At 30.1% G+C, this 66,797-nt stretch overlaps 4 protein-coding genes across 6 annotated transcripts; 2 read left to right on the forward strand and 2 right to left on the reverse strand.

Annotated features, from left to right (window-relative positions):
- Nucleotides 1-2,838: 2,838 nt before the first annotated feature.
- Nucleotides 2,839-4,663, reverse strand: LOC113872113 (60S acidic ribosomal protein P0). Of its 2 annotated transcripts, XM_027509391.1 has the most exons (6): nucleotides 4,408-4,652; nucleotides 4,240-4,308; nucleotides 4,067-4,135; nucleotides 3,819-3,917; nucleotides 3,336-3,728; nucleotides 2,991-3,236 (listed from the first exon to the last, which is right to left on the reverse strand). In XM_027509391.1, exons 1-6 carry the CDS (start codon nucleotides 4,492-4,494, stop codon nucleotides 3,093-3,095), a joined length of 861 nt encoding a protein of 286 aa, XP_027365192.1. In that variant the 5' UTR covers nucleotides 4,495-4,652; the 3' UTR covers nucleotides 2,991-3,092. The 2 variants fall into 2 exon arrangements, with proteins under 2 accessions (XP_027365191.1, XP_027365192.1); XM_027509390.1 differs by having other exon boundaries at nucleotides 2,839-3,236; nucleotides 4,240-4,663.
- Nucleotides 4,664-12,676: 8,013 nt separating this feature from the next.
- Nucleotides 12,677-20,597, forward strand: LOC113871852 (S-formylglutathione hydrolase). 2 transcript variants are annotated; one of them, XM_027508949.1, is made up of 7 exons: nucleotides 12,677-12,909; nucleotides 12,990-13,107; nucleotides 13,816-13,863; nucleotides 19,103-19,299; nucleotides 19,763-19,861; nucleotides 19,941-20,006; nucleotides 20,277-20,597. In XM_027508949.1, exons 1-7 carry the CDS (start codon nucleotides 12,763-12,765, stop codon nucleotides 20,457-20,459), a joined length of 858 nt encoding a protein of 285 aa, XP_027364750.1. In that variant the 5' UTR covers nucleotides 12,677-12,762; the 3' UTR covers nucleotides 20,460-20,597. The 2 variants fall into 2 exon arrangements, with proteins under 2 accessions (XP_027364750.1, XP_027364749.1); XM_027508948.1 differs by having other exon boundaries at nucleotides 19,076-19,299; nucleotides 20,277-20,591.
- Nucleotides 20,598-29,609: 9,012 nt separating this feature from the next.
- Nucleotides 29,610-42,697, reverse strand: LOC113871275 (chromatin-remodeling ATPase INO80-like). The gene is given in 25 exon segments (XM_027508267.1): nucleotides 29,610-30,234; nucleotides 30,237-30,331; nucleotides 30,333-30,388; nucleotides 31,427-31,582; nucleotides 31,723-31,920; nucleotides 32,173-32,329; nucleotides 32,414-32,508; nucleotides 32,899-33,006; nucleotides 33,118-33,375; nucleotides 33,479-34,024; nucleotides 34,973-35,119; nucleotides 35,296-35,523; nucleotides 36,685-36,742; nucleotides 36,828-36,989; nucleotides 37,251-37,376; nucleotides 38,855-39,027; nucleotides 39,103-39,183; nucleotides 39,286-39,394; nucleotides 39,562-39,986; nucleotides 40,397-40,507; nucleotides 40,653-40,853; nucleotides 40,967-41,399; nucleotides 41,488-41,887; nucleotides 42,078-42,168; nucleotides 42,379-42,697. Coding segments are annotated over 25 exon segments (4,602 nt in total). The 5' UTR covers nucleotides 42,439-42,697; the 3' UTR covers nucleotides 29,610-30,106.
- Nucleotides 42,698-49,241: 6,544 nt separating this feature from the next.
- LOC113871975 (probable calcium-binding protein CML49) lies at nucleotides 49,242-52,986 on the forward strand. Its single transcript, XM_027509084.1, has 5 exons — nucleotides 49,242-49,809; nucleotides 51,206-51,252; nucleotides 51,369-51,544; nucleotides 51,930-51,948; nucleotides 52,569-52,986. The coding sequence occupies exons 1-5, from the start codon at nucleotides 49,353-49,355 to the stop codon at nucleotides 52,671-52,673; spliced, it is 804 nt and encodes a 267-aa protein (XP_027364885.1). The 5' UTR covers nucleotides 49,242-49,352; the 3' UTR covers nucleotides 52,674-52,986.
- Nucleotides 52,987-66,797: the final 13,811 nt, after the last annotated feature.

Below are 66,797 nucleotides of genomic sequence, written 5' to 3' on the forward strand. Positions count from 1 at the left end.
TTGTTGAAGCCTATAGGCATGGCATTAAAGGTTCATTGCTGTTGCCAACTTCCCCTGATGCTCATTTATATTGGATGACTATGCCAATCATGTTCCCATGGGATGTAATTTTCGCTTTGCCTTATTCTTGGAAAAAAAAATATTTTGTTAATATAAAGATTGAATTTAAACATTTTAAAATAATAATTTCTTATTAAAAAATTAATTTTTTTGTTATATTAGAGGAACACTGCTAAGTAGTATAAAAATATTCGGTAAGAAAATAAAATAAATTTATTTGATTGGTTAAGTAATTATTTTAAAAGCAAATGAAAATTTTGCAGTAAGTGAAAACCATGCCACATATTTTTTTTTTTCCTTTTGTTTATTTCATTTCATACTATTGACATTTCTCATATTAGAAATATAAAAATATAATAAATATTTTTTATTTTTAAATATGTAAACGATTAATAAATTCATAAAAAAATTAAATTACTTGATTTTATAGCCAAGACAGATCGCTATGGTACTTAATGTCTAGATAAGAAATTTTTACACAATTTTATGATGAAGAGCGTCGAAGGAATAATTCTAAATTTTTTAATCATTTATTTCTACAAAATCTTTTGATTATTAAATGAAGAAGCTATTAATATATTTTATGTTTCTAACATAATAATAAATAAATATTTTTGTTTCATACTGTAAAGTCTTTTAGAAAGGTTATTGGGAGATATATACGTTTTAAGAAAAATTTTCAACCCTCAAGAATTTGTTCTAGTTTTGCAATCCACACTTCTGTTGTCCTTGCGTGGTTAAAGAAGACAGGTGGAAGGTGCGGAGCAAGTCCTGCCATTTCTGATATTGTCTTAATTGGAATTTATGATAAAATGTTGTACATTTTAGCCTATGATAGTGGGTTGGTTTCAGTTACTTTTTTATATCTGATAAAATGTGTTGTTAGGGATGTTCAAAATTAAATAAAATGATAATTGAATAAATTAAAGTAAAAAATACTATATTATTTTATTGTGGTTTGATTTAATTGTTTTATTGTTAAAAATTAAACTAGATCAAATTATATATTAAGACTTGTATATTTTATAAGAAGTCCTCTTTTTAAGACTTAGAGCGAAGTTGATAAATTCTCAACACACTCTTTTAATTTAAAATTTTTAACAAATATAATTTTTAACGCTCTTCTCGACTCATTATATCTTGAACCCAAATTCAGTGTAGTCTACGCGAAAACTGTACTGTGTATTTAGACAAAATTTTATATTTTTATTTAAATAAAAATATGTAAACTTAAACGAAAATACAAAATAATGTAAGTGACGGCGCAGTTACTGAATCTAAATCCTTATATCTCATTATCTCTAAAGGTTTAGTCATAAGCAAGTTAATGTATTGTGTTACAATACCACGTGGTCTCTCAAGATCTTTATGTGTTTATTCCTTCTATGCGTTACTGGGCTCTTAACAAGATTTATAGCAGACTTGATGCAATCTTCAAGTTTACAGGTATCTCCTCCCTCGTTTAGCAACAACTCCAGTAATAATACTTGACAAGTTGCATATGTTAACTATATATTGAGTTTCACATGAAGTCAATGCTACAATAGATTACTTCTTCTTTGAACACCATGACACGGTGCATTTCTAATAAAGAACAAATATCCTAAAGTATTCATTCTATCAGCCTTGTAATGACAATTATGATTTATGTTGTTAAATTAAACGATTTTATATTAGAGTACACATAATAAAAACAAAATTATTAGAATAAAAATAGAAATTAAGATAATAAAAAATATCATCACAATCGCAAGAAGATTGATAAATAAATGTCTCTAATGGTTGAGTGGTTCTCGTAGGCAAAATTTTTCCTAGCTCCGTTCTTTTTGAAAATTAATATTTTTCTACTTTTTTCAATGGATCACCACACAATTAACATTTCAAATTAGTTTTGTGTGCCACCTTTTGTATTTTTATGGAATCATCTTTGGCTACAAAATTAGGCCCTGAATTTATTTTGTTTTTTGCTTTTTTTTGTTTTTGTTCCAAACTTTCCACGACTGTATACAAATAAACATTTAACATTTTTTCTTTGTTACAGGGGCATATAGTTTCAAATGCTGGAATGTGAATGGGTTCTTATCATTGATTTTTGGATTGGGATAGCATCATTTGTAGTTTTCATTTCATAATAACTTCTTCACATTTCAGTGATCCTATTAATATTAAGGGTGAGGAGATAAATAACTTAAATAGTCCGTGTCTTGTATATGATAAACCCCCATCATTTGTTCCGTGTAAGCAATTGATAAGCTTTGTAAGATTCAAAGTCATTCGAGATCCATATGATACAAATTCCTAACTAAAATGAGTGGAGAATTACACAAGTTAAGGACTAAATCTATATTTTACTTAATTTAAAGACGGGAGACTTTCGATAATTTACTAACAAAAATTATAACATTTCTCATTTTATATCACTCCATGTTTGACTAGGTTTAACTTGGTAGAAATCCGAAAAATTTATCTCCACATCATCTGGGATTATGGCGTATAATTATTCAGCAGCATAGAAGCATTTGCGAATGTTTTTAAAAATACTTAGCTAATAATAATCCTTTAATAGTGACATGTATAAGAACTATATTAGGTTTAAATTATTTTCACCATAAAATGCAAAAGGTATTTATTCATTTTAAATAATTGTGTAATATACAATTTAGTTGAAAATGCATGCATTATTGGCTCAAGGATGACATTTCAGAATTAGAAAAAGATTGCTTGTTTCAAAAGATATGTTTTCACCAAATTCAACAGAAATGCCCAAGCATCAAATTCACATCAACAACACATCGTAAGTTAGTTTCACTAAACAATATAAATCATCGATTTTGCACCAAAAAGACAATGTTTGCATGAAAACAAGATAATGCTTAAATAATAACTCAAATGTTTCAGAGTTGGAGAGGATTATCCTGCCAAGATATTATAATAATAAATCCTCATATAAGACCTAAAATTATAAATTTCATCAAACCTAAAGCAGCAAAATTAAAATATATCTAAAGCAATCTCAACAAGTATTACACAAGTTAGTCAAAAAGACTGAAACCCATGTCATCGTCAGACTCCTCAGCCGGCTCTTCCTTCTTCTCCTCTTCCTTGGCAGCAGCTGGTCCAGCACCAGAATCAGCAGCAGGAACAGCAACAGCAGCCACAGCAAATTTACTTGGATCCTGCGTTTAACATGACAATTCATAAACAAACAATTGAAAAGTTCAAAAAATACAGAGAACAACTTTAGCAACAGACATCAAAATGTCAAAAGCCAATACCTTGAGGTACTCCTTGACCTTGTCTGCCTCAGGGAAAGAGTAATCTGTCTCAACTGCAACAGCAAGGACATTTTTGTACGCGTTAACAAACATATGCGGTGCAGCTGCAAGTGTTGGGTAGGAGACGGCCAACGAGAGAGAAGTAACCATCGAGACACCAACAGCAAACTTCTCAATTAGGTCATCCTCGGTAAGATCAAGAACTTCAGGACTGAAGACCGAACCATTATCATAGACCGAAAGAACCACAAGCCCATATGAGAAGGGCCTTATGCCAAGCTTGGCAAGCAAGGCAGCTTCAGAAGACCCCACTTTGTCTCCCTTCTTAATAAGTTCGACAGGCGTAATGATTTCCACAGTACCCTTGTTAATCTTGGTGGGAATATTAAGCACCTGAAATATATCGGATAAATAAACATAAAACACGCATCCACAACAAAATATTACATTTTCAAAAATAAAAACAAAAACAAGATCTCCCACCTGGAAGAAAGAGGTCTGAGAGGGATCGAGTCCTGTGTTTCCTGGAGGAACAACAACGTCAATCGGAGCGACCAAACCAACACGAGCTGGTGCTCCCACCTGTTCACATTAAATAATATAGTGTTAGACAACAATTAATTCAATCAAAAACTATGCACACAACACGGTTCAAAACAGAGCAACATTACCATCATAAAAGGCACAATGAAAAATCGATAATATAAAAAACAGTGTAAAAATCACTTCACCTTATACTTAGCAACCTCCTCGCTAACCTCTTTCAAGTCACCCTTTGTGAAAATCAATCCAACATTGCCCTAATTAAAAAAAAAAGGCTCAAATCCGTAGCAATCGAAACAAAAATATCAAAATTAAACAAAGCAATGCCAAAATCAGTAAAACTATAGAGAAAGAAACTCACGACAAGGAGGGGGATAAGGCTGAGATAGACATCGTTGCCGGTTTTCTCTGCGTGCATGCGAACAGAGCGCTTCATCATGGTATTCTTTCCCATGAGGACGATTGAGTCACCACGGAGACCCTTGCGAATGTTCTGGAGTTGGTTGGATCCGACGTTGTCGGCGTTGACAACCAGGATCTGAGTGTAGTCATCGAGGAGTTGGCACAGCTTGGAATCGTAGGCGATCTTCTTCTCTGCCTTGGTAGGTTTCACCATTGTTGATTGTTGATGTGTCTAGGGTTATGTATTGGGTTTTCAGATGGCAAAATCGAGGGCCAAGACGAAGCAGTGGCTCGGTCAAGGCGGACAGCAAAACGGTGCCGTCTCTTTAACCTCTCTCTTGTGGTATGCTGCTATGGATGAAAGAAGGGAGAACAAAGGCTTTGCTCTCAACTCTCACTTTCCGTTTATATTTATAGTGCGGCGCAAGGTAAATTAGGTTTTGTGGATCTAACGGTTGTACTTCGAAAATGAATCGGACGGCGGAGTGATAGTTTGCTAACTGCAGAACATAAATCTGTCATGGATTTCTTCATTTCTCATTATTCATTTTATATAATTGTTATATAAGATTAAATTGTAATTGTAATTGTAATTTATTTATGTTAATTATATAATTATATAATTATATAACATATATATATATATATATTTTTTTTTTATTTTATTTTTTTTGAACTTGTTTAAAAATCTTATCCAATTAAAAAATATTTTATCCCATGCATAAAATGACAAATAAATCAGTAATTTTAAATATTAATACCAATCTAGACATTATAAAAGGATATTCAGTTCTAAAAAATTACAAAAGCTTTATTATTTTCATAATTTTGAATAAGTTTTCTGTCTTTTTAGAACTTTTCACTCGTTAGATCTCTTCTATAATATTGTGATTTCTAATTTTTAATTATAGTTAAAATTAAAATAAAAAAGCGTATAATGTTTTAAGCTGTCATATGAACACTGTCAAACTTTTAATTTTAACTATTCATAAATAATTGTATTTTACAATAACAACTATTATTATTATTATTATTATGTATAAAACAATTAATTGTTAGATATTTATATAAACAAAATGTATACCAAATTAAATTTTAAAAAAATTATAAAAGCATTCAGCATATTAATAAAACGTTTTGCATAAATCAACTTATAAAACAAAATATTTTAAAATAAATAAAATTAGAGTTATTAAGTAGTCACAATTTATGTGTCTGAATTTAAAAGCACGAGATTACTAAAATTTATCGGCTAAGTACCTAAAAAATTATAAAAGCATTTAATTTATATATGTAATACATTAATTTTTGTCATGGGAAACATTTTTGAAATAGAATTTTGAGTCGGAACGTTATGTTTTATTAGTTAATTATTGTTCTGAATTTTTTAGTCAGAATGTTATGTTTTATTTACTGTTACACTTTGGGAAATTAGTGGTAATTTTTTTATTATAGAAAATATTAATTTAATAATAGTTTTATTGAATAAATAATAATATTTTTATTGAATGAAGATGGTATTAATTTGGAAAATTTAGTTTAATATAACAAGTTGTTTGAAAAAGATAATCCAGTTATCGATTTTAGTTGGTTTTGTCCGAGAAATATTTGTTGTTGATATTATTTATGATTTTTTATATTTTCGTATAAAAAATAATATGAATAAAAAAAGAGTAAACCTTCGAATAATTTAAAGTAATTAATTTATAAAAATAATGGAATTAAGTATATTCAATAGGAAATCAATAAAAAATAACGCTTGATTACTCTATCATTATTTAGCATACTTTTATATTTTTAATAGTAATAATATAAACAAAACTCAAACTTTATAACTTCGTTAATTTAGACTAAAATTTTATAAATATAAATGATTAGTGACTCAGATTTTATATTATAAGAATTTTTTTTGTTTTTGTATTTTAAATACATTTAATGTTAAAAATATATATGAAAAAAATACTTTTTATGTATTAATAATTAATAATAAATAAATAAAATTAGTAATATCTAATTTTAATATTATTTATAACCCTAACTCTTATACATACTTTTTAAACTCAAAAAGTAATATTGTTTATTCTAATAAATTAAATTATATACTATTATACTTTGATCAGTGTTACATATGACATATAGTTATATATCAGAATGTTAATTTTTTTAATCATATTAATGAATCTAGGACACAATTGATGTCATTACTTAAACTAAATAAGTTTTCACATTTTAAGAAATATAAAATTAAAAAAATATTTATCATTTGTTAGATAACTAATAATATTTAATTATAATATTTCTTCATATTCAGTCATTTAACTTTTAAGAGTTATTGGTGATAATGTTTTGTTTATTTTGATTTAACATTAATGATATTAATACTTTTATTAATATACAGAAAATTTTTGTAAACAGATTTTTAATTTACAAACATATGATACAGTTAATCAATTAGTAAATTTCTATATTATTATTTTTATATATCTGCTAGTAATCATATTGTTACTCTAAATTATTTTAATTACCAGTTTAATACATTTAGTCACAAATATTTGATACAAGTAGCAATAATAATAATAATAATAATAATAATAATAATAATAATAATAATGTATTGATTTATTTGTAATTTTAAAATAACAAGTCAATATTATTTATAAAATCTGAGTATGAATTCTTTTAATTTTATGAATTTAAATGGTTTGACTATGGATTACGTGGACATGTTATCAAATTGTATATTTGTGTAAATTTATTATGATTTACAATGATAGTATTTTTTTGTATTTTAAATTTTAAATTTGATTAAAGGTAATAAACATTAATTTAAAGAAATGTCTACAATATTTTATGTCCAAAAATTCTAATTTTAAAATATATTATTTCTTTTAATTTAGTTAAAAAGACCAATGTTGATATAAAATACATTAAAATTTGAGGAATGGAAAGTATTTGGTGGAGTACCTACAAAATTTTAGAGGTTTAAATTTATTCATTATAGAACTTAATATAAATTAAGGAGAAAGATGTTTTTACGTTAGTGTAAGTCTAAAAACTCTTATACTCAATCTGAATCTTTCACTTAGAATTTAGAATTTAGACTTATACCGATATAAAAAGATTCTGCTCCATGTATTTAATTTAATTGATTACATGAATACAAGAGTTGAACTTATCGTCACAAAGACCATTGTGATAAGTGTTATACTCACTGACAAGGACTCAATGTCAATGGTGCTAGTGTGATTTTCGTGGTTACTATGGAAGAACCTACATGAAGAATGGAAGATCAATGATGCTGTGAAAGAGCATGAAGAATGGAAAGTATTTGGAGATACTGATTGGTTTGAGTTTAAGTCTAAGAGGTGATTGAAGAAGATTGAACTGGGAAAGGGAAGAGCAAGGAACGCTTATTGTTTTGGGGACTTAATTATTTGACAAATTTCAAGATAATGTTAAAAATTTAAGAATCAATATATCTAATTATTATTATATTAGAGACTAATGTGAGTTTTACATAATTAAATATTTCACTTAAAATCAAATATTTTTTTACTTTATACTTTTTGCATTTATAAGAATCTTCTTTCTATTTATATTAATTAATTAAATTATACTATATTTGTTAATTAAAAAATATTATAAAGAATCTCAAAATTATACTCTTAAACTTGAATTAAAACTTTCAAAATTAACAGAAAAAAGAGTCATTTTTACATTTTCACATGAGAATATCACAAGAAGATAAGGAGTTAACAAAAATAAAAAGTAATGGTCTTAATTAAAAATTATAGTTACTTAACCTATAAATAATACTTTAAATACATTAAGAGTCCAAAATTTAAAAATGCAAACATATTCTAATAAAATACATGTAAATGTAGAAAAAAAAATTTACATATCAAATAATTAAATTCAAATGAAAGGAAAAGGAGCTTCGAGGAAATTGTATGTGATTAATGGGCTCAATAAAAAAAAAATCAGCATCTTAGCTTTCGTCCGACATCATCAAACCTCTTGAAATATGAGTAACGAGAGAACACACAAACACAAAGAAACAGAGACACACTCGCACAATAAGAACAATCCTGGACTTTTTTACCGAAATATTTAAAAAATAAATAAAAATTCTGAAATAGACTCTTGCCCAAAATATTTACAGGGATAGACCTGATTTTATGGGTGCTCAGAATTTAGTTTTTGGGAACCGAATTCTGAGCATAACTTTTCTTTTTTTTGTTTTTATATAATAAAATAAAAATTATTATTTAAATTATATTTATATATTATTATTTTATTAAAATAAATATTTATAATATATTATTTAAATATATTAATTTAATTTGTAATTTTTTTCAGTATATGGGATGACTGAACCGAGATTTTTTTACTATTATAACATAGTAAAAGATAATAATCCTGAAGCTGCACAATGGTTGGACAATATCCCAAAGAAAAAATGGACACTAGCATGGGACAACGGACGACGATGGGGACACATGACTACAAACCTAGCGAAGTTAATCAATTCGATCTTGAAGAAAACTAAAAACTTACCAATTTGCTCTATGGTTATGACAACATACACCCGTTACAATAAGTTCTTCATTAACAAAAGTAAGGAAGTAGATGCAATGATTAATGCTGGACATATGTACTTGGAGGTTGCAACTAAAGCAATTCAAGATGCACAGTCAAATATGAACACTCATAGAGTCATCACCTTTGACAAAACAAGCACTAGACTTTTAGTCGAAGAAACGCAATATCTGACAGAAATTTGACCTGTAGGAAGATTTACAGTACGGTTAGATGAAATGTGGGGTGATTGTGCAAGTTTCAAAAAGTTCACATTCCATACTCGCATATACTTGCTTCATGCTTACACATACCACAACTTTAATATCTACATATCTCCTGTGTATATTTTACAATAAGTTTATAAGGTATACGAAGGTCAATTTGAAAAACTCAAACACAAAGACAATTGGCCAACTTACACAAGCCTAATTGTGTCAAAATCTAAAACTAAAAAGAACTTCAAAGAGTCGACCAGAGTCTAATAGGATAAGAACAAAGATGGACATTAGAGAACAACAAGGTCGGGCAATAAATTGTTCTTATTGTCATACCCTTGGTCACACAAGGAAGACATGTCCAAACATCACTAAAGCTTCTAGTTCCTGTCATTAATTTTTGTTGTTGTTATTATTTAAAAACTTTCTTAATGTCATTTTTAATTTTATTAATGTCATTTCAACTTTTAAATTTTTAGTAATTATAATTTATATTAAATATATAATTATATATATATAATATATCTACATAATATTATTTAATTATATTTATTAATATTAACAACATATTTTTTTAAATAAATAATTAAGTATAAATTTTAATAAATATTAATATCTCAAAATAAATAAATAAATTGGTTATTATTTAATACTTAATATTATTTTATAAATATATAATATTAAATAAATTATTATTATATTTTTTATTTTATACAAATTTAAAATTAAATAAATTATTATTGTAATTTTTAAAAAAAATCTATAATATTAAATAATCAAAAATATAATTTCACAATATAATATTAATATCATTTAAAAAAATAAATTTATATTAAATAAAATAATAAGAAAAATTAAAATATTATTTATTATCTTAAATATGTGAAATAAATTTTAATAAATATTTAAAATCAATATTTTTTTATTTTTATTTATTTTTAAATAATATAAAAAAACATAATTCAAATAATAAAAATTATTTTATTATTTGAATTATTAAATTTTTTAAAAATATTTATTCAAATAATATATTATAAATATTTATTTTAATAAAATAATAATATATAAATATAATTTAAATAATAATTTTTATTTTATTATATGAAAATATATAAAAAGAAAAAAAGAAAAGTTATGGGAACCGACTTTTAGGCATTAGTCTATTTTCGTGAGTCAGAAAGCCTGATCCGTGCGCGGATCCTTCTTTGGACTTATCAACGAACGTTCATGTTAGAATTCCATGGTTGGAGTCATAATGCATGTTTCGAATCGTCTTCAGGCAAGAGCTATACTACCCCTCCCGAATCTATTCTTCAGCCCAGTAACCAATGTCCATAGGGCGTAGCCTTAACCAGTAGGATACACTCCTCGCGGAGTGGGCTTAACAGCTTCGAAGGAAGGGTGAGCAGCTATAGCTACATTGTTCAGCTTCCCCTCGCTATCTCTGTCTTTTATTTTCTGGAATCCCCTTCTTTTGCTAGCAAAGTTTCAGGTTTGATTTCGTAAGACGAAGAGTCATTCGATCATATTCCCCATACCCAACTCACGGGTCTTTCTTAGTAAAGGATCGAAACGAGGAAACGTCTTATGCCATATCGACCGAGTCATTTCTCGGGGGACATGGTCCCAAAATGACTTCTATAAAAAAATCTGCTGGGACAATCAAATCTATTTCCTTCAATTCAATAGAAGGCAAAAGAGGTGAATATGGTCCTAAATAATGAGAGATATGTAAAAAGCAGGTCCGATTATGCCTATTTCTAATCCTAAATGGAATGGAACAACGCAGGGATCTATATGTAAACATAGTATCTATTTAGATACGCTCAAATGACCCCTTCTCATAACGAGAATGTATATAACCCTATTCCGGTCTGGTCCGGTATGGAATGAACTTATAACCATGGAATCGACTCGATCATCATATTATAGATTATAAGTTCATAACCCTAACTCATTCCCATTTTGGGCGGAATAGATCTATTGCAATTTCTAGTGGCTCTTTCCATTGTGAAGCAAGATTGATTAGACTAGCCCACTTTTTTGTAGGTTATATATTTACTTATGAAGCTTTCTTAATTGCCTCTACATCGGGCAAATTTGGTTAATTTAATTTTTTATTTTTTTTCTGCAAAAATATCATTTCATTTCCTTCTAGGGAGAGGGGAAACCGTATTCTTATATTTCTACATCTAGGATCCAACTTCTGAACATCCATAAAATAAGGTCTATCCCTGTAAATATTTTAGGCAAAGGTATATTTTAAAATTTTTATATATTTTTTAAAATATTTCAGTAAAAAAGTCACAATCCTGTCTTGTTAGGGTATGTTTGATAGATTATAGAGAGGGAGGAAATATTGTTTAATTTTAAATTAAAAATTATATTATTTATAATAATAAATATATAATTGATATATTAAATTCATATATTTTATTATAAAAAAATATTAATTTTAAATATATTTATTAAAAATACAAAATATATTTTACCCTCTCGTATCAAATGACAAATGCTCTCCAATAAAATTAAAGTGAAATTATTCAATTTGTTTCTATTTCTATATTTATATTTGAATTTTGATTTTATCTGTTTATTTTGTTGTAAATTCATAGTTGAGTATAAAATTTTATTTTATTTATTTTTCTTTTTATAATAGGTATTTTATACTTAGAGTTTGGTAAAATTTCATGTAATTCAGTAAAAATAAAACTAACAAAAAATTTATTATTACTAAATCTAGTTATGTAATTTGATAAAGAATAACAGTAAATTATGAGATATTTTTCTATAAAATTTACAAGAAAATTAAAAATACTTGAGGTTAGAAATGAGAAAATGTCTACATTAATTGAGTTGAATCATATATAATTTGAAGTATTTAGTAGATTTATTGATGAATGGTTAATAAAAAGACTCTTTAAATTTTAAAAATTGAGAATACAAATTAATATTGTGTCTAGTGACAAGTTACATCAACAAAAAGCATCAAAATTTAAACAACAAATTTATTTTTAAATGTCTAATCATAAAATATTAAATTTCATCTTGCATACGAAACAAATGACACATTCTATAATTATAACAAGTAAAATTTAACAAGTTCTTAACACATGTTTTAATCTTAATTTAATCTTCTGCAAATAAAATTTAATTAAAAAAATTAGTTTCATTTAAGTAATATATGAAATTCTAATTTTAACCTTTAACTTAATATCTTAATTTTATTTTTTTCTAATAAAACTTAATTTAAAAAAATAAACTTCACTCCATGCACAAAATTAACGATTACGTAAAAAAAAAAAAAAACTCCAAACATGAATATTATTTTAAGAAAATATTACTTTAAAAATTTATTTTTAAAAAATATCATAAAAATAAATAAGCCTATATTTTCGTTATCTGCTGATCACTTGTTACTTGATAAAGTATAATTGACTGGGGGATCTAAATCAATAAGTTATGATTAAATTTTAACAATTGTTTTAAGACCAGTAAAAAGTGTCCTGTTTTTATAGAGAAAAAAAAAACGTAATTAAGTAAAAATAATATTTTTAACCATAAATTATGAGGAAAATAATAATCCTGTGAGGCTATAAACCTCTGAGAAGTGAGATCTGCACTTAGCCAAGTCCTCGCACGAAGCGAACACTCGCACTCACCGCAAGAAGCAGAGAGCAAGAAAAATGGACGCCAAACCCACCGAAATCAGTAGCGCAAAGATGTTCGGAGGTTACAATAAGAGATTCAAACATTTCAGCCCTACGCTGGGTTGCTCGATGAACTTTCACATCTATTTCCCTCCCTCTCCTTCTCCTTCTCACAGATTCCCTGTGAGTCCCTTTCAATTTTCCATTTCTTAGTTCTATTCAAACTATAATTATACTTCATTTCTCATTTTATGAATTGCAAGGTACTGTATTGGCTCTCCGGTCTCACTTGCACCGATGAGAACTTCATATTCAAATCGGGTGCTCAACGTGCCGCTTCCACCGAGGGCATCGCCTTGGTTGCCCCTGACACTTCTCCCAGTATGTAATTAGTTAACTTTAGTTTTAAAAAACAATTACTTTTTTATAGCTTTTTTTTGGAAAATGTTTTGGATATAATGAGTTTTTTTTTTTTTTAATATAAGGATTTAAACTATAAAGTTGATCATAGAACTTGGTGAAATAAGCTGAAAAAAAGGTTTATGTGAGCTATGTTCTTTCTATAAGCTTTTTCAAATGCCGCAAAAGTAGTAATTTGTCCCCCTAACTTAATTTTTTTTGTTTCGCTTTAGTCTTTTATTTATTTAGTTTCATTTTAGTCTTTTATCTCTTGTTTGGTTTCAAGATCCTGTTTATCAATTATGACCGTGAAAAATTGCCTTGATACATAAGAAAATTCACAATTTGTGGCAATAGAAGTTTGACACAATTGATAAACTGTACTAATTTGAAATCAGATAAAAAGATAAAGGACTAAAATGAAACAAAAAAGTTAGAAGGCTAAAGTAAAATGTGTCGGTGGACTGGCATTAAAAATGGAAGCGAGTTGAACCTCTTGCAAATGAAATATTTGTTGTACGATTCTGGATAAAAATACTAAATAATGTTTTTATATATTTTTAAACTGGTAACTAGTAGTTTCTCTAGTTTGTTTATATAATTAATTGCTTTCAGAGTTTATACTTTTCCTTTTGTTGTTAAGCTCCAGTATGGTGTGATGCTATGTTATCAGTTTTTAACTTGATGCAGGAGGTTTGAATGTGGAAGGAGAAGCAGACAGCTGGGATCTCGGTGTAGGTATGCAACATGAGAATATTATATTTGGGTCTTGAATGGGGCGGGGCCTGAACTGAACCTAAGGCCTAGCATTGCAAGATATGTTTTTGGGCTTGAGGATGAGCCCATTTGAAAATTGACAGCCTCAAGCTTTGGCTAGGTTTATTGCCTGGCTTTAGTTTTAGTCTTGCACTTTTTTTGTCATATGAGAATGTTGAATTTCTCAAAAAATGATTGTTATTTCTATCTGTCTTTGATACCGTTGCAGATGTGGTACAATGCTTATAGTGAATGTTCTATTTTATCTTCTTACACTGTTTAATAATGTTTAGGCTTTCAATTTATATGACCCAATCTTGTTATTTTACACTTATTAATGAATTTCTTGCACATGTAGAAGTACTAGATGGATTGCACTTTTGTTTAGGAAAGTCAAGGTTACCATGTGCAAGCCCCAGTTGGCCCTAAACTCCTAATGTCAGATTTACAATGCATTTCAAAGTATTTAACCCTTCAAAGTAATTACTTGGGCTTCTTGTTCAAACCTGAATGAATCATGGTATCCATGGTAATGTTAATTATAAAATATTGAAGGTCTGCATGTAGCATATGGAAAATTCACTTAAAGAGGTCATAGCAGATGTTGGATGTTATATATATTAGTTCCTTTTTGATGACTTAGGATGTGTGTTGTGAAGCTGTAAGTGGTTGTGAACATTCTATAAAATTATCTATCTTTTACAATTGTTGTTGTCGTCATTATTGTGGTTGAGGACTTTCTGTAAAATCATTGTGTTTGTATGGAGGAAGTGTGTAACAACTTCATAAAGTCAGTAAGCTAGGAGCATTTTTGTCATTTGTCAGCTCCTATATCCCCTTATAGATTAACTCAACCCTCTTTCCTTGAAAATACCATAATCCCCTCCCTCTTCAACTTTGACAATCTTTCTTCCCCTCACTTCATCTTTTCAAGTTCTATCTTTGATCTTCTCTTACTGTCTCACTTGGGTGAGTATTTAAAACCTTAGTGCTGCAGATTTTGAGGGTGAAAGACATGCACTGCAACATCAAGTTTCTTTATTTCCCATTAGCTCGTTAAGTTAATCCTATTGATCTAAACATCAAATTAAATGCTTAACTATGAATTCCAATTTGGTATGAAGCATGGTGAATTTAGGTGGTGAACTTAAAATTTATGTAGGAATTTAAAGTTTTGAGAGAAAATTGAATAATAGTGTTTAATTCTGGAAATTGTGGTGATAGTGGTGGTACATACTCCGAGTGATATGTTGGGATGAGCAGCATATTGGAGGATGTGGAGTGTCTAGAACTTTATTGGTGGGTTAGTGGATAGTGGCATATTTTAGTTCTCTTAACATTTCTCCATAATGGGTAAATATTTGAAATTATAGGATTTCTGTTTTTCTTTCAATAAGCTAAGACAATATATTAAATAGAGTACAAGGGGTACTCCAGTCCAGCCCAAATACATAGAAGTTACAATGTTTAAAAAAGTAACCAGTTGTACACAAAAGCCTCACCAAATACACAATTATTATATTCATTTGCATTGACCACCCTGTTGCTGAGCCGTAACTAGTAACAACATATAACAGCTGCATTGTTGTGTCCTAGTGGTAGCACAAGCTTGTAAACCCAATAGCGGAAGCGTATCAACAACAATTATAGGAGTTCTGTAAGGAAGAATGAAAAAGAGTAATACTGGTAACAGTAGTATATTGAATATATGGCTGATAGACTTGACATAATGCCAAAACCTCCTTTTCAACTTATACTAATAAATAATAATAATTCGGTCCAGCAATATACCACTACCACTAATATACGATAAGACCAATAACCTTAATATTCTTACACTTACTGAAGCTTTAGCTTATTTATCTTAAAGCTTGCTAAAAGTAGAAACACCAACATGCAGCAAATAGCAAATGTTATTTATTTAATTTGAACTGTATTGAACTGGCTATTTGGACTGGAAGGCCTGAGATGGTCCTTTGACTGGCTGTTCATTGCCATTCCCCAAAATTCACTAAGCAAACTGATAGGTAACCCCCACAGTATTTAGTTAGTAAAATAAATAGTTAGTTACTTAGTTAAGAGTTGCAAGTGGGCTGGGTCACCCAAATTACTCAGCAACCCATTGTAATCATTCTTGCCCTGTTCTTGAGTCTGTCTGCAGTGGGTTAGTGTTGCAGTTCTAGGATTTAGGAACAAAACCGAAGAACCAAGGTTGAAGAAGAGAATCCCAATCAGGAAGAGATTCTGATATTATTAGTGCAGAAAGAAAGATTTCAACAGAGTTTCAAGAAGTAATGGAAAAAATCCCATATATGAGTATCAATTCCCTCACTATATCTAGCAGTTATTGCTAATAACCTCTAAAAGCTTTTCCAAGTGGGAAGCTTAACAGAATTCACCACCTTTCAGAGCCATTACCTATTGACACGTGGCACTGCTTAGTAAACCTTCTAACCAACTTATTAACATCTAATTACAAGCTAATTACAGATTAATACTGATCCTGCATCAATTCCTCCCTCTTGAGCAAATCCTTGACCTCAAGGATGGAATCCTGAAAACTTCTTCTTCAAGCCATAGTAAAACTCCCATGTAGCATCCTCAGGAAGCTGATGTTTCCACTTGATGATTGCCCTTGTCACAGCCTTATTACCTCTTTTTACTGTCATCCTGTCTCGAGTATAGCTTCAGGCTCTTTATGAGTGATTTCTTCGTCAGTGCTTGGACAATTAACAGATGTTGGCACTTCTCCTACAAACTTGTTGAGTTGTGAGATATGGAACAAGTTGTGGATCAGAATTAGAAGGAAGTTGAACCTTGTAAGACACTACACCAATTTGATCCAAAACAGTATAAAGACCATAGTATTTAGGGGCCAATTTAGCATTGCTTCTAAAGGCCGCAAAAACTTGTCCATAGGGATGTAACTTCACATAAACCAAATCTCCAATATGCAAATTCCTATCAATCCTATGCTTATCTGCTAGCTACTTCATCCTGTCCTGAGCTCTTCTCATATGAAACTTCACCAATTTGAGCATTTCTTCCTTTTCTGTAGACTTCTATCCACTAGTTCTACTTTAGATTCACTAGGCAGATAAGGAAGGTAAGCAGGTGGGGATTGTCCATACACTATTTCATAGGGGCTGGCTTTAATTGAACTGTGGTAAGTTGTGTTGTACCACCACTTAGCTAAAGGAAGCCACTTGGACTATTGTTTAGGACTATCAAAACACGTGCACCTCAAATAAGTTTCCAAGCATCTATTAACCACTTCAGACTGCCCATCTGTTTGTGGGTGATAGGCAGTAGACAACTGGACTTGCACTCCTTGGTAAGCCATAAACTCCTGCCAAAAGCGACTGATAAAGATAGGATCCCTGTCACTTGTTATGGAGTCAGGAAACCCATGTAGCTTAAAGACATTGTCCATAAAACTCTGAACTACATCAGCAGCAGAATAAGGATGATGGAGAGCCATGAAGTGTGTAGCTTAACTGAGCCTATCAACCACTACAAAAATAACTTGTTTGCCTCACGAGTCAGGAAGACCCTCTATGAAATTCATTGTAATGTGTTGCCATACCTGCTCAGGTATAGGTAAAGGTTGCAGCAGCCCAGGGTATGCAGCAGAGTCATATTTGCACCTTTGTCAAGTGCTGCACTGATGAATGAACAACTTAACATCCTTGGATATTCCCTTCCAAAAGACCACTGCCCTGACTCTTAGCAAAGTTGCATCTCTACCAGAATGGCCTCCACAAGCTGAAGAGTGTAGTCACTTCAAAATATCCCTCCTTAATTCCAGATCTTTACCAATTACTAACATGCTCTTCCTCTTCAATTCCCCCTATCCCAAGAAAAGTGCTTATTTGAACTTGGATCACTTTGTAACTTAGAAATCAATCTTTGAACATCTGAATCAGATTGCCAGGAAGCTTTAATTCTAGTGATCATATTTGAATTAGGTTGAACCACAAACACAGCATTACACTCAACCAAGCCTCCTCTAGATAATGCATCCGCAACCAAATTCTCCTGGCCCTGTTTGTACTCTATACAAAAATCAAATTCCATGAGCTTTACCAACCATTTCTGCTGGAATGCTGTAGTTAGTCTCTGATCAAAAATATATTTGAGGCTCCTATGATTTGTTCTGATGACAAACTTCTTAGGCAATAAGTAATGTCTCCACTTCTGCACTGCAAAGATAACAGCTAGCAATTCTTTCTCGTAAGTAGATAGGGACTGTTGCTGCACATTCAAGCTTCTACTAATGAAAGCTATGGGGTGAATATCCTGCATCAAAACAGCTCCAATACCTGTACCTGAGGCATCTGCTTCTACTACAAATTCCTTCTCAAAATCTAGCAGTTATTGCTAATAACCTCTAACAGCTTTTCCAAGTGGGAAGCTTAATAGAATTAACAACCTTTCAGAGCCACTACCTATTGACACGTGGCACTGTTCAGTAAACCTTCTAACCAACTTATTAACATCTAATTACAAGCTAATTACAGATTAATACTAATCCTGCATCAGTTAGATTTGAGAATGAGGGTTCATTGCAATAATATCCTTCTTTCTTTCAGTCCTGGTATCAGTTCCTGTCACAAACCAATGGTGAACTGGATCAAAACTGGCAGAACTGATCAGTAGCCAGCCTGATTGAAATGTCAAAGGAGATACAGAAAGATGATATCCAAATTGAAATATTGAATGTCACTAATCAGAGATGGGAAATTTATCATTTAACATGCATAATAAAGAAACAAAAAATATTGAATTTCTAAGATCCAGCACCTAAATTTTCTCCTAAACCATGGTTCTATCATAATGTGCTAATGGATGATGAGGCTTTTTATCGTAGTTCACAGGCCTAAAATTTGACCAAGTGATGTTGGACATGAGCGAGAGGTACTGATTATATGGAGTGGGTGTTGCCTGAGCATGTTAACATGATGTATAGAAAATCTGAAGTGTACTTGTGAAGAATGAGATAGATGAAAAGTTATTTTCTTTGCTTCTGAATTTCATCCTATTTGTCATATCTCTGCTTCATTCCCCAGTTTTTTATAGGAAAAAAGCTCATTCTTTTTTTCAAAAGATGTGGATGCTGTGTGGAATAATTTTAATTGTTATCTGCTATATCTACATCGATATGTGCAATATACATTTTCTTTACGGGAGATAGGTAAACTGCATACCCATTCCGGAACAGGTGCAGGATTTTATCTCAATGCTACACAAGAGAAATGGAAGAATTGGCGCATGTATGACTATGTTGTCAAGGAATTGCCAAAGATTCTGGGCGAAAACTTTCCACAGCTCGAAACATCAAAAGCTTCTATATTTGGTCATTCTATGGGTGGGCATGGTGCTCTAACAATCTACCTGAAAAATCTGGATAAATATAAGGTGTTGATGATTATGCAACTAAAAACTTCTGGTTTAAATATAGTCAAAGGAGTTACTTTGACAATCTTGGACCATGGATAGTTTTATTGTTGAAATAGATGGTTTGTGATTAGTTGCCTTCCCTAATTGAGGTACCGTGTATTAATATATTTCTCCACCACAAGCTGACTGCATTGGTATATTATTATTTTCGGTCTACAAATATATGTTTCATTTCTAGGGTTCTCATTTGCAGTTTATTGTTCAAAAGACACGGAAGGTGAAATTCTTGCAATCTGTATAGCCAATTAAGTTTATTATGAGTTATAACCAATTGTTGCATCCTTTTGGCAATCATATGAAGTTCGTAGAACTTTATTTCCTAAGATAACACATACTGTATTGTGTCATGATAAAATTATTTATTTATTTATTATTTAGGTTCTATCTAATTTTTCTTGTGTCCTTTAAATGCTTGTTCCAGTCAGTTTCTGCCTTTGCACCAATAGCAAATCCTACGAATTGTCCTTGGGGGCTGAAGGCATTCACAAATTATCTAGGTGACAATAAATCTGATTGGGAGGTAAATTAGATGAGGAAACCGCTTGTTCGCTTTGCATAACAAGCCTTGATATTTCATAATAATAACTTGACAAATGCAGGACTATGATGCCACTTATTTGGTAACTAAGTTTCCAAATGTTTCTGCCACCATTTTGATTGATCAGGTAAAAGGCTGGTTTTTGTTTTTGTTTTTTTAAATTGGTGAATGGTTTAAAAGTGGCAATGTTTTAGCTGCTTGTATCCTGTATATTTATTAAATTGTATTTGATTTTTATGTTTAAGAAATTCTGTTTTAGCGGCGGCAATATGAAAAAATAAAAATGATCTGCCACATATAGTATTGTTTGTGTCACTGGACAAGGTTTCAATTTATATAAACATGTACTTATATAATGTACTCTAGATGAAATTTTTACTGTTGGTCTACTTTTCAGGGGGAAGATGACAAATTTTTGCCAGATCAACTGCTGCCTCACAAGTTTGAAGAGGCTTGCAGAAATGCCAATGTTCCACTGCTGTTACGTTTCCAGCCTGGTTATGATCACTCATATTATTTTATTGCCACCTTCGTAGATGATCACATCCGACATCATGCTCAAGCTCTTAGGCTTAATTAACCTGTGTTTGTGTGCACACTGACAGTTTAAAACTGTTATATGTGAACTCTACTGAATCTACTCGGCTCTATATGCTTGTGATATGTACCTTGGTATATTTTTGAGTTTGGAATGGAACTTCGTTTCTTCTTTCTGTCTTCATGTAGGTTCAAAACTAATCCCATGGCTATTAAATATATAATTATTTATTTTTATTGATAAATGTCGCTTGGTAAGCAAAGAATAGCGGCTTGAAAGAATAGAGTTTTAATTTGAAAACAATGTAGAGCTGCCACAAAAAAATTATTTTTTTATAAGGATAAAATATTGGAAAAAACCTTTAAGAGTCTCGAGTTTGTGAGTTGGTTACAAATAGAGAAGTTATTAACTTGAATGAACAGTACCTCAAGGAGTTGGAAGTCTCTAGGTTCAAACCTCAGCAAAGTAGATTTTGCTTCAACAAGTTTTTTTTTTAGAATTTTAATTCATAGAATAAATTGCGAAATGATCATATTGTCCTCAAAATATTATGCATGCATGAGATAGGTGGCGAAATTATAAGATAGGTGACGATAGGTGGCAAAATGTGGCGAACCTTTGCATGCGTGACGCCATGTGACAGCCACGTGTCAAAGTAGGAGAAGTCCTTGCATGCATAACGACATGTGGTGGTCATATGTCGAAGTAGGAGAAACCCTTGCATTTGTGATGCCATGTGACAGCCACGTGTTGAAGAAGGAAGAAGCCCTTGCATGCGTGACACATGCGCACCATGTGTTGAAAGGTGGCAAGATCAACCTTTGCATGCATAATACATGTACAGCCATGTGTTGAAAAGTTGGCAAAACTAAATTCATTCTTTCTTTCTCCCGTAAAGGTCTCTTTCACTCTCTTTTCCGATTTCTATCTTTCTCACGGTTTCTCTCTTTTTCCCCACCACTCACCTTTACTCTTTGAACATACAAGCAAGGTAAAAACACTCTTTCATCCTTGTTTCTTAGTGTTTTCACTAATTAAAGTAAAGAGATGATGTTTTTACATTTCCTCTATAAAGAAGTTTTGAGTTTTCTCCGTTCAGCTACAATGTGAGTCAGTTCTGACCATTTGAATGTATGTTTTTGAGCCTAAACTATGCATATTTGGATTTTTCAGTGAAAAATCTTTCCAATCCAACTTGTTTCACCAAAAACAGACATCGGATCATTGAGTTACAAGAAAAATGGTAACACTCTTTCTTGTTTCTGTGTTGCAGCGACAATAGAGACTAAGTTTCATTTTTATGCTCTTTGAACCTTGCATGCAATTATTCCTTTATGATCCTCAAAGAATTAGCTTTCAAATGCAAGTGGTTTCACTCAAAATGGATATCAAATTTATAAAGTGTGGTGAAAATAGTGAGATCTCTTCCTTGCGCTGCGTTTTTGTGTTTCAATAGCAAAGGATGCCCCTTTTCTTGCTTCTCTGGTCTTCAAATTGTCATGCAAACATTCCTCTGTGTTACTTGCAGAAATACCTTTTCAATGGTATATCATAAGTCTTGATCCGATATCATTTACCCCCTTAATCACCTAAAGTATGTGAATACCTTCATTTTTACTTTTTTTTTTTAGAAACAGTGTAAAGAACCAATTTTTATGCCCTCTTTACTGATCTCTTTTAATCTGAAATTTTTATTTTCATAAACTACATGAAGATATCTTTTCAATGCATTATCTCAAACTTGATTCAGAGTCCGTTTCACCACTCAACGACTTGATCTTGTAAGTATGACCTAATCTGAATTTTGCTGGTCCAACAGCCATGTTCTTGAATTTTTGGGAAAATTTCATACAGAGAAACTGACATGTAAACCTTTCATCTTGTTCCTTATTATCTTAGCTTTTTGACGCACCTTGTAGCTCGTCGATCAGACTCCAATTGATTAAGATATGTGCAAAATGGTGATACGTATGCAAAGTTCAAAGCTTCATAGAGAAAGTTTGCGTTTTTCACCTTGCATGCAATCTGTTTTTCATATTTGACTTGCTAAACCTCCTTATTTTTAACTTGACCTTATTCCTTCACATAGTACACTTCATTAGCTTTCCATAGCCACTTTCGGAGTAAGATTTAAAGCAAAGATCAAGGAGAAAAACTATTTTTACCATGCTACATCCGATTTTAAAAAATTTATGAAAATAGTGAAAAGAATGCGTTTTTAAATCCCTCTTCATCCAACTTTATGAAACTTTATGAACATTCATAAACACTTATGAAATTCTTGTAATTAGATCTTTCCAACAAGTTATCTTAAGCTCATTTTTTATCTCACTCGCTACATGGAAATGTCGGGACAAGCAGAGGTCTCGTTTCAAAAATCAGCAAACATACTTTGCATTAATGTGAGTGCTGCGACCAATCTATATTTCCAAAAATTTGAATGAACACATTTTTATCAACTTAAATGTCTTAACTTTCAAACAAAATTGGTTGGACTTGATTTGGATCACAAATTAATGAGATATACAATTTTTAATGAAGTTGTCTCAGAATTATGTTTTCTCTGCTAACAACAGCAAAAGTCTTCTTTTTGAACCACTTGCATGTGATTTTATTGACATGTATTCACATACTTGTGTGCCTTACGACATAACCATTTCATCAAGCCATCTTGTGCTCAAGTTGAAGTCCATTTGATGTTTCAACGACATGCATACACTAAGTCTCAAATATGCCAAAACAATTCATGACAACCGAAACATTTCTCTGTAAAATCATTATTCTGTACCACTTGTGTACATGGAAAATTATTTTAAGAACATCTTCATAATCCTTAAGATGTTAGTTTTCAAACCCCTTTTGCGGAACTCAATTTGGAGGTCATTTCTCCTTCTTTTGGTCCAAAACTCCCAAGCTGCCCAATGCGGAATTCTGTAAAAAATATTTTTCTGAAATTGCATGCAATAACTTTCTCTCAATTTCTGGAAAAATATGCTTGTGGAAAACATTTCTTAACCATGTTCCTATATTCTAGGTTATATAAGATTTCTAACAAGCTATTCCAAATTTGAATTGGATTGAATTTTCTTCCCCAAACAATGAGGATAAGTTAGCAACTCATTCCTTAAACCGTAACAATTTTACCTTTTTAAAAAGCTATCTTGAGCTCAATTTGGACACTATACACTCAGTTACCCTCCATTTAGTAAGTGTACCAAAACTTGAAATTTTAGTTGTTCGGAATTAAGCACCTTGTTGTACCGATACTGTTTTTAGCTAACAAAAAATTATTTGACTTAGTTTAAAACCTCCTATAATGAGCTTTGTGTTTGTTTCCTTGAATGAGAAACATGTCAATACCTCGAACGCTTCATTCTGATTCTAAACGCCTAAGTTATGAGCTTAAGAACAACTTGAAAAGGACAATTATCAATCCCGTTAAAAAACGCGAGTACAACCCAAACAAGGCTGGAAGTGGAGCGTCTTTCCTCACCAAACTGAGTTACTCTCTAAGATGAGGGGAGAAACTTTCATATGACTCGAGTTAGGAGTTAAGAGAATTGATAAAAATACACTTGATGAAATTATGAATGTTGTGTGTTGTTGAAAGCTCTTAAAAATTCCTTACTCTCTTGAGTTTATAGACATATATTTGATATTGAGATTGATATGTTTGCTGGTGTTACTGTGGTGCATATATATATATATATATATATATATATATATATATATATATATGTGTGTGTGTGAAATTGTGTGATTGAATGCTAAGTTAAGCAAAATTTCATAGTAAGTTTTAGACTCCTAAACTTGATGAATACCAAGGAGAATGAAAATTATTATTTACAGCATAGCACTAAGTACACCAAAACTAGTTGAATGAACTAAGCTATAAATTAACATGTATATTCTATCATCTAGTAAAATCAAACCAAACTATGCTAGATAGGAACACCTAGAGACTTGATGCTTGATAATTTAGAAAAGGATATGACCCCTTAATCAAACTGTTACTTAGAAAATACAATGAACTGACAAGTCCTATGACTTTAAGTCATGCTATGTTTAATCGCCTTAATCTATAATTTTAGTTAAAATAAGCAATAAGCAAGAAATTGAACAAGTTTAACAGATATTCCAATAATGGAAGAAAAAGGAAAGAGAAATGAAGTCTTAATTTAGGTATCCGACCTTTTAGAAAATTTAATTGAATGTAATATAGAACAGAAACAAAATGGCTTAATAATAATAATAATAAAATTTAAAGTTCTTGTATTTATTAAAGTGTTTGATGAAAAGATTGAATGAATTGGCATAAGAAAACTTAGACAAACCTAATGTAGGATGCCTATAAGAATAAAATTCACCTTTATTGGTGATGATTGATGCATTGTGATTTTGAATATGCTATTATTTGCATATGCATAAGTCTTGCACACATTGTGATATTTGAATATGAATGTGATGATTGCATGATTTTAAAGTCTGGTTTGACACGTGAATTGGTGACCCATAGTTGGTTGAAAACATGTATAAATGTATAGACAGGTGGATTGAGGCCCCCATTGTGATTATAAGACCCTGAAGGGGTGTGTATGCATTAATGAGAACGCTTAGAGATAATTGACATGTAAGTATAACCACATTATTGAGTCTAGCTACTTGTTTGTCTTGGACCTAGAATTCGTAATAGAACCTTAATGATTGAATCAAGGAAAGTAAATGTTTGCGAAAATCTAACATCTTTTCAATCATGAATAGTAAACTAACTAGGTAGATAAAATTGGAAATTCAAATAAAGAGGCAAGGCTAGTGAGCTAGGGACCCTTAGTGGAAGTGCTTGAAAGCATTGGTATAAGTATATGTCAATCTCTTGTGGAAATTGTCTGAATAGTTGAACATGAAATGTTGATCTGGGATTTAAACCAACACTTGAGTGCGTGATGTGAAATGAGATGGGATATTAATCTTGATTTGAATTGGTACCTGTGTGTGTGATATGGAGATTGAGCTCCAAAGAGAAATAAAATATTCATATAGCAATGGGTGTAGATACTTCTCCCCTGTGAAAAAAGTCACGATATTATTTTATAACTGTTGTTGGAGAAAGATAGGAAAGACCTCGATGTCTAGGAGATTTAATGGAGTTGGGTAATTTACCAATAGTCCTATGAGTGTCCTAGGCCCAAGAACTCTAATTGGGAGTCTCCATGCGATGCTCCTTTATCCTGACCTTTTCCTGAGGCTTATCGTGTTGGTCGAGTTAGATTAGTCGTTGGAGGTTCGAGTCTCAACCTTACATGCGAAATGTTGGCTGACTAGTGAAACTTCCAACAACTTCCGATGATAGGAATGGATCCAAGAATCGCATGAACATAACAAATGGTTTTAGGCCAAACCAAAAGTTAGCATATGTATAAGTTCCATGCATCATAGTCTAACATGAAATTGGAAATATATGAGGTGTCTGCTTGCAAATGAATGAAATTGTTTATATTATATTGGTTGAGTTGATTTTTGAAAATCAAAGTTTTATATAAGTTTATATTTTTTTTCTATTTATTTCTTTCCTTCCTTTCAGATCCTAATTCTTTTTATGAGTATTTGAAAAGTCTCACCCTTCTCTTTTATTCTTGTTTTGGAAATCTTTGATGTTGTGTCCAGGGGCATAGGTATACTCGAGGATTATAAGAAGATTCTGTTAGCAAGATTGCTATATCCAGAAACACAGTTGTGTCAGTTGGATCATGGTTGCACAAGGGAATTCTTATACACTATGAAATTTCATAGGTTAATTAGGGTTATTAGAGTTAATGGGTGAGTAATCCTTTGATGTTGGATTTTACCAAATTGGTATGATATTAGTTAAGGATTTAACATTTACCTTGTGAACTAATGTAATATGAGACGCATTAGATCCTTGAGTACAAGGTATAAAGTAGTATGAGACACCTTATGCCTTGTCCGAATGTTAAGTCAGTCTCTAGGATTACTAAGGAGGAAAGTTTGGCAAGTTGCTTGTAACTGAAAGTGAGTTTGCTTTATTAGACTATACATATGACAGACTGTATGAAAATGATTCACTAAGAATAAGAATCAATTTAGGTTGGGCAAGAAAAAGAAAATTAAGTATTTTCGTTGCTAGAAAAAGGTCATTACACTTAGATATTTATTTTTTTGTTTTTCTATTTTTTATTTTCTATTTTTTTTTTAGAAAATATACCTCGGGTATTAGTTGTTATCGTCACAAGAAAAAATTAGATTTGAGATTTCAAAAAAATTCTTATCTCAAATCATATTTTATTTAGAAAATAAAACAATTTTGTAAAAAAAATTTATTTTTTATTTAAAATATTATTTGAAAACAAAACAATTTTGTAAAAAGATTTATTTTATTTTTCATTTGAAAAGTGACAAAGCCCTAATAATTTGAAAACATATTTTTTAGATTTTCTTTTGAAAACGAAAATTTTATATTTTATTTAAAAAAAGAGTTAAACAGAAAAAAAAATTATTTTGAAAGTAATTTAACATTCTAAATTTTTTTATATATTTATTTTAAAAGTTAACAACCTAAAAATTTAAAAATTATTTTATTTCTTTTTTTATTTTTACTGAAAACATTTATTATTTTTGATGGATTTAACAAAAAAATTAATCTGTATATTTTATTTTAAAATAATAATTAGGATGATTAATTGAAAAAGAGTTTTTTTAATTTTTATAGGTTTTTGGGCATAATGGGATGACGCTTAAGGAAGACGAAATGCAAAGAAAAAAGAAAAAAAATAAAAAAAGAGAAAATGAAGAGGAACCACATAAATAGAAAAAGCACTAAAACAAAGAGAGAGAGAAAAGAAATAAAATAACAAAAGAGAAAGAAAAAAAATCATATAATAAGACATTAGCGCATATTTCATGAGAGACAAACAACGTCGTAAGAAATGAGTCAAAAGTCGTACATTTTTTTTTTAGTATCTTTGTCTTTTTTTTATATTTTGTGTGAAAAATTTTATGTAAAAAATTCTCTTTAAAAAAATTTTCTTCTGAAAAATCTTTTTCAAAATTCTTCATGGTGAAAGAAATCCCTTCTCCTTTTGTGTGTGCAAGTTAATCACTGTTTATAATAATATTAGTATGTAATAAAAAGAAATTAAGTATATTTTTTACACTTTCTTTATTTTGATTTTATTCTATATATTCTTAAATTAACTAAAATTTAAAATAAAAATAGTGATTATTATTTATAGAATATCTTTATGATTTTTATTGATTATATGTCTTTTTAATTACTCTTTTTATTTTTTGAAATTCATCATTTATTACTTAATAAATCTGCAATCCGAACAAAGATGAATGTTCACAATAAATAATAGATATTATAGAACGTTTAAATAATATATTATTATTAAAGTGTTTCTTTTAGATAATTTATTTAAAAATAAATATGAAATAATAATATTAGCAAAATAAAATGAAACTTGGGCAAACGAGAGGTATAGTGTGGAATGAGGAATCATGTGATTAATTCTGATAGCTAGTTGTCAATTAAATTCTCTGTTTAATTATGTGATTGACATAGTATAATACTTACACTGTTTGGATCTGGAAAAGCGAAAAAAAATTTGTAACAAAAAATAGGGCAGAAAAATGTTGAGAAGAGAAATGGGTAGAAATTTTTTTTTTTTAAAGTTATTTGGATTGAGAGAAAAAAAGGAACCGGATGAGGAAGAAAAGTTGTGAATTCTTATTACTTGTTTCGTTGGAAAAAAATGACTAGAAAAAAAATTAGTGTATATTGAAAACACTATAATAAAATATTATTAGGTAGTGTATCAGTCCATTATTCTATTATAAAATGCGTAACCCATTGTACAAAATCTAGTTCTGCAAATTGAAGGAGAGCACATTTAGTAATGGAAAACATTGGTGTTAGCATTAATTATATTTATATTACTTTTATCTGAAAAGTTACACTTCCTGTTATTTTAAAAGATATTAGGTGTATGGTCTATACATAAAAAATAAGAGGAGCATGTGTAATATTGGATGCTAATACGTAAGAAAAGTATTAAGTAAAGGAGGTAACTGTTTTTTCAATCAATAAGGATATTACCATTGCTACAATTGTAGTGCTTGGAGAGGTGGCAGTACGGTAGTAGCTCACGGCGAGGGATGGCGTAAGAGTAACGAGTGAGGTTGCGACAAAGAATCGTGTAATGACTAGCTCCACTGCAACAATGGCGATGGAGAAGTTGCCTGCGTTGAGGAGAGGACTTGTAACCCAAACTGTGCTTCTCTTCCGTTTATGGTGGCTTGGATTATAGAAGGAAGAGAAGATAGAGATTATTTCACAATCTGAATCAGTGAGAAGGGTAAAAATGTCCTCCAAAGAATGAGAAATGCATGGTACCGCTATACGTAGTGGGCTGAATGATAACTTGTTCTTTAAGCCTCAACGAATGTTCTATTCCTTGATAAAGGGATATGGAAAACAAAAAATATTAGACTTTGCTTGGTAGTAACTTGGAGATGATGAAGTGTGTAGGGAAAGTGATTGTTTAGCGCAGCATTTGGTATCTATCAAAATTATTTAAGTGTTTTTGTTATGCGTTAAACACAATGACACACAACTTGTATTTCATATTTTATGTAGCGAAACACAGCCCATGCATATTTCGCAGCATGTGATATTCTCCTCATCGGTAATTTTCAACCATGCTTCCCTTTAGGTTGGATTTAACCATGGTTGATGCTTCCCTTATTGCTTCGCAAAATCGATATCAAATTGGTACAGATGGCTTCATCTTGATTTCACTTACATAATGTATTGAGTTTGATTCCTGTGATCTGTAAAAAAAGAAGTGATGATTAAAGAACTTCGGCTTTGAGTGGATCTATCTAATTTAATTCGAAGTGATTGAGATTTAAAGTAATTACTAAATACTATTTGGAAGTCTTGATGCAATATTAATCCATTACTTTATCTTAATTGCTCTTATTTTATCGCCACTGAAGTGAAATAAACAAGCTGCTTACCTGAATCTTAAAGTCATCTAACATTAGTCGCTGATTATTATGCAAGAGTGACAATGCTACGCCTAGTTTTCCCCCTATGCAACTCTATTACCGCGTTCTTACTTCACTTTGGAGCCACTTATAATAATACATGTGAATGTAGCACTACCACATATCGGTTGAAAATATTGCTTAGAGCACAAAAACGAAAAGCACTATCTAAGATAATCCAATCTATACAATTACCAAAATCCCCGTATAATGAGGGGTAGACTAATCACCAATAATATAACTACCATCATTATATAACCCAGGATATACAGTTTCGCCCCACTATTTGCAGCCAAAATGAATCCATAAAGGAAAAAAAAAAAAGGAAAACTAGAAATTGATGATCAGTGAGAGCTAACCTAGCAATCTCTCCAAAAAAGTCAATTTACAAGTTTGATAGATTACTAGTGCCCCACTATTTAGTAAACAATTTTTTGAACCCGTACAAAAGCGCACATAATAAGAACCTATATATAATAAATTTTTATTAAAAATTATAGAACTTAGTGCAATTTAATGCATCGTTCCTATAATTTTCAATAAAAAATTAAAAAACTAGTTATTAATTTTTTATTATGTGCTCTTTTGCGCATGTTAGAAAAATCGTTTAGTAAATTATACTACTTTGAGAAGTCACTGTGTCTTAAGGCGTGTTGAACTGTTAAGGCTTCAGAACCCCAGAACTGAAGAGGTGGAAATTGGGTCCGCCCTGGGAATGTGGAAGCTGTCCCAGCAAAAACCCTTTTTTATTCACATTCTTCTCTGCCCTCTTTGGTCTTGGTTTTTGGCCCAGTGGATCAGAATTTAGATGGGCATCAGGCTACTCGTTATCTATGCATACTGCTATTCAACTTCTGAGAATTCCTTGGCCTCGTAGTTTGCTTGTCGGAAGCTGCTTTTCTCTGCAAATACGTTACTATTAACCAAACTGAGAATAACATATTAAACTTGCAACATTAACCTACTCAAAATTGTTACAGAAAATTCAAATCACTGAAATGTTATCACATAAAACCATCAAAATGCTATAAATCAATGATTAAGTTTCTTCCCAAAATTGCGGACATATGCTACTGCTAAAACATGCAACCATTAATTAAATGTATGCATTTCAAAGTGTTGCAAAGGCAAGCAACTATCATGCACAACGCAGAACAGCTTAAACATGGTCAAAAGAAGAGGTGGGGGGAGGGCAGTTATTCAGTTTAATGAATTATAATCTTTCTGTTGATGCATAAAAATTTTGCTTCTTGCATATGGAAGTCTGAGACATCTCTTGAAAATTTTAATAGAAATTTTATCTGACTGAAAAGCGAGATAGTATAACAATGGCTAGGACATCCTACAAAGCAGAAAGTCAAGAGTCAGTCAATAAACAAAAGTTTACACAGGAAAGTAAGGCTATTAACTTTCCTTGCACTAAGAATCTTTTCACTTTGGAATTTTCAGAAATTTTCCCATTTTAAAATGGAATGCTCCTATATTTTTCCCTTTCTTTACCTTACTCTCTTGGGGACAGAGATATTGAATTCTCTTTACGCATTACATAATTCACTTGTTTGTTGAAATATTTTTACACCCAAAATCCTTACTACCCAAATTTGGCGATGTTTGACTTTCCCTTAAATTCTTAAAAACCCTTTCTTTATTTCTTGATCAACCCAATATCTAACCTATGTTTCAATTCATTAATCAAAGAGTAATAGCTAAGTTCACTTTTATTTCATGAAAGCAAGGATACAGATAAACTTTAATAATAAAAAAGCATGTAGAAATGCATCTTCAGCAACAAGGCAATTCGTCATGCAAAAGATCCTCTGCTGTAAACAAGAATCTGCAAAATTGCTACAAATTTTAACACTTCCTTATCATGTTATTCAGTTCAAACGAGATTCAATGACTCAACCAGTACTATACTTTAGGAAGCATAATAATGATACCTTTTTATTACCAGACTTCGGTCCCTCTGGGTCCATGGAAATATCATTATCTGCAGTTTTCTGTGCTAGAGTGTTTGTTAGATCTTCCAGAGACGCATCACCTTCCTCATTTATCCGTATACCCTTCATAGGTTTTTTCTTTTGCTTCTCCTTTGCCTGGAAGGATAAGTGAGATAAAATATAATTGGAAAATTTCTCACGTTGTTTGAGGATTCTGGAACATTCCATACCGTTGGCCAGAGGGATATTCATCATATTGTAAATTTGAACATTGGGTCATCAGATTCACAACTAACCTGGAGAGGGATTTCCTTTAATTTCTGTTGCAATTGAACATCGTCCAGAAGCAAAGATACAACATCCTCAGGAGCTAAAAGATCACCACCAACAGAACCACCAGTCATGACAAGGTTCTGTACAGTACTTTTCTGACTTGCTCTTAGAAGAATCTTCTCTTCAACTGTCTCTTTACATATAAGACGGTAAACAGTAACCTACAAGTTTTGAAGTACATGTAAAATTAGTTCTGAAATAAAACAGTAAGCTAACCATTCAGAGACTCAGCTCAATATCCAAAGAAAGATCAGTGTGTGAAATTCACACAGATAAAGGAAAAGCAAGGAGGAACCATGGTGCTATTACTAAGGAACGAAGTTCTATGGACCATTTACTTAAGATGTTTGACATTCATTCAACATGACATTCATAATTAACAGATATGCACACATAGGGTTGATCAAACTAACATCTTTCGTCTGACCCATACGATGAGCTCTATCCATTGCCTGTAGATCCAATGTTGGATTCCAATCACTCTCGTAAAATATGACTGTATCAGCAGCTGTCAAGTTGATACCCAATCCGCCAGCTCTTGTACTTAGTAAGAACACAAAAATATCACTCCTACAACAAAGATATAAAGAAACAAGTCATGTTCAGTAGCCTGACCAATGTAGTGTAATCATCACATGACAATAAAGGCATCACCTATTCTGGAAGTCTCTGACCATGTCTCTACGATCCTGAATAGTGGATGACCCATCAAGTCTAAAATATTTATATTTTCTGTAGTTCATATAGTCCTGCAGGAAAGATAAACCAGTTGTCCGCAGTAACACACCCATCAAAGTTGAAAGCTAGACAATAATGAGTACAAGAGCCATGCTGCTTGTGTAAATGGAACTCAACAAAAACAGCCTTAATCAAATTCAAAAAAAAAATTGCATTCAACTCATTTAGTTGCTTTAACAATGAAGTAAAGCAACTTCCAGATATCCTTCCAAGCCAATTACATGCAAACATTTCATTAAAGGGAAATCAACTCAGACACCAAGGGACTGCTGTAAAAACAGTGATTTTAAACCTATGTTATCCACATCTCACATCTTTTAAACACACTTGGACATAAACCTGAGAACTTTTTTATAAAACCAATGTCAAAAAATTCAACAGTGTCGTAAGTACAACAATACCTCCAAAATATTCAGCATCTTAGTCATCTGGGCAAATAAGAGAACACGATGATTCCCTGCCCGTAGGCGTTTCAATAATATATCAAGTGTTTGAAGCTTCCCAGAGTCCTATATAAAACACAAGGTAATCAGATCAATTCAATGAAATATTTGAAAATTGCTGTGTTATAGCATGAAATAAAGTAAGACATGACAAAAGGAACAATAAATAACACTTACTGTGAGCAACTTTGCAGGATCAAAATTCCGCATAGGTGGTGAAGAGCCAAAAATACTGTGTGTTAACTGAAGTGCAGGCTGTGAAATAGGTAATTCAGAGTCGATCTCTTGAATTAAATGATGAGGAAAATCTGGCTTTCTAGGCCCATTACATTCAGACGTACGTGCAAATCCCACAAACAACCTCTTAACCCAAGGATCGTGTAATTCTTCAATCATTTTATTTGTGAAGTTTCTGTCTGAGCAGCGAGCACCAATCTATAAAGAATAAGAAAAGCAAAATGCTAGACAATTAATTATCATTTTGGAAAAGTTCTGGAGGAAATGACTTGGGACTAGATAATAAAGTAACATCACATACTGGGGGAGCTCTAGTTGGTGGGATATACGTGTATGCTGAGTGAAGAAGCCTCGCATAGGATAAAAGCCTATCTTGATGTGGGACAACCAAGGCCTCGAAAGGAGCATTGGTGGGCCCAGTTGCAAACCTACTCTGAAGAAACTTGGTCTGAGACCTTGATGGCAGCAATAACATTCGCGTAACAGCTCTCACTTTACCTTTCTCAAGGTAACTATATTCAGGATCACCAATTGTATTCTCTGTAAGAAAGTCTAAAACTTCATCAAGGAAGTTATGTTCCCATCTCATCATAGAAAATAATAGTTGCTCCATCGAAGAACCAGTGGCCAGAAATGTCACCTCTTGGGGAGATAAATCTATCAAATGGGTAAAACCAAAGTTTCCACTTTTAACAATAATATCATCTGAGAAGACAGATCGATGAACATTTTCTGGTCTAAAAATATTAAAACATTTCTGAAAAGATTCTCTGCAGACACCATGACCAACACCCAAACTGAGAGTTTCAGAACTTTGCATAATCTCTTGATAGACAAGTTTTGGTATCTGCAAAAAATAAAAAAGGGAAAGAGGGGTAACAAACAGTTAGAGCGAAAAGGAGTTAGGATCATAATGGAGTAGGATATAAAAAACAAGGAAAAACAAATTTCATGTTTTGCTAAAACGAGATTATTAGAATTTGTGTGGCAAAGGATTCATTGACTGTGATCTTTGTCTTTCATTCTTCATAAGGTTAACCCATCCACTGTCCATATTAATGTCTTATACCAAATATAGCTAAACATTAGAGCTTCCTCTTTAATATCACCTAAGGGCCTGATCTGATGAATCTCTTGTTATAATTTGCCTTCTCAAATATAATTGCCAAAGAGGGGAAAATATGGAATGACATGGAAGTTGAACTCCCACAATTTCATCCACTTAACTATCTTGCAAAGTGTACTCACTTTGACTACAATTGACTTCCAGGAAAATATTCCACAAGTCTCATAATTTCATAATAGCTGCCTTTTGCCTATGAACCCATTCACGGTCATAAAAAACCAACTGAAAGCCTCATCCAGTATAATATAATTCTAAAACTAAAATACATGAGATACCAAATAGCCACATATACAACAAGTGGAAAGGTCATAACACGGTCCCAACTGCTGAACAAACTTGACTTCTTTTGTCAAATATTATATATAACCTCTGAAGGAATGAACTTGCTTTGACTTCAAAGATAAACTATAGTACAATAGCCAAATATTATATAGCACCAACAATCCCTAGATTACATGTGTTTTCAATTGGATGATAAGACATAATTATAAAGGAATTGGTGTAAATAAGTTTGAATTGTGTAAAACACAAGCCTTAAGGAACACATAAATATTTTATAATTTGCTTCCATATTAAGACAGTATTAACTAACAAGAATGAGAAAGAGGGAAGAAGGAAGAGAAAAAAAATGAAATTGAATGTTTTGAATGAATAGGTTTGAGACAGCACCTGATATGATATGGGGTTGTGACCACCAGGATAGTATATATCCTCCAACTCCCCAAATGGAGGAGGTGGAAGTGCATTTGGAATCTCTCCAAAATAGAAGTAGGTGCTTCCTTCGTTCCTTTCAAACAACTCAGGATGGTTGCAAACCTACCATATTTCAGTAGCAATTTTTAACATGGAAAAAAATTTTGGGTGGAGAGGGGGTGTGGGACGTCATCCACAAAAACTATACAATCCATATTTCAAAATAAACTAAGTAAAATAAAATTTAATTCACTAAAATATATGTATATATATATGGATACTATGGACTGACAATCTACCTTCCTTAGTTGAATAACAATATTCATTAAATTCATAATTCTCTTCTCGTTGAGCCCACGATTACTATCAAACAGCTCAGCAAGAGATATCTTGTTCTTAATAGCTTGATAGAAAGCTTGCTGCCGAGAACTCAACTTGCAATGCACCATAACCTCTGTTTTCTTAGTCAGCTCAGAAATTACATCTTTTTTAACACGTCGTAGCATGAAAGGTTTCAGAATTGAATGCTGTAAGAAGAGTAAAGAAAGGTAAGTCAAAAATTTTTTTTTTTAAAAGTCATAATAGGCTTGAAAACCAGCAAAAATATTTAGAAACAAGGGTCACAATATAACACATAATGCTGTAACCTTAACCATCACATCCCTGAGGCTGAGACATGTATTACAGGACATAAACTAAGTACGCAGGAACATGACAAATATTAAAAATTAACACAAATGCAAGCAATAAGAACATTGTGAGAATAAGGGATGCTTTGGAAACATTATTCTATGTGAGTGCAGATCTATCTCTTTATACACCGGATAACAGACTAACAATGCAATATCTTACAGCCAGAGGTGGAGCTTACCTGTAGCAGGAGGGAGCCACAGCTCCCTCAAAAAAAAATTTATTACTTATTATAATATGTATAAAACATTATTAGGCACCCTCATTATTTTATTAAATGAATTGACATGTAAGTGGCTTATAAGATATGCTTTATGCTTGACCAGTTGACTCTCATTTCCTTCTCATGTACGCTTAGTGCTACTACTTCTATCAATGCTTATACCCATTTCATCAAATAATTAGGCAATAAAATGGAAGATTAATTTCTTGCTAACAATTTGGTGATATTTATTGAAAAGGATATTGCCGTTACATTTAGTTCCAATCCAATCATTGATGACTTCAAGTCCCTAATCGAACAAAGAGCAGCACTTTAAAAGCAGGTAATTTTTTTCATTTATATATTCTATTGTTACTTTACATTAAGATGTTATTTTGAAACTTGGATAAAAGTATTTGACTACTAATATTTTTAATTAAATTATTTTATCTAATATTTAGTCGCTCCCCCTAAAAATTTAGTCAAGATCCGCCGTTGCTTACAGCATATTACAACCAGGCAGACACCAAAACCCTCAAGCACATTAAGCATGTCCTTAATACCGCCACCAATAATAGTTTTGCCCAAATGCAAAAGTCAATTCAATCCTGCCACACTCCACACAAATGCTACACAGAAAATGCATGACTGTATATAACTATGCAGTTTCCAATTAATAAATCCAATATAATAATATTTTTCAAAAAAAATCCACCAGAATATAGTAAAATATTTTTAACCACATGATTACAATTTACAAGTTACTATGAATATCAAACAAGAAAGTCAACCTTACCAATCTATTAAGTTGGTGCTCATTCAAAGTACCCCCATGTTCTGCATGGTTCTCAATTCTGGCATCAGATTGGTCAACAAAGACTGTAAGATGGTATTTCAATGGCTATAACATCCAATAGACAATAACAATTCAGTACATACCCTTTCGAGAACCATTCATTAAACTGCTCATGACTGTCAAATAAAGTTGGCATAATAAAGTGCAGAAGAGCCCACAACTCTGCCATATTATTCTGAACAGGTGTACCAGTCAGCAGTAGGCGATTCCGACAATTAAAGCTGAGGAGGGTCTTCCACCTTATACTGTTAGATAAAAAATATTTCAAAAAGTAGATCAATCATAACACTGATGATAATATGAATTGATTGAATTCAACCATTAACAAGACCATGCATTTAGAAAATACATTTAAAAGTTATCCTCAATTCATTCCTAAGAAAAAAGGCATCATATGAATGATTGATCACAGTTTTCTTATAAGAAAAACACTGGTAAAAGACAATGATCAATAAATAAATTGTGCCATTCACTAGTGCACTGCAAAAACAGAGATTATTCAAAACCTGTTTGAACTTTTGATTGCCTGGGCTTCATCCAAAACCATGTACTGCCATTTTACACGGCGAAAATACTTCTCATCAGAAACTAATAGCTGATAGCTTGTGATGAGGATGTGGAATTTAGCTTCCCTGGTACACAATAAAGGAGTAGTAACCATCGCAATCAGAAGGATGAAATACCAAATAGATGAATGACAAATAGAATTAACATATGACATGCAAGGGTCAAAAAATTGTATACCCTGCTACCTTCGAACTTCAAAGGTTAGAAATCAAGATACATTAAAGATGAATAATGCCTTAACAGTAAACATTCACTAAAAATATATACTATTTAGAAAGGGGGTTCTGCCTTTTGTTGACCACATTTTACTTTCCTACAAACTCAAAGCTTAACTATAATTGAAAAGTGAGGATAAATCATTATTTCAAATCAGGCAAACTGAGTTCCTACTCTTCAGGAACTATTTCAAATAGCTTTGTTAAACATATAGCAATTATAAATTATATGCCATTGTAATTCAAGCTTTTAAGTATAAAACTTAAAAACTGTTACGGTCTCGTTTAATTAAAACAAATTGATAATTCTTCTATACATTTGTGTGGGACCAACTCTCATAAACTAGAAGATTAAGAGTGGAAGCTCACGAATGGTTTTATGTCACTAATACACCACTTCATCACAAACTTGTAGTGCTTGAAAAATGGATGATATGAATGCTGCTGTATCCAATTTTGAAATTTAATTATGAAGAATGGGATGCAGCAAGGATCAATTTGTTGATCACTTTGTCTAAAGGCTCTAATACCGTGCCTAGGGCCATCTCTCCTATATTTTGGACACACAGGAATTGTTATATGTCATACTGCCTCAAACTAGATCCCCTTGGGCTTGTGCAAGAGCAACACAAAGATTTACTTTACTTTGCAGAGAAAGTTACTTAATTTATGAAGAATGAGGGATAGCTCGGACGATTCCAAATAATTTGTTTATAAAAGCTCTAACACATGTAAAGGACCAACTCTGCCAAAAACTTAAGCGATCAGGTGGATATTAACACACCTCTACACACAAGCCCTTTCGCCTAGAAGCATTGGTAGTACACAGTTCCACTTCGAGCCCAACAGAGTTGATCAACAGTAATACCAATATATTTGGTACATCTTATAACTAAAAGGAAAAAGTATTTAGACATTCTGTTCTTCCTATTTTAAAACCATCTAGATTCCATTGGGTTTTCCAGCAACAAAATATTGCAATCTAAAACCATCATATTTTAAACATTATTTTCATTTCCATGACCAAATGAGAGCCCTGGTTCTGAAACTTTTTTAAAATATGGCTCATTTTTCCAGCACCAAAAATCCAGTGAAGTAGATATTGTACAGAATAATTGAGTAAAAATATCAGAACAGATATAATTCTTCTTTAGTGAGAAAGAATCTTCACTGAGTTTCACAGATTCTTGTGCCATCAACAAAATAGATTTCTTTAATACCAACCCACCATAGTAACTGCTTTTATGGAGTTTCACAAACATAACTCCATGAAAAGAACTATTAGATTGCTGACACCATTTTTTAAATGCTTCAGAAATTAACATTACCTTCGGTAAAGATCTTTTGGGTTAATACTTTTCCTAAGTACTGTTCGTTCAGAAAGCCCTCCCCAATATGGAAGTCTTTTAAGTTCAGGGCAGAAGCGCTCAAGTTCCTCATTCCAATTGTTCAATACAGAAGCAGGTGCAACAACCAGAAAAGGCCCCCATATGTTTTTCTCCTGCATGAGACATGCAAGTTAAAATAAAGTAGCAAAGATGCACAAAAACATCAATTTGAAACTTTGAATAGCTACCTCAGCCAAATGGGCCAAAAAAACCATAGCCTGGATGGTTTTTCCCAGTCCCATCTCATCAGCAAGTATACCATTTAAACCCTGAAAAACACAAAAAGCATTCAAATTAACAACCCAAAATAGAGAAACTGAAAATAAAACAAAGCAAAATCATGACGAAGTTATTTGAGATGGCTCAGCAACCTGCTCATAACAATTAACTAGCCACTGAAGACCTTTCAGCTGATATTCTTTTAGACAACCTTTAAATAATTCTGGCGTCTGAACCGTGGATGCCACAGGCATAGTTGATCTGCAATATAATAAAACAAAAATTTATTTAAAGATGACATGATATTCCTTAATCTCACACTCCTTAATAGCACCGAGATGAAAAACCCAGAAACATGAAAATATACATTTTCATGTAAGTGTACATGTATACATCCATATCACAAACAATAAAGAAAGGAAGCTCACGGGGTTTGCAAATCAATGTTAGTTGCTCCTGCAACTTCCTGTGAAAGTGAATCAGTTTCATCCACCTGGCGCAACCTCAAGCATTCAGTATCAAAAGCATCAGTCAACCTTCTCTGCTTAGACACTGCTTCTTGAGCAGCCTTCATAGCTTCCTTCTTCAATTCAGCCTCTTCAAAATCTTCCTCCTGATTAGGCCCAGCATCTGAAGAGTCAAACACTGCATCTTGATCATTTGTTTTAACATCTTCCATGGGTAAAGCTTCTGAAGATAGTAAGTTTGACTTGTTCTGCATAAAGTGGCTGTACAGCTCAGTTTGTTGTATGAGAAAATTAAGCCTTTGCTGTTGCCTCTTAGCTTCTCGAAGCTCCTGTTCACGCCTCAAAGCTTCAGCAGCTTCTTTCTCCTCTCTTTTCCTTACTTCAATCTGAAAGAAATGAGATTAATAAAAGCTTAGAACACACTCAAGTCTAGTATAAAATTGAATTTACACTTCTGCTATGATTTTTACAATCAAAATAAAATTCTGAGTACATCTTAATATATTTGACAAACAGCTCAATTCTTCTCATCTGAGTTTCGAAAGCTACCAAAACTGAATAGCTTGCAAAATATAGTTTGAAGTGGTGGATATACATGTGCACAATACCATCTAAATCAATCATTTCCAACTAAATATAAAAACCAGTGATACATTTCAATAATCTCATTGGCACAAGAAATTACAACAATAAAGACAATCATAATAAGATTCATTACATAAACAGCATTAACAAGACATGAATATAGAAGCAAGTCAACATAATCAAGAAACTTCCAAAAGGAATTAAAAAGTACCATCTCCTTATCTACTCGTTTCCAAAACAGCAACATGTCTCTAGCTAGTTTCCGGGTACGAATGGTAGCACCCTTAGTCCATTTAAGTGATCTACTAACTTTCATTTTGACCTGAAGGAAAAATGACATCAGAAAAGTTATGATACAGAAAATCCAAAATATGAAACCAACATAATAATCTTTGAAGTTTATACGAGATAGCTAAAATAAAAAAATCAATGTAAGATAAAACACATGTATTGGGGAGAGCACATGCCTCTCTTTGACAGTACTCTGAGCACCTCTTGGCATCAATGAGCTGCTTTCGATGAAAAGTGGTAAAATTCCTATGATGCTTTGGTATGTCTCTTCTTACAATGTTTATCCAAATCTTTCCCATTCTATCCATTTCTTCCTTCTCCATCAATGCAGGGTCTTTCTTTACCTTTTGCTTCTTCGGTAGGCTTCGCTCAATTATCTGAACAGTCATAATTCATAAATCAAAGCTGAATAAAATGTTAAAAAGGAAGAAAGTAAATATGAAAGACAGAAAAAGAAGTCTCTAATCACAATATCCCCACTGATACATACCTCATAGGTGTCACCTTTTTCCAAAACCTTAACATAATAAACTTGCAATACACCACCCTCAGATAAAATAGATCGCTTTATGCTTCCAGCGGCACCCTCCGGAATGGATGAATTCAAGCCAACATCAGGCACTTTCAGACTGAATTTATGAGGCAAGATCGAAGCTGACATGGCCTTTATTCTTGCCTGAAGAGATTCATATTGGCATAGGGGTTCCCCCATGCCTGCTCGGTTTTCAGTCCCAAACCTTTTATCAGCAGCCATCATTGCAGCCAAGGAGCCCAAATCCAAGGTACCCTTTAAGTAAAATTCCTCCACATGGATATCCGAGAAGCTTGGAAGGTTCAGTGTTGAGGCCAACTTATCATAAATTGGAGGAATCTTGTATGTGATACCATCCCCAATGTCTAAAAAAGCAGGTTCATACATAATCCTGCAAGAAGTTCACCAAAGGTTAGGCCATTTGTAACTTGAAGAATAATTACTATTTGAAACCCCAACACTAGAACAGGAAAAAAAACCTATCCGTGCTGTGTTGCTGCACAAAATCTGATTGACCGTGCTTTCCTGGTTTCTGATTAGTGGAATCATATAACCATTCTGATGTACTTTCAGCAGCATGCGATGCTCCCCTGTACTCATTCCCTGACTTTTGAACTTTTAAACCATTGTTACTTTTGATCGGTGGAGCAGCAACCCGATATTGACCAGGATTAGACAAGACATCCTTACACCTCCTCTTGTATTTCTGAACATGGTCTCCGAGCATTGATCGATATCGCTCCTCTGTCATGTATGTCCTATTAAAACTACCATTTTCCTCATCATCACTGTTTTGAGACCACGCCCTCTTCCTCAACATATTCACCTCCTTTGCACGCACATTTCCATTACTGTGATTTGCGATTGCCCCACCACCTACTTATGGAAGCATCAGAAATATATATTAAAGAAGTTCATAACAAAAAAAAAATGCAAACAGTAAGTAAGCGTTACAGTAGCACCACACTTCAGAAGCATCAATATCCAAACACGTGATAAGAGCCCCACAGTCCAAAAAAAGAAAGTATCAACAAAAACACCAGAATCAAAAACAAAGAGCAATGCCTACCATGGCTACCTCTGCTCTCATCTTCCTGACTACTATTCCCATAGTAATCAAAATCATCATCCCCGTGTGGAAGTTGAAAATTCATCAAAGGCTACAAAATAAAGCAAAACAAAAAACGCAATCAGAATATTAAATTCAATGAGATATATACACATTGTTTTTAAAATGCAAATAGCCAATCAACAAAAATTAAGTGAATGGAACAGAAAAACAAAAAACGTGCAGAATCTCCAATCCACACCACATTGGTGGAAAACACAACAATCACCGAAAAAAAATAGGGAAATCGAACGCGACGAACCTCAAGGTTGAAGAGAGTGGAGTAGGAGAACGAGTGGTTGGGTTTGGTTGCACGATCCATGCGCTAAAGTGAAGAGAGCGGTGAACGAAGAAACCCTAATTTTACGAAAGAGCGTAAAGAAAAAAGAGGTTTGGGAGAGAGAAGAAGCGTTAGCCCTAAAAGGATTGAGGGAGGAGAAAGGGTGCGTAGGATAAGGAAGGTTGCGCGGAGAAAGAGAAAGATCATAGACGCAGACGGTGTGCGAAGCACGGGCCTGTTCTAACGTGCGCGGGGTGGGTGTCATTTTTTGTTAACGTGCGCTACTCAGCGTATTTCGTTTTTGTTGTATGAGGAAATCGGTGTATCAGTGAGTGTTGAGTTGCGATACCGCGCTAACGAGCGGGCAGAGATAACGGCTTCTTAGGGTTATTCCAACAGAGAGGGCATGAGCGGAATTTTTATTTTTTTTAAAATATATATCTTGAACTAAATATTGGAGAAAATGACGAAAATAAATATAAAATCGATGTTTCCATTTACGTGGTGGGATATGATATTTGTTTGATGATAATTACAATGTCTTTCTATATTGTTATTTATTAACGGACGATTATATAATTAAAAATATTAATTTTATATTTTTTTTTTTGCTAAAAGTTATATTATTTATTTTTAAGTTGTATTTCGTATGAATTTTAATTAACTATTTTATACTAACGAGACATTAAAATTAAATTCTATTTTATATAATACGTATTTTATTATTTAATAATTAAAATATAAATTATTCTTATATATTAATGATTAAAATGTCTCAATATCATCTAAGTAAGATAAAAATAAGTTAGATTAGACCAGATTTACATAAATAAATTTAAATTATTTAATAATTTTAAAATTTAAATAACATACTTTTTATTAAGTCTATATTAATATTTTTTAAAAAGTTTAATTTAATTTGTCAATCTTTTTAACGACCTACTTAATAGATTATTATTAAGTTTCTTTATAAATTAACTATCAACCATATAAATAAGTATATTTTTATAAAAGTTATAAAGCCTCCATTTAAATAAGTCATAAAAAAGTTGTTTAACACCTTAAATATTTATAATAAAATATATATTTTTATTTATTACTTGCACACTATGTGTTTAATTTAAATAAGTAAATCACTAAACATACATCAAACATAAATACATATTAGCATTATGTGTACAAGACATAACAAACAACATTAATACAAATGAAGCAAACGATACACACTTTTTAGAAGATATGTAGTAAGAACATCTTTCAACTCTAACGAAATAAATTGAAGTTTCTAATTCAAGATTTTATTTATTTTAAAATTTAATTTATTTAATATAATACTATATTATAATTTTTATATAAAATTATTTAATATATTTTAAATTTTATAAATCTTAAATAAATTACTTTATCAAGTTTAATAAGCTTTTTTTTAAAGTTTAATCTTGACTTATTTAATTAATTAACTCTTTTAAAAAGTTTAAATTAATTTTATTAATTTGACAAACTTAGTTAGTTTAAGCTTTCAAAAGTTAAGTCGTAGACCTTTATCGAACGGCTTAATATAATTCAATTCTTATGCATGATTTAATATTGTTAGTAATACTTATATGAAGTTAATTAAAATATATTAAAACATATTTTTTACGATATTATTTGTAACAATATATTAAAATTAAATTTTTTTTTTGTTTTTGCTATTTAAAATTATGTTTATATATTACTAAACTCTTCTATTAAAATTAATTTTTTTTTAATTTTATTATTATTTTAAATAAACATAAATATAAATTTTAATATAAACAAATGAAAAAGTGATCAGAACTTTATAATATAGATTAAAGATATTAATAATTTAATAATTATAAAATAAAATAAATTAAAATTGTATCATATACATCCATAAATTGGAAGAGAACAAAAATAAAAGTTTAAAATGAAAAAAAAATCTAATTCATCTTATTAAATACCACTCTACTCTATTAATATTGGTCAATTCAAACAATTGATTTTTAGATGAAAAAGGCTTAAAAATAATTTTTACACAAAAAAATAATTTTCAAAATTATTCTTATTGTTAATGGATAATATAACACCATGAGTGCTAGCCCCTCTCATCTTGTCATTACTATTGTACTTAATGCATCAACAGCCACCACTATGAACCTAGAGCTAGCAAAACAACCTTCTATATATTTTTATCAAAAAATAAAAAAATTGAACCATGGAATAACGGAAAAAAAATTTTATACACTTTTAAAAGTATAAGACGTTACGTTGCATATTTTCAAATTTTAAGGTCTAAATTGTACATAATCAAAGATAAAATTAACTTTTCTCTAAATTTAACAATGAAATTATTTGGAATAAGTTGAAAACAACTTATAGGAGTCAAGTTGTTTTTCATAAGTTATTCATAAAAAAGAGAGAAAATAAGATCTCTTGAGTGTTGAAAGTTTTAACCTTTAATAGGTATAATTTCATATAACATAATAAAAAAATTTCATAGATTATGTGAATTGGAACTCAAACTAGTTGGATTCAAACTGAGTAACATTATAATTTAGTTGGAGCAAACCTAAATAAATTATTTATTAAAAAAATAAACACCTTATGAAACATAAAATGTGCTTTTGATTGTTTTTAGTTAAAAATTTCAAAGTTAAAAGACTAAATTGTAATTAATGAAAGGTTAAAGAAACTTTTCATGACTTGCAAAATTGGATGGACTAGGTAATAAGCATATAAAATTAGTGGTTAATCTTTTAGTTTAAAAATTTTGAAGTAAAAGGAATAAACAAGCTATTATGTTTACTTAAAGAAAGAATAATAATGGAAACAAAATTGTTATTTTAACATATCATTGTTTATCTAATCTGTAATATAGATGTGTTTCATAATTCCTATTCCTAAAAATACAAATGAAGCTCTTTCACATTATGTGTGGCATCAAGCAATGATGGATGAAATGCGTGTGCTTCAAAGCAACGACACTTAGGACATTATTTCTCTTCCTTTGAGAAATTCATTGTTAGTTACAAGTAGATTTATACTATCAAAGTTAACATTGATGGTTAAGTTGATCGCCTTAAAGCTAGTTTAGTAACCAAGAACTATACTCAAATCTTTTGTTTGAATTATAGCTACATCTTCTCTCTAGTGGCTAAAATAGTTTTGACTTGCTTATTTTTGTCCATGGTTGTCATACAATATTGGCCTCCATATCAACATAACATCAAGAATGTTTTTCTTCACCATGATCTCAATGAGAAAGTTTACATGGAGTAACCTCCTAGATTTGTTGCTTAAAAAGAGTTGTCAAAATTAGTTTATCGTCTATGAAAATGTTTGCATAGTCTTAAATAATCTTCAATGGCATGGCTTGGTAGATTAAGCCCAATTGTCCCAGAGTTTAAGATGTCTTTGAGTGAAGCTAATCATTCAATTTTTAATTAACATTCAGCCTTAGTATGTATTTATTTAATTGTTTATGTTAATAATATTATTAGTACTGCAATGATTACCATGTGTTCACTCTAAAATATATTTAACAAATGTACTGGTGATTGTAACAAGTAGTAAAATAGAATTGTTAGTTCTAAATATTGTTTGCAGGAATTGACATAATTAAAAACTATTTGAACTAATCAAATTTTATAGAGGTTTGAACATTGAGAACAAGAACATAAAAGTGTAGTAAAATGGAAGGAAATAGCAAATGTATTGAAAGATTTCAAAAGGAGGTTACTAATCAAATGAGGTTAAGGTTGATTTTACCTATTCTTCAATTGCAAAACTACTTGTGTTCTGAATTCATAAGTTACTTAATTGATTAATGATCAATTTCACTTAACTCAACGATCCTAATATCTAATCACCTTAATTGTAAATCAATCAAATATTGCATTAATAATAAGAAATTAATATACCATAGATAATTAATGTTTGTTCCTAAGATATCATATATCTTGACATTCAATCCAGATATGAAGTATTCACTCAACTTTCATTGATGTAAAATCTCTAAAATCAATTCAATTGAATAACTACTTCAGGAATTATATTAAAAAATAAATGAATATCCAATTCAATCAATAACCGAGAATTTATATTCACAATCAATTTACAATTTCTAAATTACTTCCATCAATCCCTAACAAAAGAAATTAGAACATCCTTCTAAATAAATGAGAGAAAGAAAGAATAGAAGAGAAGGTGCAAAAGATCTTGTTATTCAAGTGGCCTTAATGAACTCAAGAGGGAGATAAATTGAGTTTATAAACTTTTTTTTAGGTTTTACAATCTATTTTTTCCTACAATATTTAAAAATTTAACTCAAAAGCTTAACTTCATAGATGAAGATGCAAGAACAAAATAAAAATAAAATAAATTTGCAATAAATTTAAAGAGATAAGGGAAAAGAGATTGCAAACTTAATTTATACTAGTTTGGTCACCCAATTTTCTCAAGCAACCCGCTTAAGAGTTCCACTGTTTCTTTTAATCTTTACAATCGAAGAGCCATCTTACATCTTGAGATCCCTCATCCTTATGTTTAAGTCTCTCAAGATTCAAGAGATAGCTCACTCACTACGTACCAAGACTTCATATTATACAAATAAATTTATTGATGGATTTTAAATTATTACAGACGGATTTTAGTGTTACAAACAGATTTATAAACTGATAAAATCTTGTAATTTTGACATTGATAACTTATACAAATGGATTTTTAATTTTATTTGTAATTTACAGATAATTTTTTTTATATAAATTTATAGATGAATTTTTTGTCTTTAATAAATTAATTTATAACAATTATTTCGTTCACAGTTCTTATACCACTCTATCAAAGGCATATTCTTCTACCACTTTTCTCATATCACTCATCACTTCTCATTCTTAAACACTCTATTTTTCTCACACTTCAACACTTCTTCTCTTTCAGTTCTAACATCATTGTCCCTCCACAACTCCATCTTTCTTTATTTTGATACAGTGACTCTCTCTTATTGTTACTAAGTCCACTACAAATTTCAACCTCCTCTTGAAGACATTAAAAATTGGCACCTTCTTGTGTGATTTGTTTGTAAGAAATAATTTATAACAAATAAGTTTTTATTCTACACCAAAAATAGAAATTTTTTTTATTAAAAGTTATATTATAATACTAGAAACATAATGACGCAATTTGTTTCTAAAATAGAGGCTCAAACCTCTGGCAATGCACATGGAAGCGAAGATGCTAGAGAGATGAGAGAGAGAAAAATAGATAAATAAAGAAGAAGAAGGAAGAGACACATTTTTTATTCTATTATTTATATTAATCGGTCTATAAATGCATTGATTATAACTCCATTCATGAAATATTGTGTTTCATCAATGCAATTATATACATATTTTACGGTCTGTAATTTGCGCCTAATATTTCACATCTTAATTTCAAATTTCAAATAAAAAAATCAATTGTACAAATAGAACAAAATTAGTTTGTAAAATTACAAATAAATTTTTTTATCTGTGTATATCTTTCTATAATATAAAAAGAATAATATTTATTTTTATTTATAGACAGATTTTATTAATATAATTTTTTTTATTTTTTGTTTATAAATTTGTCTGTATTATAGACAAAAAAAATATTATAAAATCTATCTGTACTTCACATATTCTTAGTAGTGATTCTTATTTTTACAAAGGATATCTCATTATTTTCACATCTTTGATAACATAGTAAAGATGATTATTCTGTGGATATAACAAATAATACAACTTAAAATTCTACAAAATTTTGTTAAAATCAAACAAATTTGGCCAAATTTTAAACAAGATAATTAAAGAATAAGAATGATTATTAAATTGATCTTTATATAATACGTATTTTTCTTATTTTTAAAAGTGTTAAAGAATATTATATATATAAAATAATTTGTATCATTAGAGATTAATCTAAAATTATACGTCTCTTCAAAACACGTTCTTTTACATATTCTACTGTTTGTAACGAACAATTATAATAAATACATGTAATATGTATTTTATATTTTTGTCATTATACTTTTTTATTATATACTCATAATAAAAATCACATACATAATAATGTATAGTATTTATTTTTAATATTATTATCTTTATTATTAATTTTTTACCTGACATTATTTTATTTTTTATTATGCGTCTATATTTTTTACTCTAGATAAGTAGTATTATAACTTATAATATTTGAGTTTAATGCTAAAGTTTCATATATTTGCGTTTTAATCTTTTTTGTGATTTTATATAATATTTATTTTTATTTTTAATTAATTTAATTGATTGATTAATAGAATTTGTGAAAATCATATTTTAATTAATTAAATTATAAATAATTATAAGAATATATGTGAAAAATTAAATATTCAACAGGTAGGAGGATCAAAATCATTATTTAATAAAACACGAGTATATTTTCAAAACTTAGAGTATAGGAACGAGTAATATAATACTTTATCGAAATTCTACTCAATACTATTTAAAGGTTAATAAAATAAATGTAATAAAGTAAGAAAATAAGAATTTAGAAAATAATTCAGGTGATTGTTTTAGTAAGAGACTTATATTATATCATAGGTTCATATATAGATATGGGTTAATGTACTTCAAAGAAATATATTTAAAAGTTTTAAAAAAATAAATTAACCTCAATTTTTAAAAATAAATTTAAACATTTAAAAAGTTAAAAATTTTAAATAAATACATTCAATAGGTAAAATTATAATAAATACTTTTCTTTTAAACAAAATATGATTATTATGTCTTAGCAAAACAAAAGTTTAATATTATTGGGGTACTGTTAGGTGTATCTGTGCAGAATTGGCATTTGTCAGACCACGCCAAAACCACCGATGTATAAATACCCACCTCATATCTCTCGTTATCATAGTTACTCGTTTCTCTTACTCTAACACAAATTCTCATCTGATCATGTCTGGCTACCCCCACCAGCCACCTGGCTACGGCTACGGCTACGGCGCGCCACCGCCGTCTCAATCGTACGGCGGGCCACCGCCATCTCAATCGTACGGCGGGCCACCGCCGGCCCAGCCCTACTCCGCCTACGGCCAGCCCTCCGCTCCCTACGCCGCACCCTACAACAAACCTCCGAAGGACGAATCCCACTCCCACGGAGGCTCCAGTGGCGGTTACCCACCGCCGGTATCGGGGTATGGCAGCCCCTTCGCGTCGCTTGTGCCGTCGGCCTTCCCTCCCGGCACGGACCCTAACGTGATCGCGTGCTTCCAGATGGCTGATCAAGACGGAAGCGGATTCATCGATGACAAGGAGATGCAGAGAGCACTTTCTTCCTATAACCAAAGCTTCAGCTTGAGAACGGTTCATCTTCTCATGTATCACTTCACCAACACCAACGTCAAAAAGATAGGTACACTCTCTCTCTCTCTCTCTCATGAGAATCATTCTTCCTTCGCGTTGAATTCGAAGTTGCGAATTGGGAAGGTTAGGTTTTCTCTAAATTGCGCCGGAGGACAAGGTTTGCCGGCGCACGGTGCTAAATTACGCCGGCGCGTCGTTTTGTGTTTCTGTTTTTATTTTGGTTTACCTGACACTGACAAAGCGACAAAGGAAACACGTGTCGTTTGCTTTTAATGTAAATGCGGTAACGTGGTAGCGACTCGTTCATAGGAACGTAACTCATTTTTGCGCGTTTGCGTTTTTCGATGTTGTGGGGACTCATTTGCGAGTTTAATTTCGGTTTTGACTTTTTAGGGGCGCCTTCTTGGTAGCACGAAGGATCCATTACATGCGGTGCTTTTGTTACTTCCACGTCGTTTCGTGTTGTCGGTGTTTGGTTAAATTTATTGACAAAAGCGTGTCTTTAGACACTATAAATAAATATTTTTTGTTAATTAGTTTTATAATTGACATTTGGATTTTGTTAAAAGTTGATGTTAAAGCATTTATAAATAAAAAAATTTTATGAAAAAATATACTGTTATTGTATTAAAGTTATAAAAATATAATAAATATTTCTTTTTTTAATAAAATTTTATAATTATTAATTGTTTGAGACATTTTTAGTGTAATAACTTCAACTTTTAACTTTTAAGACCCGTTTATTACATTTTATTTTATATTATTTTTAATGTAATAAATATTTTTAGTTAGAATTTGTCTTTCTAAATGTTTTACTTCTGTTCTAACGGATTGGATCTAATAATTTCGAGTTTGATAAGTTAATTAAGATGTAGGAAAAGTATAAAAGAGTTAAAGTTAAAAAAATGGTTATTATAAGATTAGAAGTGGCGCGTGGGAAAGAATTTAGGCTTGAAGTCATGACAAGAGACTAAAGTTATTAGTTGGTCTAAGTTGTTGAGCTATATTAGGGGACGATTCTGTTCAAAATTTTGGCTAGTTTGAGTGTCCTAAAGCAGTGTTATTATTATTATTTTTTAATCTGGGTCTCACTTGTTAACTTTGATTTTGTGAATTTTGAATGTTGATTGTAAAGAGTTGTTTTGGAAAAATTTACCCCGTTTCTTGAATAAATTATGTAAAACAGAAGTCGGTGAAAATGTATTCTGAAACACTAGCCTAACCTAATTGGGATTGCGGTTCAAACCTAATCAATTGTTTGAGATTGTAGCAGGTAAAGTGTTGAACCGGTAACAACTGATTGATGATGCCATCTATGCTATAATTATATTAAAATATTCATGATGTAATTTGAAAATTTGTATCAAAATTTGTATATTTAATGAAGGTTCAAGCTGAAAGGGATTACTCACTGTTTGAATTTTTGACTACGTAATGCATTGCAGGACCCAAGGAATTCACAACCCTATTTTACAGTCTTCAGAACTGGAGGGTATTTCCTTCTATTCTTTTATTCATTGATTTTGGGTTAATCTTGATTTTTAATTTGACAAATTATACTGTTTTATTGGAACCGTGCTTCTAACTTAGTGATAAATATTATTGCAGTCAATTTTTGAGAGATTTGATAAGGATAGGAGTGGAAAAATCGATTCGACTGAGTTGCGAGATGCTCTGTTGAGTTTGGGTTATGCTGTTTCTCCTGTGGTATTGGATTTGCTCGTCTCCAAGTTTGACAAAACCGGTGGAAAAAGCAGGGCCATAGAATATGACAATTTTATCGAGTATGACTTTGCAATAATTCTTTATCTTTTTATTGGAGAAAAAATATTTTATATTGTGAAAAAGGATTCTCCACTGGGTGTCTTTGTAAAAAATATTTAACATTATCAGTGTATTTAAATTAATTAAAAAAAAACTTCACAATGTTTTATTTTACTATAACTAGAATAGGAGAAGAAAAGTGTCCTTTTAATGATTTTTTTAAAATAGATATTTTTACATATTGTACTTTGAAGTGAGTTTACGTTTTCAGATTTAAAATTGGAGAAACTTTCAATAAAATTGAAAATTTCTCTTTGTACCAGCATTATGTTTAGGTGTTGATATTGTCTTTTTAAGTGTAAAGTGGATATATAAAGTGATTTGTTTCCATGTTTGCTAATGCAGGTGTTGTCTTACTGTTAAGGTGAGCTACTAAATGACTCTGATTTATTATTTTATCAGTTTCAGCAATTAAGAATTTAAGATTATATCTTACAATTCTTATCTGTAGAATGGATTTATAAATTGATTTCTTCCCAATTGTAGTGATAGGGCATGGGTAGCACAGCATCAGACACTGCTTATAGAACTGCATGCCTATTTACAGGACTATGTATAACCTTTTAAAAGTTTGCTAGTAGTGGATAGTTCCCACGCTATCATGTTCTGCATAACGATATTTCTAGATAGTGGATTCTGTTAGACTAGTAAATGCACATGTTCCTATTCGTGAATTTATTGTGTTATTTAGGTGATTCATGAAACATAATCAACCTGGTTCTATTTCTTACTATGAATTAACCGTTGGTTTTATACAGTAGGTTTTTATTGAAAATTATAAAATAAGACAAGGTCTAGTGCATTATGATTACATTAAATGCTACAATTTTCAATAAAATTATATTTATTAATCTTCTATTATGTGTCTTTGATACACATCAAAAGTTCTGCCTCTTAATGAAACAGTCTATATTAAAATGAAGCTGATGCATTTTCTATTTTTCCTTTTGGGAATATCTCACTTTTTAATTGTGTGTATTGCAGGGACTAACCGACAAATTCAAGGAGAAGGATACTGGGTATACTGGCTCTGCTACCTTTACCTATGAATCGTTTATGCTGACTGTTTTGCCATTCCTAATAGCTTAGGGAAAATAATGGCGTATGGTCTCAGTTGACTTTGTAAATGGCCAGGCCTGTATTTGGTTTGAAAGTGTGGCCGAATTTCTATTTCCAGTCTTTAATTTGCCAGTGTTCCCTGTTGTTCTAGTTTGCAAATAAGCGAATCCTAAAATACTGTATTTCCAGCTAGTTGAGAATTTTCTTTGGCTGCTGTATGATAATGAAGCCTTGAAAATGAGATTCAGTGGTATTGGTGATCCATCTCGGTATTAGAATTTTCAAGTATTTGTCTTTTCCTAAACCCAAAAGAATGAAGAATACACGACATAATTAAACTTTCTTAATTTTAATTTTAAATCTTTTAAATTGATTGTATATATTTTTATAGTTTTAAGCAATATGTTAACATAAATTGAGTTTATTTTAAGCAATTAAAATTAAAATAATAAAGAAATTATTTATTACATAAAAAACATGAATATGTAATGAATATTTTTTAAGAAAAATATTTTATTTTTATATATTTAAAATCAGTTTTAAGAATTTGTTTCCTTTTAAGTGAGTTATTAATCGGTCTAAGTTTAATAATAATATTGATAAATACAAAAATAAAATAAAATTATAAACATATAAAGTACCAGAATTTGGAATTATTCAATCTAGAAATCATTAGACTATTAGTTATTGTGACATGCATGTTTCGATCGACTATTAGTTATTGTAAGGCACCCTCTAAGTTCAAAATCCCTATAAAAATGCCAACCTCCATCATCTCCAACACAAAAACGACGAGTCAGCCAAAAACCATATTGATAACATCTAGTCCTGAATAAAAAATTTGATTTTGAAAGTTAATCCATAATCAATGTAAAACTGGTTTTAAGGAATTAGATTATTATTTAACTGGTTTTCTATTTCAATATATGTTTTTTATTGGATTGGTTTTCAGATTCATTTGGATTCAGATTTGTAATCTATAACTAACTTGGATCGATTAAATTAATTTTTTTTTCCTATTGCTTATTAGTGAAAAAGGTGTTTTTGTGTGTATTGAAATGTGGCACTTATAGTTATTTTTATATATTTAAAAATTAGAGTAAATTTTTATATTAGACTTTGAAATTATTGGTCTTTCAAATTTTTTTAAAAAAAAATGTTAGTTTTTGACTCTGTTAAACGTCAAATATTTTTATCCTAACTAACTTTTGTCATAATAGTATTAAGTTTTACTGTTAATTCATCTCCATTCCATAACAACGTTCTTTCTTTCTTATTCACCACTTCTCACTTTCACCATTGCAACCATTGGTGTTTGTTGCTATCTTCGACATTCTCTCCTCTCCTTTTTCTTTTCTCTCCATCCATGACTTCTACCAAAAGCCAACACTAATTTTGACCATTGCAACAATGGCTTGGCAGCAATGCACATGGTGGTGATGTCCTACGTGACAAAGTTGTTTTTGAAACCTAGCACATATTTAGACAATCATGGAAGAGCAATGTTCAATTTGGCAAAAGATATTTTAAAGGTGACATAGATAGAGGGTAAGGGTGAAATTTTAATGTATTTGGTGAACTGTAAATGTAAGTAAAGATACTGAAAAATGCATAAATACTAGTGTGAATGAATGCTAAAAAGAGAAAGAAAACTCAATGAAATAGTACCACGACTAATAGAATTATAAAAAAAATAAAAGATGTGATTTATAACTTTCTAATATGAGAAATAGTCAAATAAACAAATAGAAATAAAAATGGCTAAATAATAGTATTTTGATCAAAATCATTACAACTACTTTGTTACCTAAGAAATTAAGGAAAATTAGGATAATTTTTTAAAAAAGGGAATGAGGTCAGAAAATTAATTTAGAAAGTGAGAGAATTTACCAAATTTTACTTAATCCACAAAGTTCTGCAATTAGGTATTTGTGATCCTCCTCCTAGGCTCTTTGATTTCAGAATCGATTGCCACTTGTCCACTTCTTGTAACTAACTAAGAATTTATCTCATTATGCATTATAACTTCCACGTGTGCATTCTCTTTCACCTTTTTATCGGTATCCATCCCAACATTAATTTTCTTCCTAACATATTTGGTGAAGTGTAAAGATGTTAGTACCACCATCACTAAACACACAACTTATTAGATTTTAGAACCCCAATTAACAACAACATTGAACCATTATGCTTTGTATCCTTCATCTTTTTCTTTAACTTAGAATTAGAGTGAGAATAATTTCAAAGTTTGTTGCTAAAGTTGTAGTAGGTGCAATCACAGAGATTGGTGATTAGAGGTGAAGAGGAAAGAGTGAAATAATGTTGTCTTGGGATAAAGGAGAGAAAAATGATGTCATTTTATCATTTTATATGTCACTTAATAATAAAAGTTAACATCCTTGAGATAGAAACTCTTAGTTGTTGATGTTTTATAAAAGTCAAGAACTGATAGGTCTTTTGAAAAATATAACCTAACTCTTATTTTAAGTGATTTATTTTAATATAAAGTTTATTCTTTAAAATTATTATAATCTCCATGTGTATATTAAAATAAATATATTTTAATTGTACTATTTTATAATATTTTTTTTATATATGTTTGACTTGAAAGTGTGTCATTGTTATTGATATAAAATAATGTGTAATTTTTTTATTTTAAGTGATTTATTTTTTAATTATAATTTTATATATAAAATATTTTAAACTAAGTAATTTAAATTTTAAAAAAATATTTGTAAATACTCATGGATAATAATAAATCTCGTGAAAAACTAATTTAAAAAGTATACAACAAGTAGAGACAAATTTGTATACGAAATATTTTTATAATAATAAAAAATTTAAAATATTGAATATAATATTTTTCATAATGTTTTTTTGTTATATTTTTATAACGTTTTAAAAATTATTTAACATTACAGTAGATAAAATTATAAAAAATAAAATAAAATGGAGCCCCTTCCCCAATTGTTTTCACAATTAGAGATAAACGAAAAAAGTTTTGTTTACCCTACTTTCCATTTTTTTTAATAAATAAAACATCTAAATGAGTAGCGAAAAAATGTGCAAAAAGTTTATACTTTCAAATTCTTTCATCTAAAAATCACTCCATCTTCTTGATGGGAAGAACATCTTCCATTGGAATCTCCTTAGTTTGATTCATCTTCCTCTCATTTATATTCCATCTTCTTTGTGTTGTGCTTCTATCTTTAGGTTCTCTTCTCTCTTGACCCCATTCTAGCTAGAAATGAGTATATTTGTGCATCTTGGTTAGAAGACATTTGAGGGAGTGGGTTTCATACCCTTCTCTTATTTAGAAAAAAAGTTACTGTGGTTCTTCTCCCATCAAAAGGTGTGTGGTCCCTCACTTTATGCTGTATTGTAGAGTTTTGTCCCTTTTTCATTTATGGTTACTCTGCAGCACATGCATTTCCTTTTTAATATATATATATATAATAAATTGTAGAAAAAATGTTTATTTTAGTTCTTTAAATTGTAAATTTGATTGTTTTATTATTAAATTTTTTAAAATTACATAATTTAATTTAATTTAATTTTTTATCATCAGTTTATTTTTAACTTTGTCCATAGGGTAATTAAAAAATTATTTTAAAAAATTTAATATTTTTATAAGGCACCTTTTAATTTTTAAGAATATTTATTATATTTTTAACTACTTTTAGTAAATAAATAAAAAATTAAATTAAATAAATAAAATATCGATCATAATAAAATGTTAAATTTAAGAATATTAAATAAGAATAAAAGTAATATATTATACTTTTAAAAAAAAGATAAAACTTTAATGAATTTAATTACTTTATATAATTTAGTTGAGAGTATTTTATATAAAGACAAGAGAAAATAATTAACACAACAATGTTTTTTAAGAATAATAAAATTATAATATTTACCATTGTCATTATTATTATTATTGTTCTTAATTCTTAGAATTAGTTTTAGATATTTAAAATAATATTTTTTAATAGTAAAAAGTTTTCATATTTTTACATGATAAATGTAATTTAAAAAATTGTATTTATATATTTTTTTATTATTAGTGAAATTAGTTTTAAGAATATCCTGTTAATATATTTTTAGTTATTAAATAAAATTTATTACAAATTATAAAATTATGAATAAATTTTGTCATATTAAAAGTGAAACTTACATAATTTTTCATGTTTTTAATTAATAATAAAATGCATTCAAAAAGTATTTTACTAACATTTTTTTATTACAATTTTTTAATGTGTATCAAAGATATAACAATAACGTAATAAATAATAAGTTTTAGTAAAAATTGTAAAATGTTATAAAATAAATTTTAATAATGTTAAATATTTATTATTTTAATAAACAATCTTATTTATTAATATCTTATTATATATTATTAAATCCAGGTTAAAGAAAATCATAATATATATTTTTAAATACTCTTAATATATTTTTGCTAACTTTACCTGTAATTTAAAAATATTTATTGAAAAATGATATTTATAATTCGTTTAACGTGTAGTAAAACATAAAAAATAATATTTTTTTATTAAAAAGTATGTTATTAAATATTATTAAAGTATAAATCTGTAATGTTTTATTATTTCCAGTAAAAATTTTCTAAAATGTTCAAGAACCAGTTCAAATTATTTTAAACCACTAAAAATTCATTAAAATAAATCAAAATTTGAATTAATAAAAAACTAAGAAAATTACAACTGTCTCTATGTTTTAAGTTTAGTATGGAATCAAATTTGTTTCTATTATAATAGAAGACAATTTTTATTCTAAAATATTCTCTAGAATATTGAAATATTTTATGCTGTTTGTTTCAGTTTTTGGTTCCCGAATTCAAACTCAAGTCAAACCTACCCAAATCACATGAACACTAAATTTTATGTTAATATTTTTAATCTGCACAAACTTATAATGCGTTTTATTAAACATATTTATTTTTTTAAAAAAAGAGATAATACTTTTAATATTTTTAATATTGATTTTATATATTTTTTTCTAATAAAACAGAGAAAAGACCCAAAAAAAAAAAAAAAACTAGTTCACAATCTTAAGACATCAAGTGCCACTAGCTTCCAGGCTTAAGAAAGGAACAAGGGAGGATGAGGTATTAGTAAACTTAGAATAACAATAAAGAGAAATATTTTTCAAATCAAGTTTGGCTAAATTGTTAGTATATTTTTTTTGTCTCTCTAACTAATAAACCTAATAAATATTAGCAAGGTTCTAATTTTACAAATGAGATTCCACAAGGAGTGAGAAGGTTGTTGCTGGCTTATTTGAGTCGTTTTTAATTCATAATATAGTTTAAATTATGTGTTTCACCACCAGTTGAGCTCTTAAGAGGATTCTCCAAAGCTCAACAGCAAGAGGGGAACAAGGCTTCAAGAATAGGGATGGAAACAGGTTAAGTCGCCTGATAGGAGCCTGTGACCTGGCTTGACCTAACCTTTTTAATAAATAAATCAGGCTTAAACTTTTTTTAAAGTCTGTTTAAGTAAATAAGTCAGGCATAAACTGTTTATAAAGCCTATTAAGTCTGACAGGCCGACCTGTATAAAAATATATATATATATATATTATAATTTAAAAATAGAGCTATTAAAATATATTTAAATAATAAAGTTATTTAATAATATATTTTTTATATTCTTAATTCTGTTATTATTAAATTAATATATTATGTTATAATTTTATTTATTTATAATTATAATAAACAGAAATTATATTTTATTAAAAATTAAAAATATTTATACATGATTACACTTTTTAAATAATAAATTTATTTAATAATAATTATTATATTTATTATATTTAAACAATTTAAAGAATAGTTAAGTTTCTGAACAGGAATAAGACGTAATCAAAACTAAACGAAATAAAATTTACAAATAAAATAATAAAACTATATTAACATATTTTTTATACTCTTAATTTTATTATTATTAATTTAATTATTTAATTATTATATTAATATCTTATGTTATAATTTTTTTATAATAAATAGAAATTGCTTAAATTTAAATTATATTTTAGTTTGAAAGTTAAAATTTATAAAAAAATAATAATAAAATAAAATAAAAAAATTTATTATAATATATATATATATGTATATATATACATATATATATATATACCAGATAACCCGAAGTGGATCAAGGGAACAGAAATATACAGATTAAAAGACTGAAAGGAAAGTAGGCAGTAGCAGGACTACTAAATGATATGCAGAAATTAAAAGTGCAGTATGTAAAACAGTTAACACATAAAGAAACTAGAACGGTGGTATAACCAACACAGATCTAGTAAAGGGAGAAGAGAAGAAAGCCGGAGCGACGGTAGTCCGAACAGGACCGGCTAAGAGGGAGAAGAGAAGAAAATAATTTGAAATAGTAAATTTTATTGAAAGATCTCAAAGAAGAAGAAGGCTTACAAGAAGTTTTTCTCTCAGAGCTTCTCTCTCTTAAATCTCTCTTATGTTGCTAAATGAAAGGGTACCTCACAATATGGTCGAGGCCTCCTTATAAAGGAAATCAAAAAGTACTATTTCTACAGTTCCGGTTGGTGACTGGAACTATTAACTATAGTACCGGTTTCTAAAGATCTTGGATGTCAATACCGAAACAATCATCTTCATTTTGATTTTCTTCAATATTGGCATGTTGGTTAGAAGATTCTCCTTCTTCTTGGCTTTGCAATAACAGGAGAACGTCTTGAAGATTTTTCTTCATTTTTTCTTTGGTATCGCATCCTGATAAGAATGCTGCAATTTTGGATTTCTGATTAAGGAATTGAAATGTTGCTGGGTCAGCTAGATTTAATAATTTGGGATTTTTCCCAAAATATTCAGCAACTCCTTCTGGTCCGGCATGTTCCGCATTGAATTGATTCCACCATTTTACAAAGGAATACCTGTGCAACAAAGGGAGAGTGTCTTCATTTTCTGTCTTGCCATATCTGTATTGCCATGAGAATACCCATGCTAGGGCAAAGTCAGAGAAGTATTTAAGATCTGCTGGAATTCTTGATTCTCGCATATATCTGCCTTTGTAAATTTTGTATCCTTCTTTGACAGGTGTGGGAAGGATGTCTTCAATTGGCCCAAAATAATCCCACCATTGGAGGAACCAATTTGGAAAGTCATAATTCTGATTCTTTTTAAAATATATTAACCAAGAATGTCGGTTAAGTTTATTTTGGAACCAGAAAGTTCTTGTCCATGCGTCAATGTAATCCCAATAATTATAACCTACTGGATCAAATGGTTGGGAAAACTTTTTATAAGAATTCAGATTTTTTCCAAAAGCCTTTGGAGTTAAGACTTTCAAGATCTGGATTGTTGAATGGGTTGTAATTGAAGGATCTTTATGGTCTTTGTAGTGTTTAATGGAAACAGAGTCTAAATCCACTAAAATAAACTCATAAAACTGCCTGGTTTTATTAGCCTGGTATGGTCTGAAATGAAATCCTGGTGGGAAGACTTTAGTAATTGCCTTGTATGGGTTTTTGTCCCAAAATTCAGGTTCCATTTGTATAACTGAGGAGAATTTTCCTTTAGCTACATAATGGTTAGGATTTGGAGTTTTTTGTTTTCCTTTTTGAAGGTCAAGTGTCCCTTCTGTTTTATTGGTTATTGTTTTCTGGGTTTGGTTGAAGGACTGGAGTATAGTGTTTAGGCTGGCTAAATCTATTTCCATAGCTTCTTCAGAGGCAATGTCTGCCCATGATTTATTGGGTAGGCTACTCAAGCTTCCTTGTTGGACAGCTAAGAGTGTACTAATTGGGAGAGCATAATCTGCTTTGGTTTGTTTTGTGGTTTTGACAATAGAATCAGTCTTTTTGGAGGATTCTTTTGGAGTTCCAGATTGCTGAGTTGATGACTCAACAATTTGGATGGCTTTTTGAGTCGATGACTCAATGGGGGTAGATGACCCAGAAGAAGAGGTCTTTGAATCTGCTGAAGCAGATTGTGGTTTTGATTTGTTTAGAGTCAGGGCCAACCTGACTTTGCCGCCTCTGGTGGTTCCTCCCCTGGAAGGGGTAATTGCCTTTCTAGGCATCTTACTTATCCTGTAAATATTCACGGGTAAGGTAATCAGGAAGAGAGTTTGAAGTGCCTTTGAGATACTCAATGTCAAAATCAAAAACACTTAAGATTGCTTGTCATCTTGCAAAAATTTGTTTTGAGGCAAGATTTTTAACATCCTTTTGTAAGATTTCTTTGGCAGACTTACAGTCTACTCTAATTAAAAAATTTTGATTTAATAAATCAGATTGAAATTTTGAAACGCATAAAACTATTGCCAAAACTTCCTTTTTAACAGTAGAATAATTCTGTTGTGCAGAATTCCAATGTTTTGAAGTGTATGCAATGATATGCTCATGAGACTCGATTTTTTGTTTAAGGATACCTCCATAACCTATGTCTGAGGCATCAGTTTCAACGATTTTGAAGGCTTGAGGAATGGGAAGATACAGACAATTTATCTTCCTAACTTTGTTTTTGATTTCTTTGACGACATTAGTATGGACATCAGTCCAAGGGGGAGGATTCTTTCTAAGCCTACTATGTAAAGGCTTGATGATGTTATTTAGGTGGGGGATGAAATCCCCTACGTAATTGAGGCACCCCAAAAATCTCTGTAATTGGGTTTTATCAAGAATCCTGTCAGGAAATTTATCAGCAAATTCAATGGACCTACTGATAGGGATAATGGTACCTTGGTGGATATTATGTCAAAGGAATCTGATATTGGTTTGAAAGAGACTAATTTTTGATTTTGAAACGGCAAGACCGTTTTGTTTAATAACATTGATAAAAACATTTATATGTTTAAAATGTTGATCAATGGATTGGGAAAAAATTAAAACATCGTCAATGTAGACAATGACAAATTTTGAATAAGGATTGAAAATGTCATTCATGATTTTTTGAAATTCAGAAGGAGCATTTTTTAGACCAAAGGGCATAACATTCCATTCGTAATGCCCAAAGGGAACAGTAAAGGCAGTTTTGTACCTATCATTTTCGCAAATTTGGATTTGCCAAAATCCAGATTTCATATCGAATTTTGAAAAGATCTTAGCAGAATTAAGTCTGTTAAGAAGATCCTTTTTATTGGGGATAGGATGCCTAATCCATTGAAGGGCTTGATTGAGGGGTTTGTAATTGATGACAAGTCTGGGAGTACCCTCTCAATCTCAGCAGGTTTGTTAACATAAAAAGCGGAGCAAGACCAAGGACTCTTGCTTTTCCTAATAAGATTTTTGTATAAGAGATCTGTAATCTCTTTCTGACAATAATGAAGGAGTTCTTCATTCATCTGTATTGGTCTGGCTTTAGTAGGAATCTGGCTATCCTTAAAACTTGACTCATAAGGAAGACTGACAATATGTTTTTTCCTATTCCAGAAGGCGCTGGGTAGGTCAGAACATATAGAAGTTTGGATGTTTCTTAAAAGGGATTGGATTTTCTTCTGGAGAGAAGGACCTTGTAATTGTTTTTCAATGTTGGCAAAAGAAACTTCTTCTTTTAGAAAATTAATTTGATTAATTTTGTTTTGAATAGAATTAATATTTTTTGTAAATGGTTTGTTAGAAAATTTGAAAATTACTTGTTTTCCTAAATGACGAGTGGAAATACCATCTTTCGAAATTTGTAGAGGGAAAAGAGCTTTTATAAAAGGTGTTCCCAAAATAACTTCATTTTTTAAATTTTTTACAAGAAGAAAATTTGTCTCAATCTTAAGCCCTTGATTTTCAATCACGGCTTTAGAAAGTTTGTAGTTAATTTTCAGCTTTGAACCACTAGCAGTGCTGAGTTTTTCAGAGGTTTTTTCAAAATATTTTATAGGAATTAATCCTTCTAAAATACAGTTTGAATCAGCACCTGTATCAAAGAGGGCCAAAGTATCAAGAACAAAATCATCAATAACGATTCTGATATTAATATAAAATTTTTGTATTTTGACCTTGTTGATCAAACACATAAAGGTTTCTTCTGGATTATCAGAATCAACCTTTACAGAATCATTATCTTCAGGAAGTTCTACTTTCTCAATGTCAGAATCATTATCTAACTGAGAAAGAATAACTTGATGAATTTGTTGTTGATCTTTGATTTCTCTAATCTCTTTCTTAAGATTATTTATCTCAATCTGGAGATCTTGTATAGTGGTTGGTTTAATGCTAGAATTCTTTTCTAATCTTTTGAAAATATTTGTAATGTCAAATTTGTTTGAAGTAAAATATTCTTTAGGTTTAGGTTTATTTTCTGAAACCTCTTTGAATTTATTTAAAAATTCTTTTCTATCTTGATGATCCGAAATAGAGCTTATAGCTTCAAAAAGAAGATCTTGTTCTTTTGTCAAAACATTGATTTCTGGAGTTTCGTCACTGTCAGAAGAAGAAGCTTGGTCATCATTTTGAATTTGGTTAACATCCTCTTCAGATTCTTTATCAGCGTCTTCACTAGAGGAATCAGCCAAAAGATGGTTAATCTGGTCTTCTAAAGAAGGATCCAAATTAAGACTACTAATTTTCTTTTTTAACCTGCAGTATTTACTAATATGGACAGGTTTACCACAATTGTAACAGGTTATGCCTGTTCTGGGTTTTTTGGGAATATTGGTGGGGATGACATTATCCCCTTGTTTCTTAGGACTGGGTTTTCTATTGTACCTGCGTTTGTAGGGCTTTTTGTAAGGTTCTACAGCCTCTTTCTTAGGGGTATGTTTCTTCTTTTTGGGAGAGCAGGATGGAAGACCAAACTGTTCGCAGAATGAACCTAATTCTTTCTTGCTCAAAGCTTTTTCTTTAGCAAGTTGTTTTTGGAGTTTATCTTTCTGGCAGGCTTTAATACCACTATGGATAATAATAGCAGTAAGCTGTCCATAATCATAATTATCATAATTAATTTCTCCAGTAGGAGAACGACTTCGGAGTTTACTTCTAATAAGATCTCCGAATGCTTTAGGAAGACCATCAAGATATTTTTCTTTCCAATAGGCTTGGTTACAATCTTCCCTAGTAAGGACCCTAGACATAAAGGTATCTTTATACCACTTGAAATGTTCCAAGGAATCACATTTGAGATTTGAAAGAAGTTCTCCTGATCTTTCCCTCCAAAGAGAAGGATCACCAAGAAAATGTTGGGATATTGTGTATAACAAAGTATACACAGCATCAGGGAGACGCTCATTGTCATTAACAATGGTTTTCCCTTTATCATCAATTTTAACTGCAGAGAGGATGTTATCTCTATCAGTTTCAGTGAGATAATTATCCCACCAACCTTTGAGTTGGCCAGTAAAACCAGCAACAAGAATATAGACAATGGTGTCTTCAGGCATATTTTGATTAGTAAAATATCTCATAGCGACAACCGACATATTTTGAAGTTTGGCAATAATATTATATTCAGATAATCCATCGATATTCCAAATATAAATATCATTAGAATTGAAACTTTGAATAAAATCTTGTTTTTCTTCTAAAATAAGGTCAGGAGCAGTAGCTCTATTATAATAAAGTTTGGATGAATTTTTCCAATTATTGATTGGATTGATGGCTAGAACAGAGTCTGTTTCAGAACAATGTTCTGAATCAGCTTTGGAAATAACATTAACAGTTTTAGCTAGGGACCTAGTTCTGGGTTTAGCTTCTTCATCCTCCTAACCACAATTAGAAAAACCTCTGTTTAAACCTTTTCAGATTAGTGCCAAAGCTAAGCAGAAAATCGTAGAACTCAGGCAAAGAGAAAAAGCCAAGGTGAATGAGGAAAACCAGAATGAGTTGCTTAGTAAAATTACTAGCCTCCTTACTACTATTCCCGACACTCCTCAACCTTCTGAGGAATCTAGTGCTAAACCCAGAACTAGGGACCTAATTATAATTGTGAAAAGGTTTAAACAGCAAATTTTATTGAAAGATCTCAAAGAAGAAGAAGGCTTACAAGAAGTTTTTCTCTCAGAGCTTCTCTCTCTTAAATCTCTCTTATGTTGCTAAATGAAAGGGTACCTCACAATATGGTCGAGGCCTCCTTATAAAGGAAATCAAAAAGTACTATTTCTACAGTTCCGGTTGGTGACTGGAACTATTAACTATATATATATATATATATATATATATATATATATATATATAATCAGACCATGTAACAAATAATATAAATAATATAATTATAAATAAATTATATAATAATATATATTTTTATAACTTGCACATGTTTTAATTAAATTATTAGTTAATTTATCAATTTATATAAAATATATAAATATATGTTTTAATTTATTGTATCAGTAATATTTTTTATATTACATTAATGTTATAATGTAGTTAATTTTATGTTTATTTATTAATTTAAAATAATAAATTAATAAAATAAATAAAATTAAATATTTTATAATTATTTTTTAATTTAATAGTTATTATTATTGTCATTATATATATTACATTAAGTTTAATTTTATTTATTTTTTAAAATATAATAATTTTCTTTTAATTAATTCAATAAATTGTGTGAATGTTGTTTTTTTTATCAATTTTATGTGTTTACTATAACTTTATTTGTTGAATATAAGATGTCTTTAAACAAACAAAATATTTCTAAAATAAAATTAAAATATTTACTATTTATATAATTTTTAAAAAATAAATCAAGAAAAATATAAATATAAATTTTATTAATATGAAATATTTATAATTAATACTTAAATAATATTTGAAAAATTATTTATAAAATTATATAAATATTATTATAATTATTTAATAATTATTAATAACATAGATAGAAATTAGAAAAATATCTAATTTGATAATAAAATATTTATATTTTTATTAATATTAATTTTTTTTTATAACAGGCTTCTAGCCAAGTCAGACCTAAAATAAAGTCTTTAATAGGTAACAGGTTAGGCCTAATAATTATGTTACATGCCATGTCTGTCTAGAGTAAAGCTGGCCTGACCTGTCCTGTTTCTATCTCTATTCAAGAAACTATAAAATCCAGCAACTAATTGGCCTTGATAATTACGAATCATGCCTCCACATGCAGAAACAACAGGATCAATCTTAAGAACAACTTCATCAGTGTTTAACTTAAATTGTCCAATTGAGGGAGGGTACCATCTAAGCTATTAGACTTATCGGATCTGTTTAAAAAAAAATAAAATCATTTCTATTCTTCCAAAGATACAACAATATATCCAAAAATACTTTACCAATTTTTAAAAGTGCTAATGGCAGAATCAGATAAGTTTAAAAATAACCAATTACAAAAGTTTAAACTAAAAAAAAAAAGTCTATTATTTAAGAAAAATTAAATAATTCCAAACATTTATAGTAAAGGTACAGTCTCTTAATACATGTATAATAGTTTCAAAATAAACTATTCCAGTTAATAAAATTAATATTTTATATTTTAATTATTACTGTTATTATTATTAATTTAAAGTATGTTCAAGCTACACATTCAAAAATTTAAATATATCTTAATTAATACTTTAAATTATTATAAAATATGTATTAAATATTATTATATTAAAAAAAACATTAAATTCAATATTTAAAACTGAAGATAAGCTAGTAATAATTAATATTATTACTACTTTTTAAAGTATGTATAAGGTACAAGCTTAGAAACATTAAATGCATTATATTAAACTTTTTAATTATACAATTATGCATTGGATTTTTTATATATAATTTTAAACAATAAGTATTTATTTTAATAATTTTTTAAATTTTTTTAACATACATTAAAATTTTGATATTATTATTACTATTAGAAAAATATTAAATTCAACATTTAAAATTAATGATAAGTAATTAATAATGTAATTATTACTATGTTTTTAAACAGATCCAAGTATAGGTGGTCAGAATATTAAATACATCTTATTAAATATTTAAAATTATCATAAAAATATGTATTTAATATTTTATAATTTTAAAAACAAATAAAGATATTTTAAATCTTTTAATACATGCCTTAGACATTTACACATTTTAATATTTTTTTTATAAAATATAAAATTAATAAATTTAATTATTCGTTTCAAAGTTTATGTTAAATATAACATTTTTATAAAAATTTATACAAAAATAAAACTATCTTTAATAAAAGATATTCATTATTTAAAA

Source organism: Abrus precatorius, unplaced genomic scaffold (assembly GCF_003935025.1).
Source record: "Abrus precatorius isolate BTA unplaced genomic scaffold, Abrus_2018 Scaffold7, whole genome shotgun sequence".
Classification (NCBI taxonomy): domain Eukaryota; kingdom Viridiplantae; phylum Streptophyta; class Magnoliopsida; order Fabales; family Fabaceae; genus Abrus; species Abrus precatorius.

Bases quoted from the DNA above. Each gene is read 5' to 3' on its own strand.
- LOC113872113 (XM_027509390.1), bottom strand. From the start codon at position 4,494: ATGGTGAAACCTACCAAGGCAGAGAAGAAGATCGCCTACGATTCCAAG. The intron at 4,136-4,239 runs GTGAGTTTCTTT...TTTTTTAATTAG, and splicing joins GCCTTATCCCCCTCCTTGTC to GGCAATGTTGGATTGATTTT. The intron at 3,237-3,335 runs GTATTGGCTTTT...TGTTAAACGCAG, and splicing joins AGGTCAAGGAGTACCTCAAG to GATCCAAGTAAATTTGCTGT.
- LOC113871852 (XM_027508948.1), top strand. From the start codon at position 12,763: ATGGACGCCAAACCCACCGAAATCAGTAGCGCAAAGATGTTCGGAGGT. The intron at 13,864-19,075 runs GTATGCAACATG...TACGGGAGATAG, and splicing joins CAGCTGGGATCTCGGTGTAG to GTAAACTGCATACCCATTCC. The intron at 19,862-19,940 runs GTAAATTAGATG...TGACAAATGCAG, and splicing joins ACAATAAATCTGATTGGGAG to GACTATGATGCCACTTATTT.
- LOC113871975 (XM_027509084.1), top strand. From the start codon at position 49,353: ATGTCTGGCTACCCCCACCAGCCACCTGGCTACGGCTACGGCTACGGC. The intron at 49,810-51,205 runs GTACACTCTCTC...AATGCATTGCAG, and splicing joins CACCAACGTCAAAAAGATAG to GACCCAAGGAATTCACAACC. The intron at 51,253-51,368 runs GTATTTCCTTCT...ATATTATTGCAG, and splicing joins ACAGTCTTCAGAACTGGAGG to TCAATTTTTGAGAGATTTGA.